We start from the raw sequence: 69,540 nt of genomic DNA, 5'->3' as shown, positions 1-69,540 counted from the left end.
TGAGCTTGTGTGGTCTACCACTCGGCAGGTCCCGTTCTGTGAGCTTGTGTGGTCTACCACTCGGCAGTCCCCGTTCTGTGAGACTTTGTGTTGGGTCTACCCACTCGGCAGTTCCCGTTCTGTGAGCTTGTGTGGTCTACCACTCGGCAGTCCCGTTCTGTGAGCTTGTGTGGTCTACCACTCGGCAGTCCCGTTCTGTGAGCTGGTGTGGTCTACCACTCGGCAGTCCCGTTCTGTGAGCTTGTGTGGTCTACCACTCGGCAGTCCCGTTCTGTGAGCTTGTGTGGTCTACCACTCGGCAGTCCCGTTCTGTGAGCTTGTGTGGTCCTACCACTCGGCAGTCCCGTTCTGTGAGCTTGTGTGGTCTACCACTCGCAGTCCCGTTCTGTGAGCTTGTGTGGTCTACCACTCGGCAGTCCCGTGCTGTGAGCTTGTGTTGTCTACCACTACGGCAGTCCCGTTCTGTGAGCTTGTGTGGTCTACCACTCGGCAGTCCCGTTCTGTGAGCTTGTGTGGTCTACCACTCGGCAGTCCCGTTCTGTGAGCTTGTGTGGTCTACCACTCGGCAGTCCCGTTCTGTGAGCTTGTGTGGTCTACCACTCGGCAGTCCCGTTTCTGTGAGCTTGTGTGGTCTACCACTCGGCAGTCCCGTTCTGTGAGCTTGTGTGTCGACCACTTCGGCAGCTCCCGTTTCTGTGAGCTTGTGGGTCTACCACTCGGCAGTCCCGTTCTGTGAGCTTGTGTGGTCTACCACTCGGCAGTCCCGTTCTGTGAGCTTGTGTGTGGTCCTACCACTCGGCAGTCCCGTTTCTGTGAGCTTGTGTGGTCTACCACTCGGCAGTCCCGTTCTGTGAGCTTGTGTGGTCTACCACTCGGCAGTCCCGTTCTGTGAGCTTGTGTGGTCTACCACTCGGCAGTCCCGTTCTGTGAGCTTGTGTGGTCTACCACTCGGCAGTCCCGTTCTGTGAGCTTGTGTGGTCTACCACTCGGCAGTCCCGTTCTGTGAGCTTGTGTGGTCTACCACTCGGCAGTCCCGTTCTGTGAGCTTGTGTGGTCTACCACTCGGCAGTCCCGTTCTGTGAGCTTGTGTGGTCTACCACTCGGCAGTCCCGTTCTGTGAGCTTGTGTGGTCTACCACTCGGCAGTCCCGTTCTGTGAGCTTGTGTGGTCTACCACTCGGCAGTCCCGTTCTGTGAGCTTGTGTGGTCTACCACTCGGCAGTCCCGTTCTGTGAGCTTGTGTGGTCTACCACTCGGCAGTCCCGTTCTGTGAGCTTGTGTGGTCTACCACTCGGCAGTCCCGTTCTGTGAGCTTGTGTGGTCTACCACTCGGCAGTCCCGTTCTGTGAGCTTGTGTGGTCTACCACTCGGCAGTCCCGTTCTGTGAGCTTGTGTGGTCTACCACTCGGCAGTCCCGTTCTGTGAGCTTGTGTGGTCTACCACTCGGCAGTCCCGTTCTGTGAGCTTGTGTGGTCTACCACTCGGCAGTCCCGTTCTGTGAGCTTGTGTGGTCTACCACTCGGCAGTCCCGTTCTGTGAGCTTGTGTGGTCTACCACTCGGCAGTCCCGTTCTGTGAGCTTGTGTGGTCTACCACTCGGCAGTCCCGTTCTGTGAGCTTGTGTGGTCTACCACTCGGCAGTCCCGTTCTGTGAGCTTGTGTGGTCTACCACTCGGCAGTCCCGTTCTGTGAGCTTGTGTGGTCTACCACTCGGCAGTCCCGTTCTGTGAGCTTGTGTGGTCTACCACTCGGCAGTCCCGTTCTGTGAGCTTGTGTGGTCTACCACTCGGCAGTCCCGTTCTGTGAGCTTGTGTGGTCTACCACTCGGCAGTCCCGTTCTGTGAGCTTGTGTGGTCTACCACTCGGCAGTCCCGTTCTGTGAGCTTGTGTGGTCTACCACTCGGCAGTCCCGTTCTGTGAGCTTGTGTGGTCTACCACTCGGCAGTCCCGTTCTGTGAGCTTGTGTGGTCTACCACTCGGCAGTCCCGTTCTGTGAGCTTGTGTGGTCTACCACTCGGCAGTCCCGTTCTGTGAGCTTGTGTGGTCTACCACTCGGCAGTCCCGTTCTGTGAGCTTGTGTGGTCTACCACTCGGCAGTCCCGTTCTGTGAGCTTGTGTGGTCTACCACTCGGCAGTCCCGTTCTGTGAGCTTGTGTGGTCTACCACTCGGCAGTCCCGTTCTGTGAGCTTGTGTGGTCTACAGCTCGGCAGTCCCGTTCTGTGAGCTTGTGTGGTCTACCACTCGGCAGTCCCGTTCTGTGAGCTTGTGTGGTCTACCACTCGGCAGTCCCGTTCTGTGAGCTTGTGTGGTCTACCACTCGGCAGTCCCGTTCTGTGAGCTTGTGTGGTCTACCACTCGGCAGTCCCGTTCTGTGAGCTTGTGTGGTCTACCACTCGGCAGTCCCGTTCTGTGAGCTTGTGTGGTCTACCACTCGGCAGTCCCGTTCTGTGAGCTTGTGTGGTCTACCACTCGGCAGTCCCGTTCTGTGAGCTTGTGTGGTCTACCACTCGGCAGTCCCGTTCTGTGAGCTTGTGTGGTCTACCACTCGGCAGTCCCGTTCTGTGAGCTTGTGTGGTCTACCACTCGGCAGTCCCGTTCTGTGAGCTTGTGTGGTCTACCACTCGGCAGTCCCGTTCTGTGAGCTTGTGTGGTCTACCACTCGGCAGTCCCGTTCTGTGAGCTTGTGTGGTCTACCACTCGGCAGTCCCGTTCTGTGAGCTTGTGTGGTCTACCACTCGGCAGTCCCGTTCTGTGAGCTTGTGTGGTCTACCACTCGGCAGTCCCGTTCTGTGAGCTTGTGTGGTCTACCACTCGGCAGTCCCGTTCTGTGAGCTTGTGTGGTCTACCACTCGGCAGTCCCGTTCTGTGAGCTTGTGTGGTCTACCACTCGGCAGTCCCGTTCTGTGAGCTTGTGTGGTCTACCACTCGGCAGTCCCGTTCTGTGAGCTTGTGTGGTCTACCACTCGGCAGTCCCGTTCTGTGAGCTTGTGTGGTCTACCACTCGGCAGTCCCGTTCTGTGAGCTTGTGTGGTCTACCACTCGGCAGTCCCGTTCTGTGAGCTTGTGTGGTCTACCACTCGGCAGTCCCGTTCTGTGAGCTTGTGTGGTCTACCACTCGGCAGTCCCGTTCTGTGAGCTTGTGTGGTCTACCACTCGGCAGTCCCGTTCTGTGAGCTTGTGTGGTCTACCACTCGGCAGTCCCGTTCTGTGAGCTTGTGTGGTCTACCACTCGGCAGTCCCGTTCTGTGAGCTTGTGTGGTCTACCACTCGGCAGTCCCGTTCTGTGAGCTTGTGTGGTCTACCACTCGGCAGTCCCGTTCTGTGAGCTTGTGTGGTCTACCACTCGGCAGTCCCGTTCTGTGAGCTTGTGTGGTCTACCACTCGGCAGTCCCGTTCTGTGAGCTTGTGTGGTCTACCACTCGGCAGTCCCGTTCTGTGAGCTTGTGTGGTCTACCACTCGGCAGTCCCGTTCTGTGAGCTTGTGTGGTCTACCACTCGGCAGTCCCGTTCTGTGAGCTTGTGTGGTCTACCACTCGGCAGTCCCGTTCTGTGAGCTTGTGTGGTCTACCACTCGGCAGTCCCGTTCTGTGAGCTTGTGTGGTCTACCACTCGGCAGTCCCGTTCTGTGAGCTTGTGTGGTCTACCACTCGGCAGTCCCGTTCTGTGAGCTTGTGTGGTCTACCACTCGGCAGTCCCGTTCTGTGAGCTTGTGTGGTCTACCACTCGGCAGTCCCGTTCTGTGAGCTTGTGTGGTCTACCACTCGGCAGTCCCGTTCTGTGAGCTTGTGTGGTCTACCACTCGGCAGTCCCGTTCTGTGAGCTTGTGTGGTCTACCACTCGGCAGTCCCGTTCTGTGAGCTTGTGTGGTCTACCACTCGGCAGTCCCGTTCTGTGAGCTTGTGTGGTCTACCACTCGGCAGTCCCGTTCTGTGAGCTTGTGTGGTCTACCACTTTGCGGCTGAGCCGTTGTTGCACCTAGATGTTTCCACTTCACAATAACAGCACTTACAGTTGACCGGGACAGATCTAGCAGGGCATGGCTGTGTGCTCGATTTTATAGCCCTGTCAGCAATGGGGGTGGCTGAAATACCCAAATCCACAAATTTGAAGGGGTGTCCACATACACTATACTGTATATACAAAGTATTTCCAAAGTTAGTCCTATTATATGTTAGGTCTCAGACAGGTCTTGTCTTGCCATAGAGTTCACATTGGGTTCATCCCAAATGGCAACCTATTCCCTATATAGTGCACTTGCCCTGGTCAAAAGAAGTACACTACATAGGGAATAGGGTAGCATTTAGGATGCACACATTGTCTGACAGTCCCTGAGAACTCCCTGCATGGGGGAAGTGTGTGATAAGAAAGACAGTGATGGATCCATCTGAAGTCTGTGGAAACACCCCAGCAGAAGTTCTGACTGCTAGATAGTCAAATCAAATCAAATAGTATTTGTCACGCGCTGAATACAAGAAGTGTAGACTTTACCGTTAAATGCTTACGTATGAGGCCTTTCCCAACAATGCAGTTAAGCAGTAAGAAAATTAACAAATAGATACAAATAAAATAACACAATAAAATAAAGACAACGAGGCTATATACAGGCTATATACAATGAGTACTGGTACCGAGTCAGTGTACTGGGGCAGTTGGGGTGAGTGATTAAAGTACTATGTACATGTTGGTTTGGTTAGGTGATTGATTGAGGTAATATGTACATGTTGGTTTGGTTAGGTGATTGATTGAGGTAATATGTACATGTTGGTTTGGTTAGGTGAAATGTACAGTCGTTGCCAAAAGTCTGTCTGTCTGTCTGTCTGTCTGTCTGTCTGTCTGTCTGTCTGTCTGTCTGTCTGTCTGTCTGTCTGTCTGTGTCTGTCTGTCTGTCGGGATTCATGCTGCTGGACTCTGACTGACCTTTATTGTAACTGGTCTTACTTCATAACAACTCTCTGGCCTCACCAGCCTCACTCCTCTCCCCCTTCCTCCTCTCCTTTCCTCCCTCCTCTCTCCTCCTCTCCTCCTCTCCCTTTCCTCTCCTCCTCCCTCCTCTCTCCTCCTCTCCCCCGTCCTACTCTCCTTTCCTCCCTCCTCTCTCCTCCTCTCCTCCTCTCCCTTTCCTCTCCTCCTCCCCTCCTCTCCTCCCTCCTCTCCTCCTCCTCTTCTCCTTCTCCTCTCCTCCCTCCTCTCATCCTCCTCCTTCTCTCCCTCTCCTCCTCTCCTCCCCTTTCCTCCCTCCTTCCCTCTCCTCCCCCCTCTCCACTTCCTCCTCTCCCTCTCCTCCTCCTCCTCTCCTTTCCTCCCTCCTCTCTCCTCCCTCCTCTCCTCCTCTCCTTCCCCTCTCCCTCTCCTCCTCTCCTTTCCTCCCTCCTCTCCTCCCTCCTCTCCTCTCAATTCCTACTCACTGCACTAAAATATCCTGAACAGTACCCTTTATCCATGTCCGTAATGGCCTGGTGTTTACCGGAAATCTTCATTTATCCATTTACCTGGAATGAATCAGGCATCTGTCCATCTAACCAAGCCGATCACGTCCTCAGAAGCTGCCCGTCTATTTATGGAATGCCTATTAAAAGGTTAAGTTGTAGATGGCCTCATGCCAAATACAAGGAGTATCTCTGTAGTAGGATTATGTACTGTGTTGCTCTGAAAGCCTACTTACAGCTGAATGGAACAGCTGAATGGAACAGCTGAATGGAACAGCTGAATGGAACAGCTGAATGGAACAGCTGAATGGAACAGCTGAATGGAACATTTGAATGGAACAGCTGAATGGAACAGCTGAATGGAACAGCTGAATGGAACAGCTGAATGGAACAGCTGAATGGAACAGCTGAATGGAACAGCTGAATGGAACAGCTGAATGGAACAGCTGAATGGAACAGCTGAATGTGTATAGACATGTAGTTCGAGGGTATCCGTTAATTATGGCATCAACATTCCAAGACAACAGTTCTAATCTTCTTAGTGTTGTACAGACAGGAAGCGCAGGGACAGAAATAGACTGTAGGCTTTCAGGAAACAGAATGAATGGCTGCCAACACACAGATTAATATATGTACTAAACAGCCATGTCCCTCCACTACAGATACTAATATAGTACAGCCAGGTCCCTCCACTACAGATACGTATAGATATAGTACAGCCAGGTCCTTCCACTACAGATACTAATAGATATAGTACAGCCAGGTCCCTCCACTACAGATACTAATAGATATAGTACAGCCAGGTCCCTCCACTGCAGATACTAATAGATATAGTACAGCCAGGTCCCTCCACTACAGATACTAATAGATATAGTACAGCCAGGTCCCTCCACTACAGATACTAATAGATATAGTACAGCCAGGTCCCTCCACTACAGATACTAATAGATATAGTACAGCCAGGTCCCTACACTGCAATCACTCATAGATGTACAAATGTCCAAGTCCTTCTATAACAACAATACTATAACGAGCAGCACAGAGTTCCACTACTTCTCTCTTGTTTTGTCTCTCAGTATTTGAAATTCAACACCTAAACTTCTACCATTTTCATGGTTGGGAGTGGGGATATCATTCTAATTGGTCCTTTTTCTGCAATGCATAGATCGTTACAAAGTTTACAAAATCAGACATCCCCATTTTCACTCGTTCCACAGTTACAGTTCTGCCAGGTCTTACCTGGGAGGACACTGCATCCTCGTCCCCGTCACCATTCCCCCTGTCGCCATGCTCCCTTTCATCATGGTCTCTGTTGTCATGGTCTCCGTCTTCTGTCCCTGGGGCTAGGTATCCCTCGCCCTGACGACAGACCCTCAGCAGCCCCAGGATGTGATGCCACATCAAGGCCCGAGTGTGGCCTATCCCTCGAACGCACAGGCCTCCCACCATCCACACCCCAGCAGCTAGCATGTGTCAGGGGTGGTCATCAGCAGCATCATCAGAGCCCCACCACCTCAGTGGAGCCTCCAGGACATCCTGAACACATCGGAAGACTCTGCTTGGACACGGTCTCTCAAACTCTCTGTCTCTCTCTCTACCTACTGCTATCGCTATTTCTCCTTCACTCTCTACCTCTACTCTGTACCTCTACCTCTCTCTACCTCTACCTCTCTCTCTACCTCTCTCTGTACCTCTACCTCTACTCTGTACCTCTACCTCTCTCTGTACCTCTACCACTGTCTCCCTACATCCCTACCGTTTCCATCCTCTCTGTCAGTCGCTCCACTTCCCTTCTTCTCTCTACCTCTGTCTGTATCTCTCTACCTCTCTCTACCTTTGTCTGTATCTCTCTCTCCCTCTCTACCTTTGTCTGTATCTCTCTCTCCCTCTATCTATCTATCTCTCTACCTCTCTCTCTCTCTCTCTCCACCTCCCTTTCTCCCTACCGCTCTCTCTTTCTCTACCTCTGTCTGTATCTCTCTCTCTCTCTCTCTCTCTCTCTCTCTCTCTCTCTCTCTCTCTCTCTCTCTCTCTCTCTCTCTCTCTCTCTCTCTCTCTCTCTCTCTCTCTCTCTCTCTCTCTCTCTCTCTCTCTCTCTCTCTCTCTCTCTCTTCCTCCCTCTGCCTCTCTAACACTACCTAAGAGTTAACACTCTGTCCCAGCCTGTCTTTGTATCATACCTCTGAAGCATTGTTGCAGATCCTCTCTCTAACTACCTAGCTTAACCAGAGAAGAGCTAACTACCTAGCCTATCGTAGTATAGTGTTTCTGACCAGAGAAGAGCTAACTACCTAGCCTATCGTAGCGTAGTGTTTCTGACCAGAGAAGAGCTAACTACCTAGCCTATCGTAGCGTCTCTGACCCCCAGTATCAGCTTTGTGTTGACAGTGAGCCTGGTTAGAAGACAGGAGGGGATTATGACCCTGCGTGTTCCATCCCACAGGCTGTTATCCTGATTCCACAGTACTGCTGTGGTTCAATGCATCCAACAGGCTGTTATCCTGATTCCACAGTACTGCTGTGGTTCAATGCATCCAACAGGCTGTTATCCTGATTCCACAGTACTGCTGTGGTTCAATGCATCCCACAGGCTGTTATCCTGATTCCACAGTACTGCTGTGGTTCAATGCATCCCACAGGCTGTTATCCTGATTCCACAGTACTGCTGTGGTTCAATGCATCCAACAGGCTGTTATCCTGATTCCACAGTACTGCTGTGCTTCAATGCATCCAACAGGCTGTTATCCTGATTCCACAGTACTGCTGTGGTTCAATGCATCCCACAGGCTGTTATCCTGATTCCACAGTATTGCTGTGGTTCAATGCATCCCACAGGCTGGAACTGTGGCAGACATCATTACCACTTAGGGCAGATTAAGACAACCGTAGTGTTAGTGTGTAAGGCACAGTCAGAATGATGGGCAGTGCTGTAATGATGTCTGTCTGATGGTGTCACGATGGGCAGTGCTGTAATGATGTCTGCCTGATCGTGTGACGATGGGCAGTGCTGTAATGATGTCTGCCTGATCGTGTGATGATGGGCAGGGCTGTAATGATGTCTGTCTGATCGTGTGACGATGGGCAGTGCTGTAATGATGTCTGCCTGATGGTGTCACGATGGGCAGTGCTGTAATGATGTCTGCCTGATCGTGTGATGATGGGCAGTGCTGTAATGATGTCTGTCTGATCGTGTGACGATGGGCAGTGCTGTAATGATGTCTGCCTGATCGTGTGACGATGGGCAGTGCTGTAATGATGTCTGCCTGATCGTGTGACGATGGGCAGTGCTGTAATGATGTCTGCCTGATCGTGTGACGATGGGCAGTGCTGTAATGATGTCTGTCTGATGGTGTGACGATGGGCAGTGCTGTAATGATGTCTGCCTGATGGTGTGACGATGGGCAGCGCTGTAATGATGTCTGCCTGATCGTGTGACGATGGGCAGTGCTGTAATGATGTCTGCCTGATCGTGTGACGATGGGCAGTGCTGTAATGATGTCTGCCTGATGGTGTGACGATGGGCAGCGCTGTAATGATGTCTGCCTGATGGTGTGACGATGGGCAGCGCTGTAATGATGTCTGCCTGATGGTGTGACGATGGGCAGCGCTGTAATGATGTCTGCCTGATCGTGTGACGATGGTCAGTGCTGTAATGATGTCTGCCTGATCGTGTGACGATGGGCAGCGCTGTAATGATGTCTGCCTGATCGTGTGACGATGGGCAGTGCTGTAATGATGTCTGCCTGATCGTGTGACGATGGGCAGTGCTGTAATGATGTCTGCCTGATCGTGTGACGATGGGCAGTGCTGTAATGATGTCTGTCTGATGGTGTGACGATGGGCAGCGCTGTAATGATGTCTGCCTGATGGTGTGACGATGGGCAGCGTTGTAATGATGTCTGTCTGATGGTGTGACGATGGGCAGTGCTGTAATGATGTCTGCCTGATGGTGTGACGATGGGCAGTGCTGTAATGATGTCTGCCTGATGGTGTGACGATGGGCAGTGCTGTAATGATGTCTGTCTGATGGTGTGACGATGGGCAGTGCTGTAATGATGTCTGCCTGATCGTGTGACGATGGGCAGTGCTGTAATGATGTCTGCCTGATAGTGTGACGATGGGCAGTGCTGTAATGATGTCTGCCTGATCGTGTGACGATGGGCAGTGCTGTAATGATGTCTGCCTGATGGTGTGACGATGGGCAGCGCTGTAATGATGTCTGCCTGATCGTGTGACGATGGGCAGTGCTGTAATGATGGGCAGTGCTGTAATGATGTCTGTCTGATCGTGTGACGATGGGCAGTGCTGTAATGATGGGCAGTGCTGTAATGATGTCTGCCTGGTGGTGTGACGATGGGCAGCGCTGTAATGATGTCTGCCTGATCGTGTGACGATGGGCAGTGTTGTAATGATGTCTGCCTGATAGTGTGACGATGGGCAGTGCTGTAATGATGGGCAGTGCTGTAATGATGTCTGCCTGATCGTGTGACGATGGGCAGTGCTGTAATGATGTCTGCCTGATCGTGTGACGATGGGCAGTGCTGTAATGATGTCTGCCTGATCGTGTGACGATGGGCAGTGCTGTAATGATGTCTGCCTGATCGTGTGACGATGGGCAGTGCTGTAATGATGTCTGTCTGATGGTGTGACGATGGGCAGTGCTGTAATGATGTCTGCCTGATCGTGTGACGATGGGCAGTGCTGTAATGATGTCTGCCTGATGGTGTGACGATGGGCAGTGCTGTAATGATGTCTGTCTGATAGTGTGACGATGGGCAGTGCTGTAATGATGTCTGCCTGATGGTGTGACGATGGGCAGCGCTGTAATGATGTCTGCCTGATCGTGTGACGATGGGCAGTGCTGTAATGATGTCTGCCTGATCGTGTGACGATGGGCAGCGCTGTAATGATGTCTGCCTGATAGTGTGACGATGGGCAGCGCTGTAATGATGTCTGTCTGATCGTGTGACGATGGGCAGCGCTGTAATGATGTCTGCCTGATCGTGTGACGATGGGCAGTGCTGTAATGATGTCTGCCTGATGGTGTGACGATGGGCAGTGCTGTAATGATGTCTGCCTGATAGTGTGACGATGGGCAGTGCTGTAATGATGTCTGTCTGATGGTGTGACGATGGGCAGCGCTGTAATGATGTCTGCCTGATAGTGTGACGATGGGCAGGGCTGTAATGATGTCTGCCTGATCGTGTGACGATGGGCAGTGCTGTAATGATGGGCAGTGCTGTAATGATGTCTGCCTGGTGGTGTGACGATGGGCAGCGCTGTAATGATGTCTGCCTGATCGTGTGACGATGGGCAGTGTTGTAATGATGTCTGCCTGATAGTGTGACGATGGGCAGTGCTGTAATGATGGGCAGTGCTGTAATGATGTCTGCCTGATCGTGTGACGATGGGCAGTGCTGTAATGATGTCTGCCTGATCGTGTGACGATGGGCAGTGCTGTAATGATGTCTGTCTGATGGTGTGACGATGGGCAGTGCTGTAATGATGTCTGCCTGATCGTGTGACGATGGGCAGTGCTGTAATGATGTCTGCCTGATCGTGTGATGATGGGCAGTGCTGTAATGATGTCTGTCTGATGGTGTGATGATGGGCAGTGCTGTAATGATGTCTGCCTGATGGTGTGACGATGGGCAGTGCTGTAATGATGTCTGTCTGATAGTGTGACGATGGGCAGTGCTGTAATGATGTCTGCCTGATGGTGTGACGATGGGCAGCGCTGTAATGATGTCTGCCTGATCGTGTGACGATGGGCAGTGCTGTAATGATGTCTGCCTGATCGTGTGACGATGGGCAGCGCTGTAATGATGTCTGCCTGATAGTGTGACGATGGGCAGCGCTGTAATGATGTCTGTCTGATCGTGTGACGATGGGCAGTGCTGTAATGATGTCTGCCTGATCGTGTGACGATGGGCAGTGCTGTAATGATGTCTGCCTGATGGTGTGACGATGGGCAGTGCTGTAATGATGTCTGCCTGATCGTGTGACGATGGGCAGTGCTGTAATGATGTCTGCCTGATAGTGTGACGATGGGCAGTGCTGTAATGATGTCTGCCTGATAGTGTGACGATGGGCAGTGCTGTAATGATGTCTGTCTGATCGTGTGACGATGGGCAGTGCTGTAATGTCTGTCTGATAGTGTGACGGTGGGCAGTGCTGTAATGATGTCTGCCTGATAGTGTGACGATGGGCAGTGCTGTAATGATGTCTGTCTGATCGTGTGACGATGGGCAGTGCTGTAATGTCTGTCTGATAGTGTGACGGTGGGCAGTGCTGTAATGATGTCTGCCTGATAGTGTGACGATGGGCAGCGCTGTAATGATGTCTGCCTGATCGTGTGACGATGGGCAGCGTTGTAATGATGTCTGTCTGATGGTGTGACGATGGGCAGTGCTGTAATGATGTCTGCCTGATCGTGTGACGATGGGCAGTGCTGTAATGATGTCTGCCTGATCGTGTGACGATGGGCAGTGCTGTAATGATGTCTGCCTGATCGTGTGACGATGGGCAGTGCTGTAATGATGTCTGTCTGATGGTGTGACGATGGGCAGCGCTGTAATGATGTCTGCCTGATGGTGTGACGATGGGCAGTGCTGTAATGATGTCTGCCTGATAGTGTGACGATGGGCAGTGCTGTAATGATGTCTGCCTGATAGTGTGACGATGGGCAGTGCTGTAATGATGTCTGTCTGATGGTGTGACGATGGGCAGCGCTGTAATGATGTCTGCCTGATCGTGTGACGATGGGCAGTGCTGTAATGATGTCTGCCTGATAGTGTGACGATGGGCAGTGCTGTAATGATGTCTACCTGATAGTGTAAGGATCATGCAGTTATAAAGGAGACGTGTTCCAGTTAGATGTGATTATTCTGGGAGGAAGATCTGGTGATATGTGTTTATTCCATAAAATAACATATCTGGTAAAGAGGTCAATGGAACCCAAAACAATGGAAATGGCATTAAACCCCTGGGGGAAAGATCCTGAATCTCCCCATTGCTGCTTCCCCCCAGGCAAAATGTGCCTACATTGGATATTATTTATGTGTATTTCACACCAGGTTGAGGTAAAAATCGACCTATAATACCAGTATAGATGTCAACCCCAATACCAGTATAGATGTCAACCCCAATACCAGTATAGATGTCAACCCCAATACCAGTATAGATGTCAACCCCAATACCAGTATAGATGTCAACCCCAATACCAGTATAGATGTCAACCCCAATACCAGTATAGATGTCAACCCCAATACCAGTATAGATGTCAACCCCAATACCAGTATGGAAGTCAACCCCAATACCAGTATAGATGTCAACCCCAATACCAGTATAGATGTCAACCCCAATACCAGTATAGATGTCAACCCCAATACCAGTATGGAAGTCAACCCCAATACCAGTATAGATGTCAACCCCAATACCAGTATAGATGTCAACCCCAATACCAGTATAGATGTCAACCCCAATACCAGTATGGAAGTCAACCCCAATACCAGTATAGATGTCAACCCCAATACCAGTATAGATGTCAACCCCAATACCAGTATGGAAGTCAACCCCAATACCAGTATAGATGTCAACCCCAATACCAGTATAGATGTCAACCCCAATACCAGTATAGATGTCAACCCCAATACCAGTATGGAAGTCAACCCCAATACCAGTATAGATGTCAACCCCAATACCAGTATAGATGTCAACCCCAATACCAGTATAGATGTCAACCCCAATACCAGTATGGAAGTCAACCCCAATACCAGTATAGATGTCAACCCCAATACCAGTATAGATGTCAACCCCAATACCAGTATAGATGTCAACCCCAATACCAGTATAGATGTCAACCCCAATACCAGTATGGAAGTCAACCCCAATACCAGTATAGATGTCAACCCCAATACCAGTATAGATGTCAACCCCAATACCAGTATAGATGTCAACCCCAATACCAGTATAGATGCCAACCCCAATACCAGTATAGATGTCAACCCCAATACCAGTATAGATGTCAACCCCAATACCCCAATACCAGTATAGATGTCAACCCCAATACCAGTATAGATGTCAACCCCAATACCAGTATAGATGTCAACCCCAATACCCCAATACCAGTATAGATGTCAACCCCAATACCAGTATAGATGTCAACCCCAATACCAGTATAGATGTCAACTCCAATACCAGTATAGATGTCAACCCCAATACCAGTATAGATGTCAACCCCAATACCAGTATAGATGTCAACCCCAATACCAGTATAGATGTCAACCCCAATACCAGTATAGATGTCAACTCCAATACCAGTATAGATGTCAACCCCAATACCAGTATAGATGTCAACCCCAATACCAGTATAGATGTCAACCCCAATACCAGTATAGATGTCAACCCCAATACCATTATAGATGTCAACCCCAATACCAGTATAGATGTCAACCCCAATACCAGTATAGATGTCAACCCCAATACCATTATAGATGTCAACCCCAATACCAGTATAGATGTCGACCCCAATACCATTATAGATGTCAACCCCAATACCAGTATAGATGTCAACCCCAATACCATTATAGATGTCAACCCCAATACCAGTATAGATGTCAACCCCAATACCAGTATAGATGTCAACCCCAATACCAGTATAGATGTCAACCCCAATACCAGTATAGATGTCAACCCCAATACCAGTATAGATGTCAACCCCAATACCAGTATAGATGTCAACCCCAATACCCCAATACCAGTATAGATGTCAACCCCAATACCAGTATAGATGTCAACCTCAATACCAGTATAGATGTCAACCCCAATACCCCAATACCAGTATAGATGTCAACCCCAATACCAGTATGGATGTCAACCCCAATACCAGTTTAGATGTCAACCCTAATACCAGTATGGATGTCAACCCCAATACCAGTATAGATATCAACCCCAATACCAGTATAGATGTCAACTCCAGAACATGTTCAAATCCTCGTCACTAATCAACTGCATTTCAATTAACAACGACTTTGACTACTGATATCTGTATGCTAGCTATGCTACCAGCTAATACAAACAGGAGTTAGCATTTAGCAATCACTTCTAAACCTGAAAAGGAACTATTTATATCCAAATCGGACTAATCACATTGTGGGCCTGTTACAATACAACAATCGTGATGGATTTGATGAATATCCACTTTGTTAGAACTGATTTGTTGAATGTGAGTCAATCCTCCGTTGATCTCCCCTCCTCCACGGTCTGCGTTCCATTGACCTCTTTACCGTTGTTCTTCCCTCCTCCACTGTCTGCGTTCCATTGACCTCTTTACCGTTGTTCTCCCCTCCTCCACGGTCTGCGTTCCATTGACCTCTTTACCGTTGTTCTCCCCTCCTCCACGGTCTGTGTTCCATTGACCTCTTTACCGTTGTTCTTCCATCCTCCACGGTCTGCGTTCCATTGACCTCTTTACCGTTGTTCTCCCATCCTCCACGGTCTGCGTTCCATTGACCTCTTTACCGTTGTTCTCCATCCTCCACGGTCTGTGTTCCATTGACCTCTTTACCGTTGTTCTCCCCTCCTCCACGGTCTGTGTTCCATTGACCTCTTTACCGTTGTTCTCCCTCCTCCACGGTCTGCGTTCCATTGACCTCTTTACCGTTGTTCTCCATCCTCCACGGTCTGTGTTCCATTGACCTCTTTACCGTTGTTCTTCCCTCCTCCACGGTCTGTGTTCCATTGACCTCTTTACCGTTGTTCTTCCATCCTCCACGGTCTGTGTTCCATTGACCTCTTTACCGTTGTTCTCCCCTCCTCCACGGTCTGCGTTCCATTGACCTCTTTACCGTTGTTCTTCCATCCTCCACGGTCTGTGTTCCATTGACCTCTTTACCGTTGTTCTCCCATCCTCCACGGTCTGCGTTCCATTGACCTCTTTACCGTTGTTCTTCCATCCTGGCATAACATACACATGGACATATAGGCTGTAGGGTAGAAGTAGTCTGTAGGGTAGAGGTAGGCTGTGGGGTAGAGGTAGGCTGTAGGGTAGAGGTAGGCTGTAGGGTAGAGGTAGGATGTAGGGTAGAGGTAGGCTGTAGGCTAGAGGTAGGCTGTGGGGTAGAGGTGGAGGTAGGCTGTAGGGTAGAGGTAGGCTGTAGGGTAGAGGTAGGCTGTAGGGTAGAGGTAGGCTGTAGGGTAGAGGTAGGTTGTAGGCTGTGGGGTAGAGGTAGGCTGTAGGGTAGAGGTAGGCTGTAGGGTAGAGGTAGGATGTAGGGTAGAGGTAGGCTGTAGGGTAGAGGTAGGCTGTAGGCTAGAGGTAGGCTGTGGGGTAGAGGTGGAGGTAGGCTGTAGGGTAGAGGTAGGCTGTAGGGTAGAGGTAGGCTGTAGGGTAGAGGTAGGCTGTGGGGTAGAGGTAGGCTGTGGGGTAGAGGTAGGCTGTAGGGTAGAGGTAGGCTGTAGGGTAGAGGTAGGCTGTAGGGTAGAGGTAGGCTGTAGGGTAGAGGTAGGATGTAGGGTAGAGGTAGGCTGTAGGCTAGAGGTAGGCTGTGGGGTGGAGGTAGGCTGTGGGTTAGAGGTAGGTTGTAGGCTGTGGGGTAGAGGTAGACTGTAGGGTAGAGGTAGGCTGTAGGGTAGAGGTAGGCTGTAGGGTAGAGGTAGGCTGTAGGGTAGAGGTAGGCTGTAGAGTATAGGTAGGCTGTAGGGTAGAGGTAGGCTGTGGGGTAGAGGTAGGCTGTGGGGTAGAGGTAGGCTGTAGGGTAGAGGTAGGCTGTGGGGTGGAGGTAGGCTGTAGGGTAGAGGTAGGCTGTAGGGTAGAGGTAGGCTGTAGGGTAGAGGTAGGCTGTAGGGTAGAGGTAGGCTGTAGGGTAGAGGTAGGCTGTAGGGTAGAGGTAGTCTGTAGGGTAGAGGTAGGCTGTAGGGTAGAGGTAGGCTGTAGGGTAGAGGTAGGCTGTAGGGTAGAGGTAGGCTGTAGGGTAGAGGTAGGCTGTAGGGTAGAGGTAGTCTGTAGGGTAGAGGTAGGCTGTAGGGTAGAGGTAGGCTGTAGGGTAGAGGTAGGCTGTAGGGTAGAGGTAGGCTGTAGGGTAGAGGTAGTCTGTAGGGTGGAGGTAGGCTGTAGGGTATAGGTAGGCTGTAGGGTAGAGGTAGGCTGTAGGGTAGAGGTAGGCTGTAGGGTAGAGGTAGGCTGTAGGGTAGAGGTAGGCTGTAGGGTAGAGGTAGTCTGTAGGGTGGAGGTAGGCTGTAGGGTATAGGTAGGCTGTAGGGTAGAGGTAGGCTGTAGGGTAGAGGTAGGCTGTAGGGTAGAGGTAGTCTGTGGGGTAGAGGTAGGCTGTAGGGTAGAGGTAGGCTGTAGGGTAGAGGTAGGCTGTAGGGTGGAGGTAGGCTGTAGGGTAGAGGTAGGCTGTAGGGTAGAGGTAGGCTGTAGGGTAGAGGTAGTCTGTAGGGTAGAGGTAGGCTGTAGGGTAGAGGTAGGCTGTAGGGTAGAGGTGGAGGTAGGCTGTAGGGTAGAGGTAGGCTGTAGGGTGGAGGTAGGCTGTAGGGTAGAGGTAGGCTGTAGGGTAGAGGTAGGCTGTAGGGTAGAGGTAGGCTGTAGGGTAGAGGTGGAGGTAGGCTGTGGGTTGCATTCTGAATTGCACCTTATCCCCTACACCGTGTACTACATTTTACCAGAGCCCTGTGTACTATATAGTGAATGGGGTGTCATTTTACCAGAGCCCTGTGTACTATATAGTGAATGGGGTGCCATTTTACCAGAGGCCTGTGTACTATATAGTGAATGGGGTGTCATTTGACCAGAGGCCTGTGTACTATATAGTGAATGGGGTGCCATTTGACCAGAGGCCTGTGTACTATATAGTGAATGGGGTGTCATTTTACCAGAGCCCTGTGTACTATATAGTGAATGGGGTGTCATTTGACCAGAGGCCTGTGTACTATATAGTGAATGGGGTGCCATTTTACCAGAGCCCTGTGTACTATATAGTGAATGGGGTGCCATTTTACCAGAGCCCTGTGTACTATATAGTGAATGGGGTGCCATTTTACCAGAGCCCTGTGTACTATATAGTGAATGGGGTGTCATTTTACCAGAGCCCTGTGTACTATATAGTGAATGGGGTGCCATTTTACCAGAGGCCTGTGTACTATATAGTGAATGGGGTGCCATTTTACCAGAGCCCTGTGTACTATATAGTGAATGGGGTGTCATTTTACCAGAGCCCTGTGTACTATATAGTGAATGGGGTGCCATTTTACCAGAGCCCTGTGTACTATATAGTGAATGGGGTGCCATTTTACCAGAGGCCTGTGTACTATATAGTGAATGGGGTGTCATTTTACCAGAGCCCTGTGTACTATATAGTGAATGGGGTGTCATTTGACCAGAGGCCTGTGTACTATATAGTGAATGGGGTGCCATTTTACCAGAGCCCTGTGTACTATATAGTGAATGGGGTGCCATTTTACCAGAGCCCTGTGTACTATATAGTGAATGGGGTGTCATTTTACCAGAGCCCTGTGTACTATATAGTGAATGGGGTGCCATTTTACCAGAGCCCTGTGTACTATATAGTGAATGGGGTGTCATTTTACCAGAGCCCTGTGTACTATATAGTGAATGGGGTGCCATTTTACCAGAGCCCTGTGTACTATATAGTGAATGGGGTGCCATTTTACCAGAGCCCTGTGTACTATATAGTGAATGGGGTGTCATTTTACCAGAGGCCTGTGTACTATATAGTGAATGGGGTGCCATTTTACCAGAGGCCTGTGTACTATATAGTGAATGGGGTGTCATTTTACCAGAGGCCTGTGTACTATATAGTGAATGGGGTGTCATTTTACCAGAGCCCTGTGTACTATATAGTGAATGGGGTGCCATTTTACCAGAGCCCTGTGTACTATATAGTGAATGGGGTGTCATTTTACCAGAGGCCTGTGTACTATATAGTGAATGGGGTGCCATTTTACCAGAGGCCTGTGTACTATATAGTGAATGGGGTGTCATTTTACCAGAGGCCTGTGTACTATATAGTGAATGGGGTGTCATTTTACCAGAGCCCTGTGTACTATATAGTGAATGGGGTGCCATTTGACCAGAGGCCTGTGTACTATATAGTGAATGGGGTGTCATTTTACCAGAGCCCTGTGTACACATTTTGTGACCAGTTTCAGGAAACCAGGCGTATGTCGCGTGTCACGACTTCACACGAGAGCCATTTGAATGTATTTTACATTTTTTTTTATCAAAATGCATTTTTGGCAGAAATGCCTTCTGGAACATGTGTACTTTAATGTGCCTGAATAACAAAGTTGTATTCCAACTGTAAATAAGAATACAATTGTTAAATTACAAGCCTAGTTTGTTTAGCCACAGAAAAAGACAGCAATCTTCCTGCTAGCCATGATTGGCTGAGATAATAAGTGAGCTTGACAGGCCGAGAGATAAGTTTGGATTGGTCTGCCATATAGCCCGCTTCTGTCTATTTGAGCTGGTCAGTATGTCTAGGTAATCCTGTCTAACGAGGCTTTAAAAATATATATATTGCTTAGTAGAACTGCATAAGTGTTGCTCTCCACTTTCTGGAGGACCGAGTTTTGAGAATTAGAGTATGATAGCTAACGTAAACTCACCCCATTCGTACAAATGTGCACAAGCGCAACATTCATACGAGGCTACAAAGAAAACTAATGGGACTGTAGCGTAACGTACAGCACGCATAAAGCAACTATTTCTGTCTTACAATCTCTCTCCACCAGGTGTAGCACTAACTAACTAACACTTCTCCCATCGTTTAAAAACAAGAAATGGACAGTGACGGGGGTAAGGGGGGATACCTAGTCATTTTTTGCGTCATCATTGCATGCGATCATCATTCTCAAAGCCGCTGTTAACTTCTAAGATCACTTTAGCACCGCCCTAAAAACCCGATTCAAATTCGACACAAACCTTCAAATAGGTATGTAATGACACATTATATAAACTCTTTATAGTGTTATATTTACATTTTAGAGACGATAAAGTGATAAGTTGGACAGATCGAGTGAGAAAAAGCAATTTTCCCACACGACATCTCTCCTTCTCACTATCACGCATTAGTTTCGCTTCCCCACCTGCCATTTTTTTAAACTTCTTATGGCTGGGGGCAGTATTGAGTAGCTTGGATGAATAAGGTGCCCAGAGTAAACTGCCTGCTACTCAGGCCCAGTTGCTAATATATGCATATTATTAGTAGATTTGGATAGAAAACACTCTGAAGTTTCTAAAACTGTTTGAATGATGTCTGTGAGTATAACAGAACTCATATGGCAGGCAAAAACCTGAGAAAAAATCCAACCAGGAAGTGGGAAATCTGAGGTTTGTAGTTTTTCAACTCATCGCCTGTAACGTAACTCTAGTTCTTCCTCCTCCTCGGACGAGGAGAGGAGAGAGGGATCGGAAGACCAATTTGCAGCGAGGTATGATGACATAATGATTTATTTACAAGACGAAACTAAACACACGAAGAACACTTGATAATTACAAAACAACAAACGAACGTAGACTGACCTAAAACATGTGAACTTACATATAACGAAGAACGCACGAACAGGTACACGACTACAAACAAACGATACAGTCCCGTGTGGTAACATATACGGACACAGGAAGACAACCACCCACGACAAACAATGTGAAACAACCTCCCTATGTATGTCTCTCAATCAGAGGAAAACGAAAACACCTGCCTCTGATTGAGAGCCATACAAGGTCAATTAACCCTGACACTTAACATAGAACAAACACAGAGAATGCCCACCCAGCTCACGTCCTGACCAACAAAACAAAGCTATACAAAAGGAAAACAAGGTCAGGAACGTGACATCGCCTATCGAATATACAGTGGGATATTGGTCATATTGCACTTCCCAAGGCTTCCACTAGATGTCAACAGTCTTTAGAACCTTGTTTGATGCTTCTACTGTGAAGGAGGGGGGAATGAGGGCTCTTTGAGTCATGGGTCTGGCAGAGTGCCATGAGCTGACCATGTGCGTTCACGTGAGAGTTAGACCTGCGTTCCATCGCATTTCTACAGACAAAGGAATTCTCCGGTTGGAACATTATTGAAGATTTACGTTAAAAACATCCTAAAGATTGATTCTATACTTCGTTTGACATGTTTCTACGAACTGTAATATGATTTTTCATCTGAACTTTCGCATGGACTTGCCCGCGCGTCGTGAGTTTGGATTGTGTACTGAACGCACAAACAAAAAGGAGGTATTTGGACATAAATGATGGACTTTATGGAACAAATCAAACATTTATTGTGGAACTGGGATTCCTGGGAGTGCATTCTGATGAAGATCATCAAAGGTAAGTGAATATTTATAATGCTATTCTGACATCTGTTGACTCCACAACATGGCGGATATCTTTATGGCTTGTTTGGGCTCTGAGCGCTGTACTCAGATTATAGCATGGTGTGCTTTTTCCGTAAAGTTTTTTTGAAATCTGACACAGCGGTTGAATTAAGGAGAAGTTTATCTAAAGTTCCATGTATAATACTTGTATCTTTTATCAATGTTTATTATGAGTATTTCTGTAAATTGATGTGGCTCTCTGCAAAATCACCGGATGTTTTGGAGGCAAAACATTACTTAACATAACGCGCCAATGTAAACTAAGAATTTTGGATATAAATATGAACTTTATCGAACAAAACATACATGTATTGTGTAACATGAAGTCCTATGAGTGTCATCTGATGAAGATCATCAGAGGTTAGTGATTAATGTTATCTCTATTTCTGCTTTTTGTGACTCCTCTCTTTGGCTGGAAAAATGGCTGTGTTTTTCTGTGACTAGGTACTGACCTAACATAATCAGATGGTGTGCTTTCGTCGTAAAGCCTTTTTGAAATCGGACACTGTGGTGGGATTAACAACAAGTTTATCTTTAAAATGGTGTAAAATACTTGTATGTCTGAGGAGTTGTAATTATGAGATTTCTGTTGTTTTGAATTTGGCGCCCTGCACTTTCACTGGCTGTTGTCATATCGATCCCGTTACCGGGATCCCAGCCATAAGAAGTTACGGAGCTCATTGCCTTCTTGAATTATGCAGAAACCGGCAGCGTGGGGGTCATGTAATTGATTATGTTTGAAAGGGGAGAAATTGTGCTTTATAATGGTATTGACATAAAAGTTGATCTGGAAGTATTACGTTTCTGGGGCGCTAAAACAAGGTCAATTGTACGGACCAAGGCGATGTACAAAGTGGGTGAGTTTACGTTAAGGAGATGGAGAAAACGTCTCTGGATTACATCTTCAAACTAAGGGCAACCATTGCATCTGTGACGGGGAGAAGCGCCCGACCATGATGTATACGGGTAAGATAGTCTAGCTAGCTACATTTTAGGATATTACACATTTCTAATTTTGACAAAGTCATTTTCATTTCAAGTTAAAGTGTACTGTTAGCTAGCTAGCTAACATTAGCTTGTTAGCTCTCTAGCTAACGTTACGTGTAGGATCTTATTATTCGTATCTCAGAGCCATTTGCTTGGCTAGTTATAGCCAAATGTTAATGTTGCTAACACTGAACCTGGTTGGTTAGCTACCTGCAGATTCATGCAGGGTAGTAATGTCATGAGTTGGGATTATGGTTCATTGCTTAGCTAGTTACATGTCTTAACAAAGACTCCACTATGCAAGTATCCATTTCAATAGAATGTCACTGCGACAACTGTTACCTTGGGTGTTTGACTGCTGTTGTTAGGACAGAACACTAGGATCAACCCTTGAAGAGATTGGTGTAGCTAAAGCTTAAGAGACCAATGCTGAATGGGTGTAGACAAAGAAGAGCTCTCCAGTAGGTATCAAATTATTCAAATGACATTTTCTCAAAAGTGGGGTTACAAGTTTATCAACTTACAATGCAGAATTACTTTCCCATTGTTCCTCAAATGCAGTGTATGATATACCATTTTGTAGCTCTGTGTATCTGCTTTTATCCAATGGAAAAAACACAATTTCAAATGTTGCTGCAGAAACCGAATCAAGGCGGTCGGTCACAAATGTGGAACAACTTAAGGGGTGTGAATACTTTCTGAAAGCACTGTTTGTTTTTGACAAAAATTTAAATGTGTCAGTTTGTCACTTTCACGAGGTTTGAGTAACCCCACAATGGCGCCGGAGGAGAAGGCTGCCGTTTTACGATCTCTTAAAACCTCTTGACACTAGGGGGGCGCCATTTCGACTTAGTAAAAATTCGTTCCCAAATTAAACTGCCTCGTACTCAACTCTTGCTCGTACAATATGCATATTATTATTACTATTGGATAGAAAACACTCTCTAGTTTCTAAAACCGTTTGAATTATTTCTCTGAGTGAAACAGAACTCATTCTGCAGCACATTTCCTGTCAGGGAGTGAGATTTCAGAAATCGAGGTCCCTGTTCTAAGGTCAGTTTATAAGTCCCCATGTAAGCCATCGGGCTACATGCACTGCATACGCCTTCCTCTAGATGTCAGTAAGCGGGGAGAATTTGAATGGAGTGGATTGCGCAATCTGGGGCCCTATATAAGACCGTGGAACGGAAGTACCGTTCTTTTCAACGGGGCGCCGGGCGCAGCAGGGACATCACAATGGCCTCCTGCAAAGCTTTCGTTTTAGCAGTTCTATATCTCCGGTCATGTTTTTATTTGTTATAGTTGTTAAAGACATCATAAGGTAGTTAATTTAAACCGACTTATAGCAGTTTATATCAGTTTATTGCGATTTTCTGGGATTTCTTTGTGATGCGCTATCAGGAGTTGGACACCTTTCCGGCACATAGCTAACGTTAACGGCTATTTCGACAGGAGGAGAGGACATCTTTCAACCAAAAGACGATTGTTCTGGAGAAAGGACACCTTGCCCAAGATTCTGATGGAAGCTCAGCAAATAGTAAGCAGTCTTTATGCTGTTAATTCGTATTTATGTTGACAAATGTCAAATAATAATTCCGCCATGAATTTCGGTGCGGTCTCGCTTTAGCGCACGCTGTATTGCGCAGTAACGTTAATTTTAAAAATATAACACAGCGATTGCATTAAGAACTAATTTATCTTTCATTTGCTGTCCAATCTGTATTTTTTAGTCAAGTTTATGAATAGTTTTCGATTAGATTAGGTGCCTCTCCAAGATGGCGCCGGACAGATTGCTTGAAGTTTTGGCCACTAATCACATTGTATAACATTTAAGTCCACGATTTGTGCCGCTAAATATGCACATTTTGTGCCACGATTTGTGCCGCTAAATATGCACATTTTCGAACAAACTCTATATGCATTGTGTAATATGATGTTATAGGACTGTCATCTGAAGAATTCTGAGAAGGTTAGTGAAAAAATTAATATATTTTGGTGGTTTATACGTTATCGCTATTTTTGGCTTGAATCAATGCTGTTGTGATGTTTGCTATTGTGGTAAGCTAATATAACGCTATATTGTGTTTTCGCTGTAAAACACTTAGAAAATCTGAAATATTGGCTGGATTCACAAGATCTGTGTCTTTCATTTGCTGTACGCTGTGTATTTTTAAGAAATGTTTTATGATGAGTAATTAGGTAATACACGTTGCTCTCTGTAGTTATTCTAGTCGCTTTGGTGAGAGTTGTGATGGTGGCTGCAATGGTAAACTATGATTTATACCTGAAATATGCACATTTTTCTAACAAAACATATGCTATACAATAAATATGTTATCAGACTGTCATCTGATGAAGTTGTTTCTTGGTTAGTGGCTATTTATATCTTTATTTGGTCGAATTTGTGATAGCTACTGATGCAGTAAAAAAATGGTGGAGTAAGAAAAGTGGTGTCTTTTGCTAACGTGGTTAGCTAATAGATTTACATATTGTGTCTTCCCTGTAAAACATTTTAAAAATCAGAAATGATGGCTGGATTCACAAGATGTGTATCTTTCATCTGGTGTCTTGGACTTGTGATTTAATGATATTTAGATGCTAGTATTTACTTGTGACGCTATGCTAGGCTATGCTAGTCAGCTTTTTTACTGATGGGGGTGCTCCCGGATCCGGGTTTGGGAGGAATTAGAGGTTTTAACCAATTGTGCTATTGTGTGTGTTTTTTCACGTTATTTGTAACTTATTCTGTACATATTAATGTTTCTGCCACCGTCTCTTATGACCGAAAAGAGCTTCTAGATATCAGGACAGCGATTACTCACCTCGTACTGGAAGAAGATTACTCACCTCGTACTGGAAGATTATAATTTTTTATTTAACGTGTCGAACGTGAAGGATTTACTCCAGACACCCGACAAGGCATACCCGTCATTCGCAGGAGAAAGAGACGGAGATATCGTGGTAGGTCTGGGTGCCTTGTAAGGATCCGACGGCGAGTACGTAATCTACCTTTACCATCGAACCTATTAACTAATGTAAAATCACTGGATAATAAAATAGACGAACTACGAGCACGTATATCCTAACAATGGTACGTTAAAAACTGTAATATCTTATGTTTCACCGAGTCGTGGCTGAACAACAACATGAATAACACACAGCTGTTGGGTTTTACACTTTTTCGGCAGGATAAAACAGCAGCCTCTGGTAAGACAAGGGGTGAGGGTCTTTGTATATTTGTAAACAACAGCTGGTGCACTAAATCTAAGGAAGTCTCGAGGTTTTGCTCGCCTGAGGTAGAGTATCTCATGATAAGCTGTAGACCAAACTATTTACCAAGAGAGTTTTCATCTATATTCTTCGTAGTTGTCTATTTACCACCACAAACTGTTGCTGGCACTAAGACCGCACTCAATGAGCTGTATACGGTCATAAGCAAACAGGAAGACGCTCATCCAGAAGAGGCGCTCCTAGTGGCCGGGGACTTGAATGCAGGGAAACTTATATCTGTTTTACCTCATTTCTACCAACATGTTAATAAATCTGCAACCAGAGGGAAAAAAACTCTATACCACCTTTACTCCACACACAGAGATGAGTACAAAGCTCTCCCTCGCCCTCCATTTGGCAAATCTGACAATAATTCTATCCTCCTGATTCCTGCTTACAAGCAAAAACTAAAGCAAGAAGCCCCAGTGACTCGGTCAATAAAAAAGAGGTCAGATGAAGCAGATGCTAAGCTACAGGACTGTTTTGCTATCACAGACTGGAATATGTTCAGGGATTCCTCCGATGGTATTTGAGGAGTACACCACATCAGTCACTGGCTTCATCAATAAGTGCATCGAGGACGTCGTCCCCACATAAACTGTACATACAGTACATACCCCAACCAGAAGCCATGGATTACAGGCAACATGTGCACTGACCTAAAGGCTAGAGCTGCCGCTTTCAAGGAGCAGGACTCTAACCCAGAAGCTTATAAGAAATCCCGCTATGCCCTCCGACGAACCATCAAACAGGCAAAGCAGATTGAATCGTACTACACCGGCTCCGCCGCTCGTCGGATGTGGCAGGGCTTGCAAACTATTACAGACTACAAAGGGAAGCACAGCCGCGAGCTGCACTGTGACAAGAGCCTAACAGATGAGCTAAATCACTTATATGATCGCTTCGAGGCAATTAACACTGGAACATGAATGAGAGCATCAGCTGTTCCGGACGACTGTGTGATCACGCTCTCCGTAGCCGACGTGAGTAAAACCTTTAAACAGGTCAAACAGACTAATTACCAGGATGTGTACTCCGAGCATGCGCTGACCAACTGGCAAGTGTCTTCATTGACATTTTCTACCTGTCCCTGACTGAGTCTGTAATACCAACATGTTTCAAGCAGACTTTAGTTGGCTAGTATAAAATATGCAGTTTTGTCACACAACGCAATGCTGCAGATGTCTCAAGTTGAGGGAGCGTGCAATTGGCATGCTGACTGCAGGAATGTCCACCAGAGCTGTTGCCAAAGAATTTAATGTTCATTTCGCTACCATAAGCCACCTCCAACGGCAATACGTCCAACCGGCTTCACAACCGCAGACCATGTGTATGGTGTCATGTGGGCGAGCGGTTTGCTGATGTCAACGTTGTGAACAGAGTGCCCCATGGTGGCGGTAGGGTTATGGTATGGGCAGGCATAAACTATGGACAACGAGCACAATTGCATTTTATCAATGGCAGTATGAATGCACAGAGATACCGTGAAGAGATCCTGAGGCCCATTGTGACGCACATTTTTTTTGGTACTGTATCTGTGACCAACAGATGCATTGTGTTCCCAGTCCATGTGAAATCCATTGATTAGGGGTCTAAATAATTTATTTCAATTGACTGATTTCCTCATTTGAACTGTAACCAATGAAATTGTTTTATTTATTTTTTGTTTAGTATACTTAAGACATTTGCTAGAATCTAGGTTGTGCCTATAGATTTTGAGAAAATTAACAATTTAGGAATAATTTTTCACGTGCTCAGCCCTCTCCTGTACTCCCTGTTCATCCACGACCGCGTGGCCATGCACGCCTCCAACTCAATCATCAAGTTTGCAGACGACACAACGGTAGTGGGCTTGATTACCAACAACGATGAGACAGCCTACAGGGAGGAGGTGAGGGCCCTGGGAGTGTGGTGTCAGGACAACTTCTCACTCAACGTCAACAAAACAAAGGAGATGATCGTGAACTTCAGGAAACAGCAGAGGATGCACCCCCTATCCACATCGAAGGGACAGCAGTGGAGAAGGTGGAAAGTTTTAAGTTCACATCACAGACAACCTGAAATGGTCCACCCACACAGACAGTGTGGTGAAGAAGGCGTAACAGCGCCTCTTCAACCTCAGGAGGCTGAAGAAATTTGGCTTGTCACCGAAAACCCTGACAAACTTTTACATATGCGAAATCGAGAGCATCCTGTCGGGCTGTATCACAGCCTGGTACGGCAACTGCACCGCCCTCAAGCGCAAGGCTCTCCAAAGGGTAGTGAGGTCTGCACAACGTATCACCGGGGGCAAACTACCTGCCCTCCAGGACACCTACAGCACCCGATGTCACAGGAAGGCCAAAAAGATCATCAAGGACAACAACCACCCGAGCCACTGCCTGTTCACCCCGCTACCATGCAGAAGGCGAGGTCAGTACAGGTTCATCAAAGCAGGGACCGAGAGACTGAAAAGAAGGCTTCTATCTCAAGGCCATCAGACTGTTAAACAGCCATCACTAACTCAGAGAGGCTTCTGCCTACATTGAGACCCAATCACTAGCCACTTTAATAAATGGATCACTAGTCACTTTAAACAATGCCACTTTAAATTATGCCACTTTAATAATGTTTACATATCTTATATTACTCATATTATATGTATATACTGTATTTTATACCATCTGTTGCATCTTGTCTATGCCGCTCGGCCATCACTCATCCATATACTTATATGTACATATTCTCATTCACCCCTTTAGATTTGTGTGTATTAGGTAGTTGTTGGGAAATTGTTAGATTACTTGTTAGATATTACTGCTCTGTCGGAACAAGAAGCACAAGCATTTCGTTACATTAACATCTGCTAACCATGTGTACGTAACCAATAACATTTGATTTGATTTGATTCTGAATACAATGGCGGTAGAATCAAGGGGAATTGGAGTATTGTCCAAAAGAATGGAAAACGGAGCAAAGTAGTGTTTAATGATGAGAATGTCCCTTCGTATCTAGAAGGAGTACGGTTTGTTAATGAGGAGCAGCTGAGCAGAGTACCAATCTTGAAGAAACTATTTGAGTTATCCAAACTGGGTGGAGAGAAGGTCGTGAGGGTCACGAGAGGCGGGCTTGTTTTGATTTTTTGTGCTTCTGCGGATCAGAAGGAACGTGCGTTGTGACTTAACCGATTTGATAAGTTTGAAGTGTCGTCTGTGTCTCAAGGGGATTATATCTGCCGTCTCGTGGGAAGTTGATTTTGAAGAGATTAAAAATATTCCTGGAGTGATTGAAGCACCGTCGGATGAATCGTGTGGTGAATGGTGAAAAAGTGAAGAGTCTATCTGTTCTTTTGTTTTTGATATGGAGTCTCTCCCTACTCAAGTGCAGTTAGGGTATATTAACTATAGAGTCCGAGCATTTATCCCAAGACCAACGCAGTGTGATCATTGTAAAGCTTTTGGTCATGTATCAAGTGTTTGCAGAAGGGAGAAGCCGAGTTGTCCAAGTTGTGGAAAATATCATATTATGTGTTATAAAAGTGATAAATGTGTGACATGTTGCAAACCATAAGGCCACGTCTTTCGAATGTCCCACAAAGGGTGAAAGAGAAAGAGGTGGCCAAAGTCAGGGTTGTTCAGAGCATTTCATATGCAGCAGCTGTGAAAAGGGTTGAGGGTTTGTATGGTACACTAGAAGAGTGTCCTACACTGCCGGATGCAGGGGTTGCCTTTCACCAGCAGGATCCTGGCATTGTAAAGGTTAAGAAGGTGGACTTTGTAGCCTTTATAGCTATGGTAATTAATGGCACTGCCGAGGTGGAGAGGTCCAGGAAGATAGAAAAAATAGTGGATGTGGCGGGGCGGTTCCTGGGGCTGAAAGACTAGCCGTACCACCCTCTCAGGTCCTAGAGCCTGAGAAGGGAGATATGGATAATTAAAATAAGGAAGAAGTTGGAGTTTTGTTTGTTTTGGCAATGTATTATTTTTGAGGGGTGGAGTAAGTTAGTTTCACTATTACCTATGGATTATTTTTTGTATTTTTGGGGAGTGGTTTCAACCTATCCAGTTGGTGGCGGCAGCACACCCTTTTGGGTTGTAGTCCGCCATTAAACCCACAGAAGAAGAAGAAGAAGAAGCCGCTTCCTACTGGCTCGTGACATGTACGACACCATCACATGATAGGTGTCTCGTGACGTCGTCTTGTAGTTTGTCAGCTGACAGGTAGGTGATGTTAATGGTATTTTGCTTTTAAAAGACAGTTAAAGCTTTATTTTGGTTGTGTCAGTGGTGACAGTATTGTAATGTTTCTTTGAGATTCTAGGTTCTGTATTGTCGGTACATTATATTGACGGCTTAACTAAGCTAGCCTGCTCCAGAATCATAAAGCTAACTGTTATACTGTAATTATATTGTTCTGACTTGCACCATAGTATGGACATTAGCCAGTTATCGTAGCTGTCGAGAAACGACTCAAACCAATTCAGTAACAACGCTTACTGGATTTGTTCACAATTGCTGTCGATTTAGCCAAATTATACAGCTTATGTTTTGTCAATGACTAGCCAACTAAACTCCACGATTGTGTTTGGTCGGCCAGTCGACGTGACTGCACCAGCAACATGAATCATATTGCATTGGCTAAGTTAGCTAGCTAACGTTACTTATGTCCTGAGTTGGCTAGCAAGCTACTGGCAAACGTTAGCTCATGCCGCGTTCAAGAGAACTCGGAACTTGGAAGTGCTGTACTTGTTAACATTTCAATCAGTTGAAATGTAAACAGTTTCTCAGTCGCAAAATGCGCATCATCCAATCAAAATCGTAGATTTACTTGGGTGCGTTCAAGTAGGTAGCCAACATTAGCCAGTTAGCTTGGATGTTTGACTGCCGTTGTAAGGTCAGAAACGCTCGGATCAACCATACTCATCGGCCAAAGTGTCCAGTGTGCGCTCTGAACGCTCCGAGAGCAAAACGCGCTGAATTTACGAACGGACAATCTGACAACCCCCTGAATTTACAAACGCCCAGAGCTCACTCTGAGTGTACTCTGGCACTCCAGATTGAATTTACGAACACACCATTGTATGTAGTAGCACGATACATTGTAGCTGGCATAAAATTAGAACACTAGGATGGATGGTCTTGAACCATTTTATGATGTGATGAAAGGTCAGCTACACTAATATACACACGTACACTACTGTTCAAAAGTTTGGTGTCACTTACAAATGTCCTTGTTTTTGAAAGAAAATCAACCTTTGTCGATTAAAATAACATCAAATTGATCAGAAATACAGTGTAGAGTTGCAAAGAAAAAGCCATATCTCAGACTGGCCAATAAAAAGAAAATATTAAGATTGGCAAAATGACATTGGACAGAAATGGCTTTTTCTTTGCAACTCTGCCTAGAAGGCCAGCATCCCGGAATCGCCTCTTCACTGTTGACGTTGAGACTAGTGTTTTGCGGTTACTATTTAATGAAGCTGGCAGTTGTGGAATTGTGAAACGTCTGTTTCTTAAACTAGACACTCTAATGTACTTGTCCTCTTGCTCAATTGTGCACTGCAGCCGCCCACTCCCCTTTCTATTCTGCTTCGTGCCAGTTTGCATGTCTGTGTGTTGCATCTTGAGAATCGGGATGTTAGATTTACTCAGTGGATTTATTTTTTATTAAAATGTAAGAAAATAATAATTCAGGCCCTATTCATTTCTGCGTACTTTTAACTCGGATCTCGTACATGGACAGAGAAATGCGTAGTTGGTACGCGAACGCGTGCATGTTGGCAGGTCTGGTTAAACCAAACCAATGTCCTCCATTCATTTTCATGGGATTTCCTCTGTATTCTAAAGGCCCAATTGTGACAATCACTTCCAACTTCCATTCGCTGTAAATGCAACAATGAAACTTTTGACGCAAATCAACTACTTTTATCTTTTATTTAACCTTTGATTTAACTAGGCAAGTCAGTTGAACATATATGTTTTACAATGACGGCCTACCCTTGCCAAACCCTCCCCTAACCTGGACGGCGCTGGGCCAATTGTGCGCCGCCCTATGGGACTCCCGATCACAGGCGGTTGTGATACAACCCGGGTCTGTAGTGACTCCTCTAGCACTGCGCAATGCCTTAGACCGCTGCGCCACTCAGGATCACACTAACGTTTTGTCTAAGTTGTTGGAAAAGTGGTCAGAGGGTATGACATGGTCTACTTCCCTGCTATTCAAGAAACCAGAACAGAATCATCTGGTACTGATCAAACTTTACAGATGTTTTAGTAACTGCATCAACAACATTTTCTAACTATGTAAACAAACTTCATTTTTGACCACTTTCCCAACAAGCTAGATGAAAGGTTAGATGAATGAGATCTTCTACTTCTTTGCTGAAAACAGATTAATAGTGGCTTCTTCTGTCAATAGAGCTGTTTTAGTAACCCATCTGCTTTCATGATAGATTTAGTAAGTCATGTCAGAAGCTAGCAGATTCATTACTTACCAACAACCAATAAAACTACATCACACTTTGAAGTTCACTTCCCTTGCTTTGTCTAACAACTCTATCATGAATCTGTGTCTTAGCAGTGTGTTTCTCACACTGGCTTTAGACATGGAGGGAGCAGGCCTGCCAAGGCAACTGTTGCCAAGCAACACGTGCCTCGATGGGAGACAACGCTTAGCGTGACAGAATTCACATTTTTTTAAATTTCTGTTTCGGACTGAACTTCGTCCTCCTCAGGATTGTGTCCCTTGCTCTGAATAACTCCACTGGCTAGTTTGCCTGTCTGTGACGAGAAGGGCGGCTGTATGTTGATCCTGCTGCTCTGATTGGATACAGCAAAGCATTCTTCATTCACTTGCTTCATATTTTACCCAATCACTTCTCATTGCACTTCTTTCAGTTTTTCACATGCAACATGTGTAGTTTAGACACTGACCCCAACCACACAGCTACTGAACCACACAGTTACTGAACCACACAGCTACTGAACCACACAGCTACTGAACCACACAGCTACTGAACCACACAGCTACTGACCTACACAGCTACTGACCTACACAGCTACTGAACCACACAGCTACTGAACCACACAGCTACTGAACCACACAGCTACTGACCTACACAGCTACTGACCTACACAGCTACTGACCTACACAGCTACTGAACCACACAGCTACTGAACCACACAGCTACTGAACCACACAGCTACTGACCTACACAGCTACTGACCTACACAGCTACTGACCTACACAGCTACTGACCTACACAGCTACTGACCTACACAGCTACTGACCTACACAGCTACTGACCTACACAGCTACTGAACCACACAGCTACTGACCTACACAGCTACTGACCTACACAGCTACTGACCTACACAGCTACTGACCTACACAGCTACTGAACCACACAGCTACTGACCTACACAGCTACTGACCTACACAGCTACTGACCTACACAGCTACTGAACCACACAGCTACTGAACCACACAGCTACTGACCTACACAGCTACTGACCTACACAGCTACTGACCCACACAGCTACTGACCCACACAGCTACTGACCTACACAGCTACTGACCTACACAGCTACTGACCTACACAGCTACTGAACCACACAGCTACTGACCTACACAGCTACTGACCTACACAGCTACTGAACCACACAGCTACTGACCTACACAGCTACTGACCTACACAGCTACTGACCTACACAGCTACTGACCTACACAGCTACTGACCTACACAGCTACTGAACCACACAGCTACTGACCTACACAGCTACTGACCTACACAGCTACTGAACCACACAGCTACTGACCTACACAGCTACTGACCTACACAGCTACTGAACCACACAGCTACTGACCTACACAGCTACTGAACCACACAGCTACTGACCTACACAGCTACTGACCTACACAGCTACTGACCTACACAGCTACTGACCTACACAGCTACTGACCTACACAGCTACTGACCTACACAGCTACTGAACCACACAGCTACTGACCCACACAGCTACCGAACTACACAGCTACCGAACCACACAGCTACTGACCAGGAGCACACAACTAGACCTAGATGTGTGTTTACATCTGACTAGGCATTTCTTTGCTATCAGTTGAAGCAGCAGACTCAAACTAACGTTGAAAAACAACCTAGCTTGTGAACAAAATTAGACAAACTTAAAGTTGAAGTCGGAAGTTTACATACACTTAGGATGGAGTGATTAACACTCGTTTTTCAACCACTCCACAGAATTCTTGTTAACAAACTATAGTATTGGCAATCTACTTTGTGCATGACACAAGTAATTTTTCAAACAATTGTTTACAGATTATTTCACTTATAATTCACTGTATCACAATCCCAGTGGGTCAGAAGTTTACATAGACTAAGTTGACTATGCCTTTAAACAGCTTGGAAAATTCCAAGAAATGATGTCATGGCTTTAGAAGCTTCTGATTGACTGAAATTATGTCAATTAGCCTATTGGAGGTGTTCCTGTGGATGTATTTCAAGGCCTACCTTCAAACTCAACGCCTCTTTGCTTGACATCATGGGAAAATCAAAAGAAATCAGGCAAGACTTCAGAAAAAAAATTGTAGACCTCCACAAGTCTGGTTCATCCTTGGGAGCAATTTCCAAATGCCTGAAGGTACCACGTTCATCTGTACAAACAATAGTACACAAGTATAAACCCCATGGGACCACGCAGCCGCCATACCGCTCAGGAAGGAGACACCTTCTGTCTCCTAGAGATGAACGTAGTTTGGTGCGAAAAGTGCAAATCAATCCCAGAACAACAGCAAAGGACCTTGTGAAGATGCTGGAGGAAACAGGTACAAAAGTATCTATATCCACAGTAAAACGAGTCCTATATCAACATAACCTGAAAGGCCGATCAGCAAGGAAGAAGCCACTGCTCCAAAACCGCCATTAAAAGAGCTTTGCAAACTGACCACATGTAGCTGGTGAAATAGACATTCTTACCTGCCAATACCTAAATCCAGTGTTGTAGTACTTCAGACCGGTCTTGTGGTGTTTACATTTTTACTCTGTCTTGACTCTGTCTCGGACGGTGACGACTCGTAATTTCCAGCGGTGTAAAAAACCCAATCAGCTTCCATTGTCAGCACATAAAACCTCTTCACCAGGTGAAACATATCTTATCTCATATTTAATCCTGGGATTCCTACTTTACTCGTAACATTACTGTCCATTTACTTTCATAGAAAAATTGCCTCAAACTTAGTCTGAAGAAATGTTTGGAAAGTTGTACGTTCACTATTAGTAAAGATGTAAAGAAATTTGTGCACAAAATTAGGTAAATAAGTTTTTTGTGCATATGGAACATTTTGGTTTTAAATAAGAACGTAATTGAAAAGTGTGCATTCAAATTGCCATCGATTTAAAATGCAATTGTGTTCATTGTCCGTAGCTTATACCTGCCCATACCATAACCCCACTGCACCATGGGGCACTCTAGTCACAATGTTGACATCAGCACACTGCTCGCCACACAACGCCATACACGTGGTCTGCGGTTGTGAAGCCGGTTAGATGTAAAGCAAACTCTCTAAAACAACGTTGGAAGCGGCTTATGGTAGAGAAATTAACAATTCTCTGGCAACAACTCTGGTGGATATTCCTAGAGTCAGCATGCCTATTGCACGCTCCCTCAACTTGAGACATCTGTGGCATTGTGTTGTGACAAAACTGCACATTTTAGAATGGCCTTTTATTGTCCCCAGCACAATGTGCACCTGTGTAATGATCATGCTGTTTAATCAGCTTCTTTATATGTCACACCCGTCAGGTGGATGGATTATCTTGGCAAAGGAGAAGTGCTCACTAACACGGATGTAAACAAATGTATACACAACATTTGAGAGAAGCTTTTTGTGCATACAGAAAATGTCTGGTATCTTTTATTTCAGCTGACGAAACATGGGACCAACACTTTACATGCTGCGTTTTTGTTCAGTATAGATTCCATTTGAGTAAATGTGATCTTCGTCTCAGCTTAAAGGGTGCTGCAGCACAGCAAGCACTCCCTCTATACAGAATGTAAATAAATAAATATTGTTCAATATGATCAATACTAACTTTGCATAATATTGTAGTCTTTAAGGTATAGTTATACCCCAAACCATTGGTTTCCAAATATTTTATGAGTAGATGTAGATATTCTGTCTTTTTCACAATGAATCACTCTTCCTATTGAGCCCGGTATGCTCCTATTGAGCCCAGTCGTAGCTGTACTCCATCTTGTCACAACAACAAATCGCAGCACATATTGATGGGGTTACTTCCTGTGTTAACTTAATGAATTTACTGATGGGGTTACTTCCTGTGTTAACTTAATGAATTTAATGATGGGGTTACTTCCTGTGTTAACTTCCTGAATTTACTGATGGGGTTACTTCCTGTGTTAACTTAATGAATTTACTGATGGGGTTACTTCCTGTGTTAACTTCCTGAATTTACTGATGGGTTTACTTCCTGTGTTAACTTAATGAATTTACTGATGGGGTTACTTCCTGTGTTAACTTAATGAATTTACTGATGGGGTTACTTCCTGCGTTAACTTAATGAATTTACTGATGGGTACACTTCCTGTGTTAACTTAATGAATTTACTGATGGGTTTACTTCCTGTGTTAACTTCATGAATTTAATGATGTGTTTACTTCCTGTGTTAACTTCATGAATTTAATGATGTGTTTACTTCCTGTGTTAACTTCATGAATTTACTGATGGGGTTACTTCCTGCGTTAACTTAATGAATTTACTGATGGGGTTACTTCCTGTGTTAACTTAATGAATTTACTGATGGGGTTACTTCCTGTGTTAACTTAATGAATTTACTGATGGGGTTACTTCCTGCGTTAACTTCCTGAATTTACTGATGGGGTTACTTCCTGTGTTAACTTAATGAATTTACTGATGGGGTTACTTCCTGTGTTAACTTCCTGAATTTACTGATGGGGTTACTTCCTGTGTTAACTTAATGAATTTACTGATGGGGTTACTTCCTGTGTTAACTTCCTGAATTTACTGATGGGGTTACTTCCTGCGTTAACTTAATGAATTTACTGATGGGGTTACTTCCTGTGTTAACTTAATGAATTTACTGATGGGGTTACTTCCTGTGTTAACTTAATGAATTTACTGATGGGGTTACTTCCTGCGTTAACTTCATGAATTTACTGATGGGGTTACTTCCTGTGTTAACTTCATGAATTTACTGATGGGGTTACTTCCTGTGTTAACTTAATGAATTTACTGATGGGGTTACTTCCTGTGTTAACTTAATGAATTTACTGATGGGGTTACTTCCTGTGTTAACTTCCTGAATTTACTGATGGGGTTACTTCCTGCGTTAACTTAATGAATTTACTGATGGGGTTACTTCCTGTGTTAACTTCCTGAATTTACTGATGGGGTTACTTCCTGTGTTAACTTAATGAATTTACTGATGGGGTTACTTCCTGTGTTAACTTAATGAATTTACTGATGGGGTTACTTCCTGTGTTAACTTCCTGAATTTACTGATGGGGTTACTTCCTGCGTTAACTTCCTGAATTTACTGATGGGGTTACTTCCTGTGTTAACTTAATGAATTTACTGATGGGGTTACTTCCTGCGTTAACTTCCTGAATTTACTGATGGGGTTACTTCCTGTGTTCCTGAATTTACTGATGGGGTTACTTTTAAGGAATTTCCTTCCTGCTTTGCTCCTATGGGTACACTCGCAATTGCTGCTAGTCCACCCATTGTGCCATCATTGGCTTGAATGGGGACGCCTGCTCTATTAATTTTATTTCTATGGCTGCACATGCATTAAGGAGGAAAGGAGAAAATGTACACAAAAAAAAGTGTATTGAAGATTTTCAATGGCGACGCACATTTTTAGACTGGGAAACTAAATGTAAACTGTTAATTTGTAGTATGGTCCCTGACATTTCTGACTTGTAAACTCGTTGTAGAAAGATGAGACCCGAGTTTCCAACTTGAAATATATCAGATTCGACCAATTGGGACGCTTTACGCAAAAACCTACGTACATTTTAAATCAGAGGTTCCGAGTTGTCGTGAGGATGTGTCTGCAGAGTTGGCCATGAATTCCTGACTGGCACCATAATTAATAGCCTACGCTTTAACAAACTGCTCTCACCAACTGTTGGGCTATTATGAGCAATGTAGCATGTTGCCAAATCAATGTTTAGGAGGACTTGTTGATAGTTTATTATTCATTGAAAACCCTCCCTCTCTCCCTCCAGGGAATTATTTGTTGTAGTCCAGAGTGGAACAGGTGAATCAGGATGGATATCCGCGGGGCGGTGGACGCCGCAGTGCCTACTAACATCATCGCTGCCAAGGCTGCGGAGGTCAGAGCCAACAAGGTCAACTGGCAGTCATACCTACAGTGAGTACACCTTCGTCATCATCCTCTTAGTCCTCCTGTCACCATTTATCTTCCTCCTCATCAGTTGTCTTTAAGACTCTAGGCCTATGATTTCTTTGAATGTCTTTGATCTCTGGTCTTTCGTACATACTAAACAAAAGTAGCTGATGGGTTATCTTTGGTTCTCTGTTCTGTGACTCAATACCTTGTGAATGTTAGTTCCTTTTGTCTGTAGATTCGTAACTCAGACCTTTAACTTCAGGCTGTCGGGCTTTAGTGGCCTCACTAACATAATCACGGACTGGAGAAATGGAACCAGGTTGTATAGTGCTGGTATGTTCCAGTGTGAATGTCAGCTTTGGATAAGAAGCTCTCTCTGTAATTAGGAACTGACTGTTAAATAGAGAAGTCAAAAGACCCTGACATCCCATAATAGATCAGACCAAGGCTTAACATTGAACTTTTTTAGCCACTTGTCCTTTGGAGAAGTATGACAGATTTTTGTTTTACTTTTACTGAAAATGGTGACCTTTGCTTTAAGAACTCAACAGGAGAGAGGTCAGGAATACTGGGAAAAATGGGTTTTGTACTTGGAAAAGGTCTAATTCAAAGATGCCAATGTAACTAATATGATGATATGAAGGTATGAAGTGCACTGTAACTGCCAGATCTTTTTAGTTATTTTATTTGACTTTATTTGTACTTTGTGTTCCTACAATAAAAAGAAAGTATAAAAAAAAAAAAAATGGTGTTGTATGATAAAAGCAACCACTTCACAAAGTAACCATTGTTATCACTGGTCTCGACAATGGAAGACAGCTGATCTCTGATTCCATGTATTATATTTCCTGCTGTTGTGTCCTTGAGCAAGGCACTTAACCCCCCACAAAGTAAAATACTGCGCTCATGGGCTACTGTATAAAACACATGTGGTCTGTCAACCTTCCATCTGGAGAGATACTGGGTGTGCAGGCTTTTGATTCAACCCTGCTCAAACAAACCAGAGTGATCTTATCAAGATCCTGTTGAGCAACTGATTTTTTTTAAATTTATTTTTTACAATGTGGTGTGTTTGAGCAGGGTTGGAGTAAAAGCTTGCACACCCAGTAACCCTCCTGGAGGATGGTTGGCCACCTTGCACCCCCAGTAACTCTCCTGGAGGATGGTTGGCCACATTGCACCCCCAGTAACCCTCCTTGAGGATGGTTGGCCACCTTGCACACCCAGTAACCCTCCTGGAGGATGGTTGGCCACCTTGCACCCCCAGTAACTCTCCTGGAGGATGGTTGGCCACCTTGCACACCCAGTAACCCTCCTGGAGGATGGTTGGCCACCTTGCACCCCCAGTAACTCTCCTGGAGGATGGTTGGCCACCTTGCACACCCAGTAACCCTCCTGGAGGATGGTTGGCCACTTTGCACACCCAGTAACCCTCCTGGAGGATGGTTGGCCTACTTGCACCCCCAGTAACTCTCCTGGAGGATGGTTGGCCACCTTGCACCCCCAGTAACTCTCCTGGAGGATGGTTGGCCACCTTGCACCCCCAGTAACTCTCCTGGAGGATGGTTGGCCACCTTGCACCCCCAGTAACTCTCCTGGAGGATGGTTGGCCACCTTGCACCCCCAGTAACTCTCCTGGAGGATGGTTGGCCACATTGCACCCCCAGTAACCCTCCTGGAGGATGGTTGGCCACCTTGCACCCCCAGTAACCCTCCTGGAGGATGGTTGGCCACCTTGCACCCCCAGTAACTCTCCTGGAGGATGGTTGGCCTACTTGCACCCCCAGTAACTTTCCTGGAGGATGGTTGGCCACCTTGCACCCCCAGTAACTCTCCTGGAGGATGGTTGGCCACCTTGCACCCCCAGTAACTCTCCTGGAGGATGGTTGGCCACCTTGCACCCCCAGTAACTCTCCTGGAGGATGGTTGGCCACCTTGCACCCACAGTAACTCTCCTGGAGGATGGTTGGCCACCTTGCACCCCCAGTAACTCTCCTGAAGGATGGTTGGCCACCTTGCACCCCCAGTAACTCTCCTGGAGGATGGTTGGCCACCTTGCACCCCCAGTAACTCTCCTGGAGGATGGTTGGCCACCTTGCACCCCCAGTAACTCTCCTGGAGGATGGTTGGCCACCTTGCACCCCCAGTAACTCTCCTGAAGGATGGTTGGCCTACTTGCACCCCCAGTAACCCTCCTTGAGGATGGTTGGCCACCTTGCACCCCCAGTAACTCTCCTGAAGGATGGTTGGCCTACTTGCACCCCCAGTAACCCTCCTTGAGGATGGTTGGCCACCTTGCACCCCCAGTAACTCTCCTGGAGGATGGTTGGCCACCTTGCACCCCCAGTAACTCTCCTGGAGGATGGTTGGCCACCTTGCACCCCCAGTAACCCTCCTTGAGGATGGTTGGCCACCTTGCACCCACAGTAACTCTCCTGGAGGATGGTTGGCCACCTTGCACCCCCAGTAACTCTCCTGGAGGATGGTTGGCCACCTTGCACCCCCAGTAACCCTCCTTGAGGATGGTTGGCCACCTTGCACCCACAGTAACTCTCCTGGAGGATGGTTGGCCACCTTGCACCCCCAGTAACCCTCCTTGAGGATGGTTGGCCACCTTGCACCCACAGTAACTCTCCTGGAGGATGGTTGGCCACCTTGCACCCACAGTAACTCTCCTGGAGGATGGTTGGCCACCCTGCACCCACAGTAACTCTCCTGGAGGATGGTTGGCCACCCTGCACCCACAGTAACTCTCCTGGAGGATGGTTGGCCACCCTGCACCCACAGTAACTCTCCTGGAGGATGGTTGGCCACCCTGCACCCACAGTAACTCTCCTGGAGGATGGTTGGCCACCCTGCACCCACAGTAACTCTCCTGGAGGATGGTTGGCCACCTTGCACCCACAGTAACTCTCCTGGAGGATGGTTGGCCACCTTGCACCCCCAGTAACTCTCCTGGAGGATGGTTGGCCACCTTGCACCCCCAGTAACTCTCCTGGAGGATGGTTGGCCACCTTGCACCCCCAGTAACTCTCCTGGAGGATGGTTGGCCACCTTGCACCCCCAGTAACTCTCCTGGAGGATGGTTGGCCACCTTGCACCCACAGTAACTCTCCTGGAGGATGGTTGGCCACCTTGCACCCCCAGTAACTCTCCTGAAGGATGGTTGGCCACCTTGCACCCCCAGTAACTCTCCTGGAGGATGGTTGGCCACCTTGCACCCCCAGTAACTCTCCTGGAGGATGGTTGGCCACCTTGCACCCCCAGTAACTCTCCTGGAGGATGGTTGGCCACCTTGCACCCCCAGTAACTCTCCTGAAGGATGGTTGGCCTACTTGCACCCCCAGTAACCCTCCTTGAGGATGGTTGGCCACCTTGCACCCCCAGTAACTCTCCTGAAGGATGGTTGGCCTACTTGCACCCCCAGTAACCCTCCTTGAGGATGGTTGGCCACCTTGCACCCCCAGTAACTCTCCTGGAGGATGGTTGGCCACCTTGCACCCCCAGTAACTCTCCTGGAGGATGGTTGGCCACCTTGCACCCCCAGTAACCCTCCTTGAGGATGGTTGGCCACCTTGCACCCACAGTAACTCTCCTGGAGGATGGTTGGCCACCTTGCACCCCCAGTAACTCTCCTGGAGGATGGTTGGCCACCTTGCACCCCCAGTAACCCTCCTTGAGGATGGTTGGCCACCTTGCACCCACAGTAACTCTCCTGGAGGATGGTTGGCCACCTTGCACCCCCAGTAACCCTCCTTGAGGATGGTTGGCCACCTTGCACCCACAGTAACTCTCCTGGAGGATGGTTGGCCACCTTGCACCCACAGTAACTCTCCTGGAGGATGGTTGGCCACCCTGCACCCACAGTAACTCTCCTGGAGGATGGTTGGCCACCCTGCACCCACAGTAACTCTCCTGGAGGATGGTTGGCCACCCTGCACCCACAGTAACTCTCCTGGAGGATGGTTGGCCACCCTGCACCCACAGTAACTCTCCTGGAGGATGGTTGGCCACCCTGCACCCACAGTAACTCTCCTGGAGGATGGTTGGCCACCCTGCACCCACAGTAACTCTCCTGGAGGATGGTTGGCCACCTTGCACCCCCAGTAACTCTCCTGGAGGATGGTTGGCCACCCTGCACCCACAGTAACTCTCCTGGAGGATGGTTGGCCACCCTGCACCCACAGTAACTCTCCTGGAGGATGGTTGGCCACCCTGCACCCACAGTAACTCTCCTGGAGGATGGTTGGCCACCCTGCACCCACAGTAACTCTCCTGGAGGATGGTTGGCCACCCTGCACCCACAGTAACTCTCCTGGAGGATGGTTGGCCACCCTGCCACATTACAATTATAACCAAATACTTTTTATGTCTTTCTAAAATAATTCCCTCATTCAATGAACCAGGGATCCAAATCGCTAAGGTGGGAGCAGTAACTAAGATGTGGATCTATTTTGTAAGGTTAAAATATTCAGTGTTCAGGGGAGATCTTGACAGCATAGGAGTTACTTGTCAATTAGGCTATTGTACGAATATTTGTCAGAGTTACATGGCCAGTATTGAAAAAAGACTCCTAGCCAATGTTGAGCGCTTGTGAGACTGTTTTCCAACTGGAGTATGCAGCATTGGTTTCATCAACTGCTCCCCGGTTATACGAGTGTTAGGACATTAGACATGATAATGACATTAATACATGCTAATGGTTAAATCATTAACCAGCCAAACTACACAATATGTTTGAATTGGCTACTATATAGTTAGTCTGTATATCATTATACAAATGTCAAATGTCTTTCTCTGGCAACGGCCCACTGGCATTATACACAGGTGATGCACACACAGACTTCTCTAGGATTTTCATTGCTGACTAGAAATTAGCTCTAACTGGGCAAATAACTCACTAGCGGGTATCAACAAATACGTCTTAGCTTGCTTTGATCTTAAACGCATTTTGCCACAGCATGATTGTAAGACCGCTTATGCCTGTCAATGCAGGCCTATGATATTGATACTCCGATGCAGAGACTGGGAGAACGGTGAGGAAAACATCCGGGTCGGTACTTTGTTAGATTTGCTACTTCTGTCAAATGTGTCTTACGTGATCATGGGAATCAGCGCAGCCCCTTTATAGAGCAAAGAGTCTGCTCCACCTTGTCATTCATCTGTATAGAGCAAAGAGTCTGCTCCACCTCGTCATTCATCTGTATAGAGCAAAGAGTCTGCTCCACCTCGTCATTCATCTGTATAGAGCAAAGAGTCTGCTCCACCTCGTCATTCATCTGTATAGAGCAAAGAGTCTGCTCCACCTCGTCATTCATCTGTATAGAGCAAAGAGTCTGCTCCACCTCGTCATTCATCTGTATAGAGCAAAGAGTCTGCTCCACCTCGTCATTCATCTGTATAGAGCAAAGAGTCTGCTCCACCTCGTCATTCATCTGTATAGAGCAAAGAGTCTGCTCCACCTCGTCATTCATCTGTATAGAGCAAAGAGTCTGCTCCACCTCGTCATTCATCTGTATAGAGCAAAGAGTCTGCTTCACCTCGTCATTCATCTGTATAGAGCAAAGAGTCTGCTCCACCTCGTCATTCATCTGTATAGAGCAAAGAGTCTGCTCCACCTCGTCATTCATCTGTATAGAGCAAAGAGTCTGCTCCACCTCGTCATTCATCTGTATAGAGCAAAGGGTCTGCTCCACCTCGTCATTCATCTGTATAGAGCAAAGGGTCTGCTCCACCTCGTCATTCATCTGTATAGAGCAAAGGGTCTGCTCCACCTTGTCATTCATCTGTATAGAGCAAAGGGTCTGCTCCACCTCGTCATTCATCTGTATAGAGCAAAGAGTCTGCTCCACCTCGTCATTCATCTGTATAGAGCAAAGAGTCTGCTCCACCTTGTCATTCATCTGTATAGAGCAAAGAGTCTGCTCCACCTTGTCATTCATCTGTATAGAGCAAAGAGTCTGCTCCACCTCGTCATTCATCTGTATAGAGCAAAGGGTCTGCTCCACCTCGTCATTCATCTGTATAGAGCAAAGGGTCTGCTCCACCTTGTCATTCATCTGTATAGAGCAAAGGGTCTGCTCCACCTCGTCATTCATCTGTATAGAGCAAAGAGTCTGCTCCACCTCGTCATTCATCTGTATAGAGCAAAGTCTGCTTCACCTCGTCATTCATTACTAGAGCTGTCTGGCTTCGTTGTTAGCCTCCCTCTCATGATGCACAAAAGCTAATACACTTGAATAATGCAACACGACATGTAGAAATTGTTCATTACTGTTGGCAAAACATTGTCCAGTACAGCCTAGAACACTTTACAGCTTGGCAGGCTAACTTCCCTTGCTAGCTTATGACTGAATTCACTACCCTCGTACTTTGATACAAAAATATTCTGATTTCAAAGCTGATTGTCACCAAAACAGTTCATTGATAACTTTGTCTACTTCTCCACCAAAAACGTATAGTATGAACTTCTTCTTATCCCCCGTCTCTTTTCAGCTACATTCCATTGCCACAGATTTCACAGCCACATTCTGCCTTGTGAATGACATCCATTACTTTCTTAGTGCTCCCCTTTGCCCTCAGAACAGCCTCACTTCGTCAGGGCATGGACTCTAAAAAGTGTGGAAAGCGTTCCACAGGGATGCTGGCCCATGTTGATGCTGATGCTTCCCACAGTCGTGTCCAGTTGGCTGGATGTCCTTTGGGTGGTGGACCTTTCTTGATACAAACGGCAGCGTTGCAGTTTTTGACACACCGGTGTGCTTGACACCTGCTACCATAGCCTGCTCAAAGGCACTACAATATTTAGTTTTGTCCATTCACCCTCTGAATGGCACACATACACAATCCATCTCTCAATTGTCTCAAGGCTTAAAAATCCTTATTTAACCCTTCTCCTCCCCTTCATCTACACTGATTTGAAGTGGATTTAACAAGTGACATAAATAAAGGATCATATCTTTCACCTGTTCAGTCTGTCATGTAAAGAGTGTACTTAATGTGTTGTACACTCAGTGTATGTCATCTTAGTAGAACCCCCCCCTCCAGAGTCCAAACTGGGGGAGATGGGGGTTCTTAATGTGTTGTACACTCAGTGTATGTCATCTTAGTAGAACCCCCCTCCAGAGTCCAAACTGGGGGAGATGGGGGTTCTTAATGTGTTGTACACTCAGTGTATGTCATCTTAGTAGAACCCCCCCTCCAGAGTCCAAACTGGGGGAGATGGGGGTTCTTAATGTGTTGTACACTCAGTGTATGTCATCTTAGTAGAACCCCCCTCCAGAGTCCAAACTGGGGGAGATGGGGGTTCTTAATGTGTTGTACACTCAGTGTATGTCATCTTAGTAGAACCCCCCCTCCAGAGTCCAAACTGGGGGAGATGGGGGTTCTTAATGTGTTGTACACTCAGTGTATGTCATCTTAGTAGAATCCCCCCTCCAGAGTCCAAACTGGGGGAGATGGGGGTTCTACGAAGCTATATGGTTTGAAGATGATCATACCAAGGATCATTTAGCTATTTGATTTTGAAGTGTTGACCCCTTTAAGTATCCCATAGGCAGTTTTGGCATGTCTCATGGTCTGACAAACACCGCTGGGTTTTCATGGGAATTTGTTTGTTATGCTAATTAGATTAGACTCGAGTGTTTTAATAGTCATCAATCATACTGTGTACCTTGTCTCCTTGGGGTCAAATTTTTCCAGGGGAGGAATATGAATGTCATTTCTATTACATTGTGTGTTCTCTGTCAGAGGTGGTAGGATTTGATGTGAAGTAGTTGTAATTATCATGCTGTGTCTTGTCTCAGGGGCCAGATGATCTCTGCCGAGGACTGTGAGTTCATTAAGAAGTTTGAAGTGGCTGATTCTGAGGGGAAACAGACCATCCTCACCAACCAAGGACATCAGGTACACCACACAAGGATTTTTCAGACATTTAAATCCTTGGGTGGGCCGCTTTAAGTTTTTTTTGGGGGGGGGGTTCAAACAGTGTAAAACTTTATTTCAATTTTTGTAATTTAATTTGTGATGAAAAAGCGCTTTCAATGTAAACTGAAATGACTAAAACCGTATGCATGCATCTTAGCTGTTAGTGCACTATATAGGTTAAAGAAGTAGTGCCTAGCCTCTGTCACATGACCCAGAAATGTAGAATATGTCTGGGTTAGCATCATCTAATAATAATAAAATAATTATCTGGACACTTTCTATTTTTCATATTGCTACTATGCAAATACGCAAGTAACCATTTCACTGTACCATTTACAACTTCTGTATCTTGTGCATGTGACAAATAAACATTGATTTGATATAGTTTGTGTTCACCAGAGACAGTAATGTGATCAGCAGGACCTGCACCAAAATCAGATTAGGATATAGGCAGGCTACTACTTTCACCACTTTAAGTATTGACATCTTTGGTTGATTACTACACTACTCACTCTGTATAGCACATGGCTTCACATGTGAATACGTAAAGAGATAGATGGGGCTAAGGCTTAAGAGGGTGTGAAGGATGCTGAATGGGTGTAGAAAAAGAAGAGCTCTCCAGTAGGTGTACCAAAACATTCAAGGGCCCTTTTCTCAAAAGTGGGGTTACCTACTTTAATCAACTTTCAAAGCAGAATTACATTCCCATTATGGTAGAGAAATTACTAAATTATCTGGCAACAGCTCTGGTAGACATTCCTGCAGTTGGCATTCCAATTAGAAATGTCCTTGTTTTTGAAAGAAAAGCAATACATTTTTTTTGTCCATTTTAAAATAACATCAAATTGATCAGAAATACAGTGTAGACATTGGTAATGTTGTAAATTACTTTTGTAGCTGGAAACGGCTGACTTTTTATACATTTTTATTTATGGAATATCTACAGAGGCCCATTATCAGCAACCATCACCTTTTGGTGACGCACCCTCAAGTATCAATGACAACTGCATTTAAGTGGACTGATACAAGCATGCGTTACTTGGGTGTTAATATTACGTCATACTATGGGTAACTATGTGCTTTGAACTACCTCCCTGTGATTAGTAAATTCACTATACCGTTGGATGCCCTCCCTATATATCTAGCAGGTCGGTTTGCTTCAGTAAAAATGAATGTCTTACCAAGACGGCTTTATCAGTTTTCAGTGCTTCCTGTTAAAATTCCTGCTAAAACTTTTACTGGTCTAAAAGCAGCAGTAGGCACATTTTGATGGCAAAATAAGAAGGCTCGTATTAGTTATCAGAACTACAGCTGGTCCAGGAATTGGGTGGGCTTGGCCTCCCTAACCGTACATCATATTACTGGGCAGCGCAACTTAATCACACAGCTCGTATTAGTTATCAGAACTACAGCTGGTCCAGGAATTGGGTGGGCTTGGCCTCCCTAACCGTACATCATATTACTGGGCAGCGCAACTTAATCACACAGCTCGTATTAGTTATCAGAACTACAGCTGGTCCAGGAATTGGGTGGGCTTGGCCTCCCTAACCGTACATCATATTACTGGGCAGCGCAACTTAATCACACAGCTCGTATTAGTTATCAGAACTACAGCTGGTCCGGGAATTGGGTGGGCTTGGCCTCCCTAACCGTACATCATATTACTGGGCAGCGCAACTTAATCACACAGCTCGTATTAGTTATCAGAACTACAGCTGGTCCAGGAATTGGGTGGGCTTGGCCTCCCTAACCGTACATCATATTACTGGGCAGCGCAACTTAATCACACAGCTCGTATTAGTTATCAGAACTACAGCTGGTCCAGGAATTGGGTGGGCTTGGCCTCCCTAACCGTACATCATATTACTGGGCAGCGCAACTTAATCACACAGCTCGTATTAGTTATCAGAACTACAGCTGGTCCGGGAATTGGGTGGGCTTGGCCTCCCTAACCGTACATCATATTACTGGGCAGCGCAACTTAATCACACAGCTCGTATTAGTTATCATCTAACCCTAACCCTAACCCCTAACCCTAAATCATCTAACCCTAACCTTAAATCATCTAACCCTAACCTTAAATCATCTAACCCTAACCCTAACCCTAACCTTAAGTCATCTAACCCTAACCCTAACCCTAACCTAACCCTAAATCATCTAACCCTAAATCATCTAACCCTAACCCTAACCCTAACCCTAACCCTAACCCTAACCTAACCCTAACCCCTAACCCCTAACCCCTAACCCTAACCCCTAACCCTAACCCTAACCCCTAACCCCTAACCCCTAACCCTAACCCTAACCCTAACCCTAACCTTATATCATATTACTGGGCAGCGCAACTTAATCACACAGCTTGATTTGTCTCAGCTTGAAATGTAGTCTTTACATTGTCTTCTCTTTTTATAGCAGACCCTATTTCTATTGACAGGATTAAACAAAGTCCAATTATTACTCTAACATGGAAGACATGGATGTTCAACGCCAATATAAACTGAGTAATGACATTTTATAGACACTGGCCTATATTCCACAACCCAACCTTTCTTCCTTCTACTATGTCCCAAGGTTTTAGGAATGGGAGGAGAGAAGGCTTTGTAGAGGCTCTCACCTACTCAAAGGCTCCATTTTCTAATAATTTAATGAAGTCCAGGAGGAATTCATTATTTCCCTAACAAATGTTTTATACAGTTGAAATCGGGTGTTTACATACACTTAGGTTGGCGTCATTAAAACTCGTTTTTCAACCACTCCACAAGTTTCTTGTTAACAAACTATAGTTTTGGCAAGTCAGTTGTGTCATGCACAAAGTAGATGTCCTAAGTAATGTTTCCAACAATTGTTTACAGACAGATTATTTTAATTATAATTCACTATCACAATTCCAGTGGGTCAGAAGTTTACATACACTAAGTTGACGGTGCCTTTAAAGCTTGGAAAATTTCATAAAATGAGCTTCTGATAGGCTGATTGATATCATTTGACTCAATTGGAGGTGTACCTGTGGATGTATTTCAAGGCCTACCTTCAAACTCAGTGCCTTTTCACTTGACATCATGGGAAGATCAGAAGAAAACACCGAAGACCTCAGGAAAAAAAATTGTAGACCTTTACACGTCTGGTTCATCCTTGGGAGCAATTTCCAAACGCCTGAAGGTACCACGTTCATCTGTCCAAAACAATAGTACGCAAGTATAAACCCCATGGGACCACGCAGCCGTCATACCGCTCAGGAAGGAGACTCGTTCTGTCTCCTAGAGATGAACGTACTTTGGTGTGAAAAGTGCAAATCAATCCCAGAACAACAGCAAAGGACCTTGTGAAGATGCTGGAGGAAACGGGTACAAAAGTATCTATAGCCACAGTAAAACGAGTCCTATATCGACATAACCTGAAAGGCCGATCAGCAAGGAAGAAGCCACTGCTCCAAAACCGCCATAAAAAGCCAGACTACGGTTTGCAACTGCACAAAGATCGTGTATAGCTTCCACATGGACTCTGTACCGGTACCTCCTGTATATAGCCTCCACATTGACTCTGTACCGGTACCCCCTGTATATAGTCTCCACATTGACTATGTACCTGTACCACCTGTATATAGCCTCCACATTGACTCTGTACCGTAACACCCTGTATATAGCCTCCACATTGACTCTGTACTGGTACCCCCTGTATATAGCCTCCACATTGACTCTGTACCGTAACACCCTGTATATAGCCTCCACATTGACTCTGTACCAGTACCCCCTGTATATAGCCTCCACATTGACTCTGTACCGTAACACCCTGTATATAGCCTCCACATTGACTCTGTACCGTAACACCCTGTATATAGTCTCCACATTGACTCTGTACCGGTACCCCCTGTATATAGCCTCCACATTGACTCTCTACCGGTACCCCCTGTATATAGCCTCCACATTGACTCTGTACCGGTACCCCCCTGTATATAGCCTCCACATTGACTCTGTACCGGTACCCCCCTGTATATAGTCTCCACATTGACTCTGTACCGGTACCCCCTGTATATAGCCTCCACATTGACTCTGTACCGGTACCACCTGTATATAGCCTCCACATTGACTCTGTACCGTAACACCCTGTATATAGCCTCCATATTGACTCTGTACCGGTACCCCCTGTATATAGCCTCCACATTGACTCTGTACCGGTACCCCCTGTATATAGCCTCCACATTGACTCTGTACCGGTACCCCCTGTATATAGTCTCCACATTGACTCTGTACCGGTACCTCCTGTATATAGTCTCCACATTGACTCTGTACCGGTACCCCCTGTATATAGCCTCCACATTGACTCTGTACCGGTACCCCCTGTATATAGTCTCCACATGGACTCTGTACCGGTACCTCCTGTATATAGCCTCCACATTGACTCTGTACCGATACCCCCTGTATATAGCCTCCACATTGACTCTGTACCGGTACCTCCTGTATATAGTCTCCACATTGACTCTGTACCGGTACCTCCTGTATATAGCCTCCACATTGACTCTGTACCGGTACCCCCTGTATATAGCCACCACATTGACTCTGTACCGGTACCCCCTGTATATAGCCTCCACATTGACTCTGTACCGGTACCTCCTGTATATAGCCTCCACATTGACTCTGTACCGGTACCCCCTGTATATAGCCTCCACATTGACTCTGTACCGGTACCCCCTGTATATAGCCTCCACATTGACTCTGTACCGGTACCCCCTGTATATAGCCACCACATTGACTCTGTACCGGTACCCCCTGTATATAGCCTCCACATTGACTCTGTACCGGTACCTCCTGTATATAGCCTCCACATTGACTCTGTACCGGTACCCCCTGTATATAGCCTCCACATTGACTCTGTACCGTAACACCCTGTATATAGCCTCCACATTGACTCTGTACCGTAACACCCTGTATATAGCCTCTACATTGACTCTGTACCGTAATACCCTGTATATAGCCTCCACATTGACTCTGTACCGTAATACCCTGTATATAGCCTCCACATTGACTCTGTACCGTAACACCCTGTATATAGTCTCCACATTGACTCTGTACCGGTACCCCCCTGTATATAGCCTCTACATTGACTCTGTACTGTAACACCCTGTATATAGTCTCCACATTGACTCTGTACCGTAACACCCTGTATATAGCCTCCACATTGACTCTGTACCGGTACCCCCTGTATATAGCCTCCACATTGACTCTGTACCGTAACACCCTGTATATAGCCTCCACATTGACTCTGTACCGGTACCTCCTGTATATAGTCTCCACATTGACTCTGTACCGGTACCCCCTGTATATAGTCTCCACATGGACTCTGTACCGGTACCTCCTGTATATAGCCTCCACATTGACTCTGTACCGGTACCCCCTGTATATAGCCTCCACATTGACTTTGTACCGTAACACCCTGTATATAGCCTCCACATTGACTCTGTACCGTAACACCCTGTATATAGCCTCCACATTGACTCTGTACCGGTACCCCCTGTATATAGCCTCCACATTGACTCTGTACCGGTACCCCCTGTATATAGCCACCACATTGACTCTGTACCGGTACCCCCTGTATATAGCCTCCACATTGACTCTGTACCGTAACACCCTGTATATAGCCTCCACATTGACTCTGTACCGTAACACCCTGTATATAGCCTCCACATTGACTCTGTACCGTAACACCCTGTATATAGCCTCCACATTGACTCTGTACCGGTACCCCCCTGTATATAGCCTCCACATTGACTCTGTACCGGTACCTCCTGTATATAGTCTCCACATTGACTCTGTACCGGTACCCCCTGTATATAGCCTCCACATTGACTCTGTACCGTAACACCCTGTATATAGTCTCCACATTGACTCTGTACCGGTACCTCCTGTATATAGCCTCCACATTGACTCTGTACCGGTTCATTCTGTATATATTCTTATTTTATTGCTGCTCTTGAATTATTTATTATTCTTATCTCTTACTTTTTTTGGGGGGGTGCATTTTCTTAACTGCATTGTTGGTTAAGGGCTTGTAAGTAAGCATTTCACTGTAAGGTCTACACCTGTTGCATGTGACAAATAAAATTGGATTTGATAATCTCATGTAGACTAGCCTACCAGCACAGCCTACCCCCACTGTATCTGCCTGCTGTTGGCTAGAGTGCACGTGCCAAGATCAGAGTAGAGTACATTTTCTATTTAACAGTTTTTGTGCCCAATAGAAATTAAGTTTTGACATTTTTGGAGTCACTTTTATTGTAAATAATATGTTTCTAAACTCTTCTACATTAATGTGGATGCTACCATGGTTACGGATAATCCTGAATGAATCGTGAATAATGATGACTGAGTTAGACGCACAAATATCATACCCCCCCAAAGAATGCTAACCACCCCTGGTATAGTAATGGTGAGAGGTTAGCATGTCTTGGGGGTATGATATAAAATGCTAACCTCCCCTGTTATTGTAATGGTGAGAGGTTAGCATGTCTTGGGGGTATGATATAAAATGCTAACCTCCCCTGTTATTGTAATGGTGAGAGGTTAGCATGTCTTGGGGGTATGATATAAAATGCTAACCTCCCCTGTTATTGTAATGGTGAGAGGTTAGCATGTCTTGGGGGTATGATATAAAATGCTAACCTCCCCTGTTATTGTAATGGTGAGAGGTTAGCATGTCGTGGGGGTATGATATAAAATGCTAACCTCCCCTGTTATTGTAATGGTGAGAGGTTAGCATGTCTTGGGGGTATGATATAAAATGCTAACCTCCCCTGTTATTGTAATGGTGAGACGTTAGCATGTCTTGGGGGTATGATATAAAATGCTAACCTCCCCTGTTATTGTAATGGTGAGACGTTAGCATGTCTTGGGGGTATGATATAAAATGCTAACCTCCCCTGTTATTGTAATGGTGAGACGTTAGCATGTCTTGGGGGTATGATATAAAATGCTAACCTCCCCTGTTATTGTAATGGTGAGACGTTAGCATGTCTTGGGGGTATGATATAAAATGCTAACCTCCCCTGTTATTGTAATGGTTAGACGTTAGCATGTCTTGGGGTTATGATATAAAATGCTAACCTCCCCTGTTATTGTAATGGTGAGACGTTAGCATGTCTTGGGGGTATGATATAAAATGCTAACCTCCCCTGTTATTGTAATGGTGAGAGGTTAGCATGGCTTGTGGGTATGATATAAAATGCTAACCTCCCCTGTTATTGTAATGGTGAGAGGTTAGCATGTCTTGTGGGTATGATATAAAATGCTAACCTCCCCTATTATTGTAATGGTGAGAGGTTAGCATGTCTTGGGGTTATGATATAAAATGCTAACCTCCCCTGTTATTGTAATGGTGAGAGGTTAGCATGTCTTGGGGGTATGATATAAAATGCTAACCTCCCCTGTTATTGTAATGGTGAGACGTTAGCATGGGTGTATCCAAAAGTGCTGGAGTACAGAGCCAAAACAACAGAACATGTCTCACTATCCCAATACTGTTGGAGCTCACTGTATCCTCCAAGATGATTTTCAGAATAGTTTGTCTTCAGGATGTCATAGTAATGGGTATATTATCTTCCTTCTCCAGTGTGCCAGGACGTTCCTGAACCTGATGGCTCACATCTCTAAGGAGCAGACTGTCCAGTACATCCTCACCCTAATTGATGATACCCTGCAGGTAACACCTGCTTACAGACACACACTTATACACACTTACATTTGGACAAATGAGATGCAAATATACAGTACCAGTCAAAGGTTTGGACACACCTACTCATTCAAGGGTTTTTCTTTATTTTTAGTGTTTTCTACTTTGTAGAATAATAGTGAAGACATCAACACTATGAAATAACACATATGCAATCATATTGTAATCAAAAAAGTGTGAACAAATATATTTTATATTTTGAAGTTCTTCAAAGTAGCCACCCTTTGCCTTGATGACAGCTTGCACACTCTTGGCATTCTCTTAACTAGCTTCATGAGGAATACTTTTCCAACAGTCTTGAAGGAGTTCCCACATATGCTGAGCACTTGTTGGCTGCTTTTCCTTCACTCTGCGGTCCAACTCATGCCAAACCATCTCAATTGGGTTGAGGTCGGGTGATTGGAGGCCAGGGCATCTGATGCAGCACTCATTACTCTCCTTCTTGGTCAAACAGTCCTTACACAGTCTGGAGGTGTGTTTTGGGTCATTGTCCTGTTGAAAAACAAATTCTGGTCCCAATAAGCTCAAACCAGATGGGATGGCGTATCGCTGCAGAATGCTGTGGTAACCATGCTGGTTAACCTCTCTGGCGTGCCGCTAGCAACCCACCTCGACAACATCCGGTGAAAAGCACCAAATTCAAATGACAGAAATAGTCATAATAAACATTCATGCAAAAACAAGTGTTATACATCGGTTAAAAGATTAACTTCTTGTTAATCCAGCCGCTTTGTCAGATTTCAAAAAGGCTTTACGGCGAAAGCATAACATGCGAACATCTGAGGACAGCGCCCCGCACACAAAAGCATACAAACATTTTCCAACCAAGCAGATGAGTCACAAGTCAGAAATAGCAATAAAATGAATCACTTACCTTTTTGAAGATCTTTATCTGGTTGCAATCAGAAGGGTCCCAGTTACACAATAAATGTTTGTTTTGTTCGATAAAGTCCCTCTTTATATCCCAAAAACTCTGTTTTGTTGGTGCTTTTTGTTCAGTTATCCACTGGCTCAAAGGCGGTCAAAGCATGCAGACAAATACATCCTAATAGTACGGGTAAAGTTTGTCAACATGTCAAACGATGTTTATAACTAATCATCAATTATCTAAATAATGGATAATATTTCAACCGGACAATAGCGTATTCAATAGAAAGGAAAAAGAACGAAGGGCGCACACCATGTGACGCGCACAAACCAGTACTGCATGCTTCCCCAGTCCCCTAACAAAAAGGTATTTTTCTTTGTCGTTTTTCAGAAAACAAGCCTGAAACCATGTCTAAAGACTGTTGACATCTAGTGGAAGCCATAGGAACTGCAATCTGGGCCCTAACCAATTACATAGTCAATAGGCATTCAATGAAAAACCACTCGCATCAAAGAAATCCCACTTCCTGGATGAATTTTCCTTGTGTTTTCGCCTGCCATATCAGTTCTGTTATACTCACAGACATTATTTGAACTGTTTTAGAAACTTCAGAGTGTTTTCTATCCAATTCTACCAAGTATATGCATATCCTAACTTCTGGGCCTGAGTAACAGGCAGTTTACTTTGGGCACGTCATTCATCCGACTTTCCGAATACTGCCCCCTGTCACTAAAAAGTTAAGTGTGCCTTGAATTCTAAATAAATCACTGACAGTGTCACCAGCAAAGCACCCCCACACCATCACACCTCCTCCTCCATGCTTCACAGTGGGAACCACACATGTGGAGATCATCCGTTCACCTACTCTGCATCTCACAAAGACACAGCGGTTGGAACCAAAAATCTCAAATTTGGAATCAGACCAAGGGACATATTTCCACCCGTCTAATGTCCATTGCTCGTTTTTCTTGGCCCAAACAAGTCTTCTTATTGGTGTCCTTTAGTAGTGGCTTCTTTGCAGGAATTCGACCATGAAGGCCTGATTCACGCAGTCTCCTCTGAACAGTTAATGTTGATGTGTCTGTTACTTGAACGGTGAAGCATATTTGAGGCAGTTAACCTCTAACACCTCCCAAACCCGGATCCGGGAGCACCCCCATCAGTAGAAAAGCTACTAGCATAGCCTAGCATAGCGTCACAAGTAAATAGTAGCATCTAAATATCATTAAATCACAAGTCCAAGACACCAGATGAAAGATACACATCTTGTGAATCCAGCCATCATTTCTGATTTTTAAAATGTTTTACAGGGAAGACACAATATGTAAATCTATTAGCTAACCACGTTAGCAAAAGACACCACTTTTTTTACTCCACCAGTTTTTTACTCCATCAGTAGCTATCACAAATTCGACCAAATAAAGATATAAATAGCCACTAACCAAGAAACAAATTCATCAGATGACAGTCTGATAACATATTTATTGTATAGCATATGTTTTGTTAGAAAAATGTGCATATTTCAGGTATAAATCATAGTTTACCATTGCAGCCACCATCACAACTCTCACCAAAGCGACTAGAATAACTACAGAGAGCAACGTGTATTACCTAATTACTCATCATAAAACATTTCTTAAAAATAAACAGCGTACAGCAATTGAAAGACACAGATCTTGTGAATCCAGACAATATTTCAGATTTTCTAAGTGTTTTACAGCGAAAACACAATATAGCGTTATATTAGCATACCACAATAGCAAACATCACAACCGCATTGATTCAAGCCAAACATAGCGATTACGTATAAACCACCAAAAGATATTAATTTTTTCACTAACCTTCTCAGAATTCTTCAGATGACAGTCCTATAACATCATATTACACAATGCATATAGAGTTTGTTCGAAAATGTGCATATTTAGCGGCACAAATCGTGGTTATACAATGTGATTAGTGGCCAAAAATTCAAGCAATCTGTCCGGCGCCATCTTGGAGAGGCACCTATTCTAATCGAAAACTATTCATAAACTTGACTAAAAAATACAAGTTGGACAGCAAATGAAAGATAAATTAGTTCTTAATGCAATCGCTGAGTTAGATTTTTAAAATTAACTCTGGCAGTGCACCTCCTTGCACAAAGGTGGAGGTAGCGGTCCTGCTGCTGGGTTGTTGCCCTCCTACGGCCTCCTCCACATCTCCTGATGTACTGGCCTGTCTCCTGGTAGCGCCTCCATGCTCTGGACACTACGCTGACAGACACAGCAAACCTTTTTGCCACAGCTCGCATTGATGTGCCATCCTGGATGAACTGCACTACCTGAGCCACTTGTGTGGGTTGTAGACTCCGTCTCATGCTACCACTAGAGTGAGAGCACCGCCAGCATTCAAAAGTGACCAAAACATCAGCCAGGAAGCATAGGAACTGAGAAGTGGTCTGTGGTCACCACCTGCAGAATCACTCCTTTATTGGGGGTGTCTTGCTAATTGCCTATAATTTCCACCTTTTGTCTATTCCATTTGCACAACAGCATGTGGAATTTATTGTCAATCAGTGTTGCTTCCTAAGTGGACAGTTTGATTTCACAGAAGTGTGATTGACTTGGAGTTACATTGTGTTGTTTAAGTGTTCCCTTTATTTTTTTGAGCAGTGTATATTGTGTATTACGGGTAACGTCCCGAGTCGGTCAACAAGGTTTACCCTCGCTCTTTTGTTTGGGTGCAGCACAGTGTTTTTGTATACGTGTTTGTTTTGGTTGTATTTGGGACAGCAGGTAGCCTAGTGATTAGAGCTTTGGGCCAGTAACTGAAAGGCTGCTAGATCGAATGCCCAGGCTGACAAGGTAAAAATCTGTCGTTCTGCCCCTGAACAAGGCAGTTAACCCACCGTTCCTAGGCCGTCATTGTAAATAAGAATGTGTTCTTCACTGACTTGCCTAGTTAAATAAATAAATAAAAACCTATTGTGTATCTCTCTCCTGTCTCCAAAATCATTTATACCAGCGTGACAGTAGAACCGGGTTCTAGTGTTTTTGTATGAGAACCACTAGAGGTTAAAACGAGGTTCTGTTCCTTCAGAACTACTAGAAACTTCAAACTCAACTTTGGACCTCGAAACCACTTCCACTGCATTTTTTTCATTGTTCCCTTCGAATCAGGGACTGAGTTAGAAGTGGGACACCAGGTGTGCAATTCATTGTCAGGTAGAACAGAAAACCAGCAGGCTCTGGACCTCGCAGGTTAAGAGTTGAATATCCCTGCAGTAGAAGAGAGAACCGATTTTGTGTTCCTTTAGAACCACTAGATGTTAAAACAGGGTTCTGTTGTCTTTCTGTAGGAGAACCACCAGAGGGTGAACATCTTCTTTGACTACGCCAAGAAGACAAAGAACACCGCCTGGTCCTACTTTCTTCCCATGCTCAACCGCCAGGACCTGTTTACCGTCCACATGGTTAGTATCACTACGCCACCCACTAGCCTACAGGTATCACCGAAGGAGAAAGGGAGGGGGAGAGGTGGGATATGGGAGGATATGGCGAAAGGAAGTGTCCTGAGGGAGAGATTAAGAAAAGTTGAAGAGGAGGAAAACATCCTCAAAGATTCAAAGGCATATTTCTTATGATGTTTTCAGAATGACCAGAAGGTTATTTGCATGAAGATTACATGTACATTTTTGTGTGGCCTTTCTTATAAAATATACTGAACAAAAATATAAATGCAGCATGTGAAGTGTTGGTCCCATGTTTCATGAGCTGAAATAAAAGATCCCAGAAATGTTCCATACGCACAAAAAGCTTATTTCTCTCACATGTTGTGCACAAATTTGTTTACGTCCCTGTTAGTGAGCATTTCTCCTTTTGCCAAGATAATCCATCCACCTGACGTGTGGCAGATCAAGAAGCTGATTAAACAGCATGTGGGCTCCCGAGTGGCACAGCGGTCTAAGACACTGCATCTCAGTGCTAGAGGAGTCACTACAGACCCTGGTTTGATTCCAGGCTGTATCACAGCGGTCTAAGGCTCTGCATCTCAGTGCTAGAGGAGTCACTACAGACCCTGGTTCCATTCCAGGCTGTATCACAACCGGCCGTGATCGGGAGTCCCATAGGGCGGCGCACAAGTGGCCCAGCGTTGGCTGGGGTAGACCGTCATTGTAAATAATAATTTGTTCTTAACTGACTTGCCTAGTTAAAAAAAATAAAGTGCACCTTGTGCTGGGGACAATAAAAAGCCACTCTAAGTTGTGCGTTTTGACACACAACACAATGCCACAGTGTTGACGTTTTGAGGGAGCAATTGCCGTGCTGACTGCAGGAATGTCTACCAGAGCTGTTGCCAGATAATTTAGTAATTTCTCTACCATAATGGGAATGTAATTCTGCTTTGAAAGTTGATAAAGTAGGTAACCCCACTTTTGAGAAAAGGGCCCTTGAATGTTTTGGTACACCTACTGGAGAGCTCTTCTTTTTCTACACCCATTCAGCATCATTCACACCCTCTTAAGCCTTAGCCCCATCTATCTCTTTACGTATTCACATGTGAAGCCATGTGCTATACAGAGTGAGTAGTGTAGTAATCAACCAAAGATGTCAATACTTAAAGTGGTGAAAGTAGTAGCCTGCCTATATCCTAATCTGACTTTGGTGCAGGTCCTGCTGATCACATTACTGTCTCTGGTGAACACATACTATATCAAATCTATGTTTATTTGTCACATGCACAAGATACAGAAGTTGTAAATGGTACAGTGAAATTGTTACTTGCATATTTGCATAGTATCAATATGAAAAATAGAAAGTGTCCAGATAAATGTATTGTATAAATATTTTATTATATGATGCTTACCCAGACACATTCTACATTTCTGGGTCATGTGACAGAGAGGCTATAACCCCCCAGCTACATCTAACTAAGTGGATGGGTCACTATTGTCTAGACATGTATATAAAATACAAGATGGCTGTGGTAACCTCCAGACACACCTGGCTAACTTGATGGGTCATGTAATCATGTGGCGAAGTGGAGTCTTTTGTTTAGATATGTAGCTAGCTAGCTAAACAATGAACCATAATCCCAACCCATGCACAAGCAAAACAAACAGATTGTCACAGTCAGCCACCATGCATGAACTGCTGTAGTATGAATCTGCAGGGAGCTAAAGCTAACCAACTAGGTTCAATGTTAGCTAGCTTGCTAACTCTAGGTTATAACTAGCAATGCAAATGGCTTTCTGAGATACCAATAATATTACTACATAGATCATACACACATCCCGTTCGCTAGCTAGCTAACAGTATGCTTGAATTTAAAATGAAAACAACTTTGACACAATTAGAAACTAATAATATCTGTTAATGTAGTTAGACTTTTACTCATGTACACGAATGAACTCTTCACACTGGAACCCCTTTAACGGAGACGTCCTGTGTCTTTTCCATTTTGTTTGTACAGCTTGTTTGGCTTGTTGTGTCAAGTCACTCCGGTTCATGCTGACTGTGTGCAGAAAGTAGTCCATCACAACTTTTCCCCACTGATCTTTGTCTATAGTCCTAAATTCAGTGCAGCAATGTTGTTGAGAACAGTAGCAACACTTTTGCAGTTCTCTATGGCTAACGTTATATCTGTCAAAAAAGCTGTGGTAGCAAGGATTATCTACACATACTGAGCAGCTCATGTTGAAGACCAAAGCGTGCTACATGGCAGACCAATCCGAAACTCGTCTCAGCATGTCCAGCCCAGCCATTATCTCAGCCAATCATGGCTAGTGAGAAGGTTCCTCACTTTTTCCTAGGCTAAGCCAACTAGGCTCGTAATTAAAATGTTTTATTCGTATTTACAGATGGCATACAATTTTGATATTGAGACACATGAAAGTTCACATGTTCCAGAAGGCATTTCTGCCCAAAACTCAGCAAAAAAAGAAATGTCCCTTTTTCAGGACCCTGTCTTTCAAAGATAGTTCATAAAAATCCCCAAAACTTCACAGATCTTCATTGTAATGGGTTTAAGCACTGTTTCCCATGCTTGTTCAATGAGCCATAAACAATGAACATGCACCTGTGTAACGGTCGTTAAGACACTAACAGCTTACAGACAGTAGGCTTTTAAGGTCACAGTTATGAAAACTTAGGACACTAAAGAGGCCTTTCTACTGACTCTGAAAAACACCAAAAGAAAGATGCCCAGGGTCCCTGCTCATCTGCATTAGCGTGACTTTGGCATGCTGCAAGGAGGCATGAGAACTGAAGATGTGGCCAAGGCAATAAATTGCAATGTCCGTACTGTGAGACGCCTAAGACAGCGCTACAGGGAGACAGGACAGACAGCTGATCGCCCTCGCAGTGGCAGACCACGTGTAACAACACCTGCACAGGATCAGTACATCCGAACATCACACCTGCGGGACAGGTACAGAACGGCAACAACAACTGCCTGAGTTACACCAGGAACGCACAATCCCTCCATCAGTTATCAGACTGTCCGCAATAGGCTGAGAGAAGCTGGACTGAGGGCTTGTAGACCTGTTGTAAGGCAGGTCCTCACCAGACATCACCGGCAACAACGTCGCCTATGGGCACAAAGCCACCGTCGCTGGACCAGACAGGACTGGCAAAAAGTGCTCTTCACTGACGAGTCGCGGTTTTGTGTCACCGGGGGTGTTATCGTCGAAGGAATGAGCGTTACACCGAGGCCTGTACTCTGGAGCGGGATCGATTTGGAGGTGAAGGGTCCATCATGGTCTCGGGCGGTGTGTCACAGCATCATCGGACTGAGCTTGTTGTCATTGCAGGCAATCTCAACGCTGTGCATTACAGGGAAGACATCCTCCTCCCTCATGTGGTACCCTTCCTGCAGGCTCATCCTGACATGACCCTCCAGCATGACAATGCCACCAGCCATACTGCTCGTTCAGTGTGTGATTTCCTGCAAGACCGGAATGTCAGTGCTCTGCCATGGCCAGCGAAGAGCCTGGATCTCAATCCCATTGAGCACGTCTGGGACCTGTTGGATCAGAGGGTGAGGGCTAGGGCCATTCCCCCCAGAAATGTCCGGGAACTTTCAGGTGCCTTGGTGGAAGAGTGGGGTAACATCTCACAGCAAGAACTGGAAAATCTGGTGCAGTCCATGAGGAGGAGATGCACTGCAGTACTTAATGCAGCTGGTGGCCACACCAGATACTGATTGTTACTTTTGATTTTGATGCCCCCCCCCCCCCCTTTTTTCCAGGGACACATTATTCCACTTCTGTTAGTCACATGTCTGTGGAACTTGTTCAGTTTGTCTCAGTTGTTGAATCTTGTTATGTTCATACAAATATTTACACGTTAAGTTTGTTGAAAATAAACACAGTTGACAGTGAGAGGACGTTTCTTTTTTTGCTGAGTTTATATTTTTGTTTGCAGTAATCCATTCAGGTGTATTTTGTTGCTTTTGGTGAATGCGTTCTAATGATCTAAAGTCACGCTGTTCCTACTGCCTGTAATAAATAAATAAACTAGTCCATTCAAAGTGAATGATTTGAGGCCTGTGTGGCAAATGGCTTATTTGCATATAGGCCTACTGTAGCTCTGATTGGCTGTGGTGTACCGGTCTGCGTTAACTCTGGTCCTGGACAAGACATATGGTTTATTTACTGCACTGTCTATTAGTTGTCCAAACGCACAGCCACTTTCCCACTCTATATCGCTATAGAATTTCACAAATACCTTACTCTATGTCATTCCCAAACATTCTATGAATTTGTGGAAATGACCATATCTAAGTGCTCGCTTGTCAGAAAATGTATAAAAAAGTTAGAATTTTCTTCCTGGGGGGTATATGAAATGTTTATAAGATTTCAAGTTGTTAAAACTGTCAGCACCACTTTAATATTGAGCAGGCTCAGGCTTGGCTTTAGGGTCTGACTTGTAGTCTCTCCTCTCTCCCAGGCGGCCAGGATCATCGCTAAGCTATCAGCCTGGGGTCGTGACCTGATGGAGGGAAGTGACCTCAACTACTACTTCACCTGGATCAAGACCCAGCTCAGCTCCCAGGTATATGACCCTTCAACCCTCTGAACTAAAACACATGTATATCAGCCCCATCTCAGTGCCCAGGTATACAGTGGGGAGAACAAGTATTTGATACACTGCCAATTTTGCAGGTTTTCCTACTTACAAAGCATGTAGAGGTCTGTAATTTGTATCATAGGTACACTTCAACTGTGAGAGACGGAATCTAAAACAAAAATCCAGAAAATCACATTGTATGATTTTTAAGCGATTAATTTGCATTTTATTGTCAATTCCCCGACAGGGAGGAAGGAGTAGGCTGTCCTTGTAAATAAGAATTTGTTCTTAACTGACTTGCCTAGTTAAATAAAGGTTACACTAAAGCATCACATTTCTACACGCTAATTGTATAATTGTAGTCTAACCAATAACCAAAAGGAGATTCAGTCTAAATAAAAATCTCATTGATTTATCAAGACCAGTCCCCAAGCTTATCTCAGAGCAGCGTGAAACGGTGCTAAAATAGTTATGACGTGACTCTACGGCAATAATTAAGTATAGAGGATTGGAGGATATTTCTGTAATTGTGACATTTGTTCCCATAGTAGTTCGTTATAGATCTAAACTAAATAAACATCGGCATTTTGAAAGAGTATTTTTATAATTATTTTATTAACGAAAGCAGAAAGATGCCATTTATTAGTTACATTGTTTTAGTTTGAACGTGCAGACTGGCGCTAAGAACAGAACAGCGGGAACGTTTCCCTAGTCAGCGCCATTATTAGTGCAATGCCCCTTAAAGTGTTGCTAGGTGCTACACAGTGGGGTGGAGTTCGGGGTCCAACCCCCTCTCCCTTCCTCCTCCTCCCTTCCTCATGGGCTAGGTCGGTCTTCTCTGCGACCCATCCCGTGCTCCCTGCCCTCGTGCCTTGAACCTTGCAAGCTTTCAGTGGATACAGCTGGAGAACTGCAAGGCAATCCCAATGTGCGCCACTCGGGAGCCATTACCAATATGACCAATTTATATTGTCCTGCTAATAACAGGGTTGATAATATATCTGTGAGAATATCCAACGTGCTTTTATATCATTCTAAATTAATAATCGCTTTGTTTACAAAAGAACAATATTTTGCAGATTTTTTTTCTTCAAATAACTTAAAATGAGCGTGAAAAAGTTGAGGCCGGCACAGGTATTGAACCAGCATCTGTAGCAACAAGCTTGCACTGCTATGTAGTGTCTTAGACTGTTGCGCCACTCAGGTGCTGTACAATGTGACCGGTCGGGAGTGGACTACACTACTACAGGAAGAGCAAAATAAAATAATAATAACCTTAGTGTAAAAACAGTTTTAGTAAGTAATACTGAAGTCGTGCACAATTCAGTTTCTATTTAGGTTTATGTCATCCATTCATTGTCAGTTAGAGACACAGTAGGACCCAAAAGCATAATCAGTGCTCTAACTCCCCCTTGTGGTGGTCTGGAGCAAGGATGTGGTGACGCAGGGTACCGTACTAGACCACAAATGACCTCTAAGTACCGCAGCATAATCACAAAACCTTTAGTGGAGCAACCACTGTAGCTAGATGTTTTCAATCTGTATTCACTGGTTATCTATCTAGATGTTTCTGTCAGTATTTGTCCTCTCTGAGTAAACATTACAGCTCGGAAACAGGGACTCCAACCTTCTTTGTAACCTTCTCTAGCTTTCATTGTGACACACTGTCCAGGGCCCGGTTTCCTAAAAGCATCCGAAAGGCGAAGTTAATCGTTAGAAACTTCATAGGCGCATCGTTGAATCTCCAAGCTGTTTCCCACAACCGTCTTTTTTAATGTTGCACTTGGTGACATGTCTTTTAGCCCTTTTATCCAAAGTGACTTAGTCATGCTTGCATACACTTTTTACCTCTGGTTGGTCCAGGGAATCGAACCCACAACCCTGGTGTTACAAGCGCCACGCTCTACCAACTGAGCTACTGAATACCACACTTGAAAATGCTTGTAATCTGATGCCTGTCTCGGTTAGTTTTGGTCGATACAGCATGGTGAAGGCTGTCTACCGCTAGGTTAGTTCTGGTTGATACAGCATGGTGAAGGCTGTCTACCACGAGGTTAGTTCTGGTTGATACAGCATGGTGAAGGCTGTCTACCGCTAGGTTAGTTCTGGTTGATACAGCATGGTGAAGGCTGTCTACCGCTAGGTTAGTTCTGGTTGATACAGCATGGTGAAGGCTGTCTACCGCTAGGTTAGTTCTGGTTGTTACAGCATGGTTAAGGCTGTCTACCGCTAGGTTAGTTCTGGTTGATACAGCATGGTGAAGGCTGTCTACCACTAGGTTAGTTCTGGTTGATACAGCATGGTGAAGGCTGTCTACCGCTAGGTTAGTTCTGGTTGATACAGCATGGTGAAGGCTGTCTACCACTAGGTTAGTTCTGGTTGATACAGCATGGTGAAGGCTGTCTACCACTAGGTTAGTTCTGGTTGATACAGCATGGTGAAGGCTGTCTACCACTAGGTTAGTTCTGGTTGATACAGCATGGTGAAGGCTGTCTACCGCTAGGTTAGTTCTGGTTGATACAGCATGGTGAAGGCTGTCTACCGCTAGGTTAGTTCTGGTTGATACAGCATGGTGAAGGCTGTCTACCACTAGGTTAGTTCTGGTTGATACAGCATGGTGAAGGCTGTCTACCGCTAGGTTAGTTCTGGTTGATACAGCATGGTGAAGGCTGTCTACCACGAGGTTAGTTCTGGTTGATACAGCATGGTGAAGGCTGTCTACCGCTAGGTTAGTTCTGGTTGATACAGCATGGTGAAGGCTGTCTACCGCTAGGTTAGTTCTGGTTGATACAGCATGGTGAAGGCTGTCTACCACTAGGTTAGTTCTGGTCGATACAGCATGGTGAAGGCTGTCTACCGCTAGGTTAGTTCTGGTCGATACAGCATGGTGAAGGCTGTCTACCGCTAGGTTAGTTCTGGTTGATACAGCATGGTGAAGGCTGTCTACCGCTAGGTTAGTTCTGGTTGATACAGCATGGTGAAGGCTGTCTACCGCTAGGTTAGTTCTGGTTGATACAGCATGGTGAAGGCTGTCTACCGCTAGGTTAGTTCTGGTTGATACAGCATGGTGAAGGCTGTCTACCACTACGTTAGTTCTGGTTGATACAGCATGGTGAAGGCTGTCTACCACTAGGTTAGTTCTGGTTGATACAGCATGGTGAAGGCTGTCTACCGCTAGGTTAGTTCTGGTTGATACAGCATGGTGAAGGCTGTCTACCGCTAGGTTAGTTCTGGTTGATACAGCATGGTGAAGGCTGTCTACCGCTAGGTTAGTTCTGGTTGATACAGCATGGTGAAGGCTGTCTACCGCTAGGTTAGTTCTGGTTGATACAGCATGGTGAAGGCTGTCTACCGCTAGGTTAGTTCTGGTTGATACAGCATGGTGAAGGCTGTCTACCGCTAGGTTAGTTCTGGTTGATACAGCATGGTGAAGGCTGTCTACCGCTAGGTTAGTTCTGGTTGATACAGCATGGTGAAGGCTGTCTACCGCTAGGTTAGTTCTGGTTGATACAGCATGGTGAAGGCTGTCTACCGCTAGGTTAGTTCTGGTTGATACAGCATGGTGAAGGCTGTCTACCGCTAGGTTAGTTCTGGTTGATACAGCATGGTGAAGGCTGTCTACCGCTAGGTTAGTTCTGGTTGATACAGCATGGTGAAGGCTGTCTACCGCTAGGTTAGTTCTGGTTGATACAGCATGGTGAAGGCTGTCTACCGCTAGGTTAGTTCTGGTTGATACAGCATGGTGAAGGCTGTCTACCGCTAGGTTAGTTCTGGTTGATACAGCATGGTGAAGGCTGTCTACCGCTAGGTTAGTTCTGGTTGATACAGCATGGTGAAGGCTGTCTACCACTAGGTTAGTTCTGGTTGATACAGCATGGTGAAGGCTGTCTACCACTAGGTTAGTTCTGGTTGATACAGCATGGTGAAGGCTGTCTACCGCTAGGTTAGTTCTGGTTGATACAGCATGGTGAAGGCTGTCTACCACTAGGTTAGTTCTGGTTGATACAGCATGGTGAAGGCTGTCTACCACTAGGTTAGTTCTGGTTGATACAGCATGGTGAAGGCTGTCTACCGCTAGGTTAGTTCTGGTTGATACAGCATGGTGAAGGCTGTCTACCGCTAGGTTAGTTCTGGTTGATACAGCATGGTGAAGGCTGTCTACCGCTAGGTTAGTTCTGGTTGATACAGCATGGTGAAGGCTGTCTACCGCTAGGTTAGTTCTGGTTGATACAGCATGGTGAAGGCTGTCTACCACTAGGTTAGTTCTGGTTGATACAGCATGGTGAAGGCTGTCTACCGCTAGGTTAGTTCTGGTTGATACAGCATGGTGAAGGCTGTCTACCGCTAGGTTAGTTCTGGTTGATACAGCATGGTGAAGGCTGTCTACCGCTAGGTTAGTTCTGGTTGATACAGCATGGTGAAGGCTGTCTACCGCTAGGTTAGTTCTGGTTGATACAGCATGGTGAAGGCTGTCTACCGCTAGGTTAGTTCTGGTTGATACAGCATGGTGAAGGCTGTCTACCGCTAGGTTAGTTCTGGTTGATACAGCATGGTGAAGGCTGTCTACCGCTAGGTTAGTTCTGGTTGATACAGCATGGTGAAGGCTGTCTACCGCTAGGTTAGTTCTGGTTGATACAGCATGGTGAAGGCTGTCTACCGCTAGGTTAGTTCTGGTTGATACAGCATGGTGAAGGCTGTCTACCGCTAGGTTAGTTCTGGTTGATACAGCATGGTGAAGGCTGTCTACCGCTAGGTTAGTTCTGGTTGATACAGCATGGTGAAGGCTGTCTACCGCTAGGTTAGTTCTGGTTGATACAGCATGGTGAAGGCTGTCTACCGCTAGGTTAGTTCTGGTTGATACAGCATGGTGAAGGCTGTCTACCGCTAGGTTAGTTCTGGTTGATACAGCATGGTGAAGGCTGTCTACCGCTAGGTTAGTTCTGGTTGATACAGCATGGTGAAGGCTGTCTACCGCTAGGTTAGTTCTGGTTGATACAGCATGGTGAAGGCTGTCTACCGCTAGGTTAGTTCTGGTTGATACAGCATGGTGAAGGCTGTCTACCGCTAGGTTAGTTCTGGTTGATACAGCATGGTGAAGGCTGTCTACCGCTAGGTTAGTTCTGGTTGATACAGCATGGTGAAGGCTGTCTACCGCTAGGTTAGTTCTGGTTGATACAGCATGGTGAAGGCTGTCTACCGCTAGGTTAGTTCTGGTTGATACAGCATGGTGAAGGCTGTCTACCGCTAGGTTAGTTCTGGTTGATACAGCATGGTGAAGGCTGTCTACCGCTAGGTTAGTTCTGGTTGATACAGCATGGTGAAGGCTGTCTACCGCTAGGTTAGTTCTGGTTGATACAGCATGGTGAAGGCTGTCTACCGCTAGGTTAGTTCTGGTTGATACAGCATGGTGAAGGCTGTCTACCGCTAGGTTAGTTCTGGTTGATACAGCATGGTGAAGGCTGTCTACCGCTAGGTTAGTTCTGGTTGATACAGCATGGTGAAGGCTGTCTACCGCTAGGTTAGTTCTGGTTGATACAGCATGGTGAAGGCTGTCTACCGCTAGGTTAGTTCTGGTTGATACAGCATGGTGAAGGCTGTCTACCGCTAGGTTAGTTCTGGTTGATACAGCATGGTGAAGGCTGTCTACCGCTAGGTTAGTTCTGGTTGATACAGCATGGTGAAGGCTGTCTACCGCTAGGTTAGTTCTGGTTGATACAGCATGGTGAAGGCTGTCTACCGCTAGGTTAGTTCTGGTTGATACAGCATGGTGAAGGCTGTCTACCGCTAGGTTAGTTCTGGTTGATACAGCATGGTGAAGGCTGTCTACCGCTAGGTTAGTTCTGGTTGATACAGCATGGTGAAGGCTGTCTACCGCTAGGTTAGTTCTGGTTGATACAGCATGGTGAAGGCTGTCTACCGCTAGGTTAGTTCTGGTTGATACAGCATGGTGAAGGCTGTCTACCGCTAGGTTAGTTCTGGTTGATACAGCATGGTGAAGGCTGTCTACCGCTAGGTTAGTTCTGGTTGATACAGCATGGTGAAGGCTGTCTACCACTAGGTTAGTTCTGGTTGATACAGCATGGTGAAGGCTGTCTACCACTAGGTTAGTTCTGGTTGATACAGCATGGTGAAGGCTGTCTACCACTAGGTTAGTTCTGGTTGATACAGCATGGTGAAGGCTGTCTACCACTAGGTTAGTTCTGGTTGATACAGCATGGTGAAGGCTGTCTACCACTAGGTTAGTTCTGGTTGATACACCGCTAGGTTAGTTCTGGTTGATACAGCATGGTGAAGGCTGTCTACCGCTAGGTTAGTTCTGGTTGATACAGCATGGTGAAGGCTGTCTACCGCTAGGTTAGTTCTGGTTGATACAGCATGGTGAAGGCTGTCTACCGCTAGGTTAGTTCTGGTTGATACAGCATGGTGAAGGCTGTCTACCGCTAGGTTAGTTCTGGTTGATACAGCATGGTGAAGGCTGTCTACCGCTAGGTTAGTTCTGGTTGATACAGCATGGTGAAGGCTGTCTACCGCTAGGTTAGTTCTGGTTGATACAGCATGGTGAAGGCTGTCTACCGCTAGGTTAGTTCTGGTTGATACAGCATGGTGAAGGCTGTCTACCGCTAGGTTAGTTCTGGTTGATACAGCATGGTGAAGGCTGTCTACCGCTAGGTTAGTTCTGGTTGATACAGCATGGTGAAGGCTGTCTACCGCTAGGTTAGTTCTGGTTGATACAGCATGGTGAAGGCTGTCTACCGCTAGGTTAGTTCTGGTTGATACAGCATGGTGAAGGCTGTCTACCGCTAGGTTAGTTCTGGTTGATACAGCATGGTGAAGGCTGTCTACCGCTAGGTTAGTTCTGGTTGATACAGCATGGTGAAGGCTGTCTACCACGATAGGTTAGTTCTGGTTGATACAGCATGGTGAAGGCTGTTCTACCGCTAGGTTAGTTCTGGTTGATACAGCATGGTGAAGGCTTGTCTACCGCTAATGTTAGTTCTGGTTGCATACCAGCATGGTGAAGGGCTGTTTCTAACTCGTAGGTTTAGTTTCTGGTTGATTACAGGGCCATGGTGAAGGCATGTCTTACCGCTAGGTTTTAGTTCTGGTTGATACAGACATGGTGAAGGCTTTCTACCACGCCAGGTTAGTTTCTGGTTGATTACCAGCATGGTGAAGTCTGTCTACGCTAGTAGTTCTGGGTTGATCCAGCCTGAGTGAAGCTGTCTACGTCTTAGGTTAGTTCTGTTGATACTAGCCATGGTGAAGGCTGTCTACCACTAGGTTCGTTTCTGGTTGATACAGCATGGTGAAGGCTGTCTACCACTAGTTAGTTCTTGTTTGATTACAGCTGGTGAAGGCTGTCTACCGCTAGGTTAGTTCTGGTTGATACAGCATGGGTTGAACACGCACACTGTCTCACCAGCTAGGTTAGTTCTGGTTGGATACTTAGCATGGTGAAGGCTGTTCTACACGCTAGGTTAGTTCTGGTTGATTACAGCATGGTGAAGGC

The 69,540-nt window shown here is 45.6% G+C and overlaps 1 protein-coding gene across 1 annotated transcript; it reads left to right on the top strand.

The window, feature by feature from the left end:
* Positions 1–29,185: 29,185 nt before the first annotated feature.
* Positions 29,186–62,015, top strand: atp6v1h (ATPase H+ transporting V1 subunit H; the record flags this gene model as incomplete). The annotated part of the gene is made up of 6 exons (XM_038982937.1): positions 29,186–29,280; positions 37,345–37,490; positions 45,275–45,374; positions 52,995–53,084; positions 57,320–57,433; positions 61,911–62,015. Coding segments are annotated over exons 2-6 (513 nt in total), but the record flags the coding sequence as incomplete, so codon positions are not given.
* Between the last annotated feature and the right edge of the window lie 7,525 nt (positions 62,016–69,540).

The sequence above is a fragment of the Salvelinus namaycush genome, unplaced genomic scaffold, assembly GCF_016432855.1.
Source record: "Salvelinus namaycush isolate Seneca unplaced genomic scaffold, SaNama_1.0 Scaffold1358, whole genome shotgun sequence".
Classification (NCBI taxonomy): Eukaryota; Metazoa; Chordata; class Actinopteri; order Salmoniformes; family Salmonidae; genus Salvelinus; species Salvelinus namaycush.
The sequence above is the reverse complement of the archived record's forward strand: the minus strand, read 5'-3'. Positions and strand labels throughout refer to the sequence as shown.